This window comes from Nicotiana attenuata, unplaced genomic scaffold, assembly GCF_001879085.1.
Source record: "Nicotiana attenuata strain UT unplaced genomic scaffold, NIATTr2, whole genome shotgun sequence".
NCBI lineage: Eukaryota > Viridiplantae > Streptophyta > Magnoliopsida > Solanales > Solanaceae > Nicotiana > Nicotiana attenuata.
Window position 1 is genome coordinate 159,939 of NW_017671049.1, and position 72,089 is coordinate 232,027.

General features: G+C 41.7%; 2 protein-coding genes across 2 annotated transcripts; both read right to left on the reverse strand.

Moving 5' to 3' along the window:
- Window positions 1-15,212: 15,212 nt before the first annotated feature.
- Window positions 15,213-17,912, reverse strand: LOC109205510. Its single transcript, XM_019368224.1, has 5 exons — window positions 17,681-17,912; window positions 16,341-16,582; window positions 15,730-15,822; window positions 15,550-15,651; window positions 15,213-15,443 (listed from the first exon to the last, which is right to left on the reverse strand). The coding sequence occupies exons 1-5, from the start codon at window positions 17,910-17,912 to the stop codon at window positions 15,213-15,215; spliced, it is 900 nt and encodes a 299-aa protein (XP_019223769.1).
- Window positions 17,913-18,315: 403 nt separating this feature from the next.
- Window positions 18,316-20,683, reverse strand: LOC109205511. Its single transcript, XM_019368225.1, has 3 exons — window positions 19,692-20,683; window positions 19,357-19,651; window positions 18,316-19,065 (listed from the first exon to the last, which is right to left on the reverse strand). The coding sequence occupies exons 1-3, from the start codon at window positions 20,681-20,683 to the stop codon at window positions 18,316-18,318; spliced, it is 2,037 nt and encodes a 678-aa protein (XP_019223770.1).
- Window positions 20,684-72,089: the final 51,406 nt, after the last annotated feature.

A 72,089-nucleotide genomic window follows, 5' to 3' on the forward strand; every position in this document is an offset into this window, starting at 1 on the left:
TTTTAACAATTCGAGAAAATGACGTTTAATCCCTTTTTAAATTCATTTACTATCCCAAGGTGATCTAAGTAACTCAAGCCGTCTATAAGTTTATAATTAATCCAAGTATAGTATGCTTTTAGGTCCTAGACTACCCGAACAATAGCATAATAGTAGCTACGCTCGGACTCTCATCACCTCGTGTGTATGTAACCCCCGCAAATAGGAGCAAATATCAATTAATTCACCTATGGGGACATTTCCCTCTTACAAGGTTAGAAAGGAGACTCACCTCGCCCCGAAGATCCGTAACCGGCATTCCACGCCCTTCCGAAGACTCTACTTGACGCACCACGCTACAAAACTGGCCAACGGTTACGCAAATTCATTAATATATGCTCAAATATTCATTCAATCTAATTTATAGCAATTCCTAACTCCGATCGAAAAGTTGACCAAAACGCCCTCGGGCCCACGTGCCCGGAATCCGAAATTTCTCGAAGATAAAGATTACCCATGACCTTAGGAACTCAAATATCTAATTTTCACTAAATTCCATACTCAATATCGTGGTCAAATTCGAAGAAATGCCAATTTCTAGGTTTTCCACCAAAACCTAAATTTTTTTTCATAATTTCCTTGCCTAAATCCATGTATAAACTTTGTATTTAACTCAAAGCTAGCATAAATTACTTACCTCATGATGAGTGACGAAAATGACACCTCAAAGCTGCTCCCCATCGACTCCAATGGAAGAAAAATGGGGTTGAAATGAACCCAACCCCGAACTTTTAAAGGCCTCACTGCCTCAGCTTCNGGGTAATAACAAGTTAATATTGGCACTGATGCACTAAAAGAGAGTGCTTGACTGCTACTAATTGAGAGGCTGAGTTATAACTCTTAATGAAATTCATAGTCCTTTATGGATGGTGTATTTAAAAGCAATATACACTTGATGAATTCACCTATATGAGAGTGGAGTGGGCTGCTCCTATGAGATTTTGGCCTAGTCTCTAGAGCTCTCAAGAATAACCAGGCACGCGCATGGCCTATTGGGCGCAAAACCGCGTTTAACAGCAAAATTACCGGGGGTCAAAATGTGATTGATAAAATCGCTAACTTAAAATAAGAATTATTGGTTCATAGAAATATTACATTTCACCGGTAATTCCGTGAGTTAAGTTTTATTGGTCTAAGTTTGGTTCATAGTCCGAAAGACACCAAACCTATTGCATTTGGACCATACAAATCCAGCAAATCTTACTCCTCTTTTATGAATTTTTTGAAAATATGTGGGGGAACTGTTGGGATATTTCTAAAAATGTGGACAAATGTCCATCCATGTGGCAAGATGCATGCAAGTAAAGTGGACAAATGTCTTACCCAAGAACATGTGGCAAGCCTTCTAGAAGGGAAGAGATAAATGGCAAGAAGCTTTTGACAAGTGGCAAAATCCATTAGCCACCTTCTTACCATGCACAACAAAACTTCATGCAAATGAGGCTATAAATAGCCATTTCCAATCACTCATTTTGATCATCAAGACAAAAAGAAATCCTTCTTCTCTTTCCTTCTAATTTCATTATTCACCAACTTTCCTTTGTTGTTTTTCTTTTTGGTAGTTTAACTTCTCTTGTTCCCCTCTTTTAAATAGCTGGGTTTGTAACATTTGATTTTGCTGATTCGTATATCCTCTAAACAAATAGAGATGGGCTTGTTGAATCCTGGGGAAATATTTCACATTGCTGAAATAGTTTCTTAGGACAATGCCTAGCACGCACTACTACAAAAAGGACCTTTAGCGGCAATAAAAAATAGCATTGGCGGCAATAACAATAGACATTATATCATTTACCGGCAATTGATCTTTAGCCGGTGATGCCGGGGTCGGTAAAGCCTTTAGCGGCATTTCTGTCAAAAGCTGGTAAAAGGTATGACTTATTGCCGCTAAAACGCATCTGCTTTAACGGCAATTGTTTGCGGCAATTATTGTGGCTGCTAAACCCATTATAAAAACGACTAATAATGCTCCTTTAACGTTCATTTTTATAGCCGCTAAATTTAAAATATTTATCGCTAAAAGTCCATACCTTTAGCGGTAATTGTTTTGTGGCAATTAAAATGGCAACAATATCTCTTCTAAAAACGTAGTAGTATGCCCCTTTAGCGTCCATTTTAATGAATAGTAAAGTCAATTAAATTGCCGCTAAAAATCATCTTTAATAGCAATATAATGGTTACAATATCCCTGTATAAACGTCTTAATCCTGTTAAATTGGCACTAAAATTCACAAGCTATAACGGCAAGTTTAGCCACCATTAATAATAGCTACTACATTCGACGAAAAAATAATGCAAATAACAAAACATATTGATATTAATTCATAAAACTATAGTATATCTCGTTAAATCTTATCAAACAAAAGGAAGTACTAATCCAAAATATTAATATCACAAAACCTTAAAAAATAACTCATATTGTTTGAAGTAAATAGCTAATGTCATTATATAACTAATCTTAACGAATAACAATCTTCAAATAATCTCTGAAACTCTTCGTCATATTGAAATCATCCACCCGCTAAATCGAACATCAGACTGTATGACCTGAAATTATAAAATAACTATGTCAATAGGAAGTAAATGTTGCCAAACAACAAAGTTGATAATAGTTTGCGAGGTTATGAAACTAAAAGTCCATATCCAGAAAGGGACACAAGAAAAATTGCAAGAATCTGCTTCATTAATGTCCCAAAAGTATGTATAGTCTCATCTATGAAGTACTTTAGTATATCTGTAAATGCATATCATACAAGCAAACATATCAAATCAGCCTTTTGAGTATATCACACAAGCAAACATATCAAATCTGCCATAAAGTACTATTCCGAGTTTCATCCTGAAGCACAAAATTTCCAGAATCTTGAAGCCTAGATATTAAACGTCATGTCGATAAAGGAGGGGCAATATTCACAACTGTCTTCCCTCCACCGGTGATTTTCAATATTCCTGTAGAATCTATGGTGAGCAATCCTGAGTTGTTCAATATAGGTGTATTCAGATTGTCTATCCATAATTTCTTATCTTATGGATCACCTGCATACCATATTCCGAGATAATTTTTATCCGTTTCTGGGATAGAGAATGATCCTAACNAACAAAGAAGACATTGGACATTTATATAGAGAGAGAACACAATGGGATTGAATGCACTGGCGAGAAGCAGCAGCAGGACATCAAAGGTCCAATTTTTGTAGTGGTTGCTGCAATAAAAACTGCAGAAGCTGGAGCAAATTTCAAACAGCAGCAACTCCTCCAAGCAGAAGCCCTGTTAGGCCTTCTCGAAGGAGCCCAAGCAAACTCTGCACATAGAGTAATGCAAGAGATCCCTAAGGATAGTGACAAAGCATGTGGTAATGAGGGATGCTATCTTCAACTTTTCTTTGACATTGATGTTCAAGAAAGCTAAGTTGAAGATAGTTAACAAAAAGAGCCCAAGGTGCTAGACTTTGTAATCTGTCTAACACTCTTGACAGAAAAGAGTGAACACTGGGGAAATTTTATTTCCTGCAGAATTGGAGACTGAAGAACTGCCTACAGCGCAGAGTTTCAATCAATGGAGGCCATTCTGCTCACTCAAGACCCATTCTGTACATGATCAACAACAGTCCCATTCTGTCATGACCCCAGTTTGCCCTCCGTGAACATTTCATGATGGCACCTAGTCCCTACGACTAGGTAAGCCTAACAATGCGGAATATACATAAATTGCGGAAACAAATAATTAAACTAAACAAACTAGAAGGGTAACTGTATATAAATGCCGCTCGACATATACAACCCAATAATGCGAAAGTCTACAATATCATCCCAAAACCCGAAAACTCACGGGAGCACAAGCTAACGGGAAGTAATACACGACTCTAACTCCAGAATATCTAAAGCAAAAGTACGAAAGGAAAAGCTAACTGCTTAAGCTAGAATAAGATAGAGACTCCTGGTCTGTGGACGCGGCAGATGTACCTCGAAGTATATGCTAGATCTCTCTGCCTCGAGAGTGGTACGCCTGGAATGAAGTACCTGGCTCTGCACATGAAAAACATGCGCAGAAGGGGCATGAGTACACCACAGGTACTTAGTAAGTGCCAAGCCTAACCTCGGTCGAGTAGTGACAACGAAGGTCAGGGCCCTACTGAGATAAAATATAATAATAAGCCTTGTAACAGTATGAAGTAAACAGAAATAATGAATAAAACTGTGAAGTAAGACAAGTTATACGAAGCAACAATAACACGCAGAGAATAAGGTAACACAGTAAAACAGCTCAATATCAGTACCAACAACGAGGATCTCCCAGGATACCGTCCCGTAGTCCATTTCATCAACTCTCCGAGGAGCTCCCGGGATACCGTCCCGTAGTCCATCATATGAGTATATCTGAAGGATCTCCCGGGATACCGTCCCGTAGTCCAACTATTAACGTGCGGGGGATCTACCGGAAATCTAACCTGTAGTCCCAAAGTAAAAGTGCAAGGGGATCTACCGGGAATCTAACCCGTAGTCCCAAAGTAAACAAACAAGGGGGAGCTACCGGAATCCCACATCCGTAGTCCCAATGTAAATGCGTAAACATAACCAGAAGATATTCAGAAATGAAGTACAAAAATACAAGCAATAGGTAGTACTAGCCTAACATGCTTCACGTAGTACAGTCAAGGCAACTTAAGCAAATAGGCAATTTAAATCAACTAAACATTCTTTTCTAATCTAACACAGGTTATAATTGCAAGTAGAATAAAGCAAACACGAAAGAAACTCGGTCTCAATATCTTAAGTAAAATCGGCTTTTCAACAATTAGCTCCAGTACGCGCTCGTCACCTCACGTACAAGGCATTCAATTACCAAATATCATATCCTAAGGGGAAAGGTCCCCCACACAAGGTTAGACAAGCCACTTACCTCAAACCGGCTCCAAAATCAACTCGAAACCACACCTTTGCCACGAGTATCCGACTCCAAATGGCCCAAATCTATTCAATTCAATTACATATCGTAAATAACATCTCAAGCAACTGATTCTACTATTAAATTTAAAGCTAAGACGCGAATTTAGGTAAAATGACCCAAACGCCCCTCAGGCCAACGTCTCGGAACCGGATAAATTTCACATTTTCAGAACCCTCGCACTCTCACTAGTCTAACCATACAAAAATCTCCCAGATCGGAGGGCAAACACCCACTCAAAACTCAATAATTCGGTCTAAGAAGTTTCTTCCAATTTTTCCCAATTTTTGATCCCCAATCCGAATTTAAATGATGAAATTATCTATAGATTGATGGAATATAACTAGAAAGGATTAAAGAAACGTTACCCAATGATCTCCTCTTCAAATCCCTCTCAAAATCGCCCTCTCCCGAGCTCCAATTTGATTTTTTTAACTTTTGAAACTAAACCCTCGAATTTCATATTTCAGTCCAGTGATTTCCGCTTCTGCGGTCAAGGGACCGCACCTGCGGTCCTGCTTCTGCGAAACTTAAGCCGCTTCTGCGGTTTCATTAAAAATCCAAAATTCCGCACCTGCGGTCCTGATCTCGCAGATGCGGATCCGCTTCTGCGAAAATCCCACCGCATCTGCGGAGCCTAATGAGCCTGGCCAACCCCGCTTCTGCGGTCCTCTACGCCACATCTGCGGTACCGCATCTGCGGTTCCCAAGCCGCAGATGCGAAAATACCAAAAGCAGCAATGCTTCAGCTGCTGCAACACTTCTCCGATCTTCCCGTCAACCATCCGAAATCATCCCGAGGCCCCCGGGACCTCAACCCAAAACACCAACATCACCTAATACCCCATTAAAACTTGTACCAATCCTTAAAACACCTAAAACAACATCGGAAACTCGAATTAATCACCGATTTAAGCCTAAGAACTTTATTTTCTCTCAAAACACGCTTTCGATCAAAAACTTAACCAAACAACGTCCGAATGACCTGAAATTTTACGCACACATCCCAAATGACATGACGTAGCTAGTACAACTTCCGGAATTCCATTCCGACCCCGGATCAAAATCTCACTATCGAACCGGAAACTTCAAAATTCGAACTTTTGGCATTTCAAGCCTAAATTAGCTACGAACCTCCAAAACACATTCCGAACACGCTCCCAACCCCAAAATCACCTAACGAAGCTAACGGAACCATCGAATTTCCGTTCCGAGGCCGCCTTCACATTGTTCTGACTATGGACCATTTTCCAACACTTAAGCTCTCATTTAGGGACTAAGTGTCCCAAAACTCTTTGAAACTCAAAACCGAACGTCCCGGCAAATCAAAATAGCAGAAATAAACTTGGGAAAAGCAGTTAATAGGGGATCGGGGCGTTAATTCTTAAGACGACCGGCCGGGTCGTCACATCCTCCTACACATAAACATTCGTTCGTCCTGGAACGAGCATAAAGACATACCTGAAGTAGTGAAAAGATGAGGGTAACTGCTGCACATATCCTGCTCGGTCTCCCAGGTCGCCTCCTCGGCCGGCTGACCACGCCACTGAACCTTTACTGAAGCAATGTTATTTGACCTCAACTTCCTGATCTGCCTGTCCAATATAGCCACTGGCTCCTCAACATAGGATAGATCCTTATCCAACTGGAGTGAACTGAAATCCAACACGTGCAACGGGTCACCGTGATACCTCCGGAGCATCGAAACATGTAATACCGGATGAACCCCGGCCAAACTGGGAGGTAAGGCAAGCTCATAAGCAACCTCCCCAACTCGTCTCAAAATCTCAAAAGGGCCAATAAACCTCGGACTCAACTTCCCTTTCTTTCCAAACCTCTTGACGCCTTTCATAGGCGAAACCCGAAGCAGAACCCGCTCACCAACCATATACGAAACATCACGAACCTTCCTGTCCGCGTAGCTCTTCTGTTTGGACTGGGCTGTACGGAGTCTATCCTGAATCATCTTAACCTTCTCCAATGCATCCTGAACCAACTCTGTGCCCAATAGCCTAGCCTCACCCGGCTCAAACCAACCCATCGGAGATCTACACCTCCTACCATATAAAGCCTCATACGGCGCCATCTGAATGCTGGACTAATAACTGTTGTTGTAAGCAAACTCCGCAAATGGAAAGAACTGATCCCAAGACTGTCCAAAATCAATCACACACGCACGGAGCATATCCTCAAGAATCTAAATAGTGCTCTCGGACTGTCCGTCCATCTGGGGGTGAAATGCTGTGCTCAACTACACCCGAGTACCTAGCTCCTACTGCACGGCTCTCCAGAATCGGGATGTAAACTGAGTACCTCTGTCTGAAATAATAGAAACTAGAATACCATGCAGACGGACGACCTCCCGGATATAAATCTCTGTCAACCGTTCCGATGAATAAGTGGTACACACAGGAATGAAATGAGCGAACTTGGTCAGCCGATCCACAATAACCCAAATGGCATCAAACTTCTTCAAGGTCCGTGGGAGTCTCGATACAATGTCCATGGTGATGCGCTCCCATTTCCACTCCGGAATCTCTATTTGCAGAAGCAACCCACCCGGTCGCTGGTGTTCATACTTCACCTGCTGGCAGTTGAGGCATCTAGACACATACCCAACTATATCTTTCTTCATCCGCCTCCACCAATAGTGCTGCCTCAAGTCCTGGTACATCTTCGCGGCACCCGGATGGATGGAATACCGCGAGCTATGGGCCTCTGCTAAAATCAACTCTCGAAGCTCATCGACATTGGGCACACAAATTCGGCCCTGCATCTTCAATACCCCGTCATCTCCGATGGTCACATCTCTGTCATCACCACGCTGAACCTTGTCCTTAAGGACAAGCAAATGAGGGTCATCATACTGCCGCTCCCTGATACGATCAAAATAAAGAAGACCGGGAAACCACACAAACTAGAACCCGACTGGGCTCCGAGAGGTCCAATCTCACAAACTGAATGGCTAAGGCCTGAACATCCATCGCCATAGGCCTCTCTGAAACTGGTAAATATGCCAAACTCCCCAAACTCTCCGCCGGCGACTCAAGGCATCCGCCACCACATTGGCCTTGCCCGGGTGATAGAGAATAGTAATATCATATTCCTTCAAAAACTCTAACCACCTCCTCTGGCGCAAATTTAGATCCTTTTGCTTGAACAAGTGCTGCAAACTCCGGTGGTCAGTATAGATCTCACAAGGCACACCGTACAAATAGTGACGCCAGATCTTCAAGGCATGAACAATAGCAGCTAACTCAAGGTCGTGGACAGGGTAATTCTTCTCATGTATCTTCAATTGTCTGGACGCGTAGACAATCATCCTACCGTCCTACATCAACACCGCTCCGAGGCCAACTCTCGAGGCATCACAATAGACAGTATAAGACCCCGAACCGGTAGGCAATATCAAAATTGGGGCTGTAGTCAAAGCTTTCTTGAGATTTTGAAAGCTCGCCTCACACTCCTCTGTCCACTGAAAAGGGGCACCCTTCTGGGTCAATTTAGTCATAGGGGCCGCAATCGATGAAAATCCCTCCACAAAATGACGGTAGTAGCCCGCAAACCAAGGAAACTACGAATCTCTGCAGCTGAGGACGGCCTGGGCCAACTCTGCACGACCTCTATCTTCCTCGGATCCACTCGAATGCCCTCACTCGAAACCACGTGGCCTAAGAATGCCACAGAACTCAACCAAAACTCACATTTTGAGAACTTTGCATATAACTTCTTCTCTCTCAAGGTCTGAAGCACGGTCATCAGGTGTTGCTCATGATCTTCCCGACTCCGGGAATACACCAGAATATCATCAATAAAAACAATAACAAACGAGTCGAGATATGGCCTGAACACACTGTGCATCAAATGCATGAAAGCTGCTAGGGAATTGGTCAGCCAAAATGATATAACAAGGAACTCGTAATGACCATACCAAGTCCTGAAGGCAGTCTTCGGGATATCTGGCTCCCGAATCTTCAACTGATGGTAACCTGAGCGCAAGTCAATCTTAGAAAACACTTATGCGCCCTGAAGCTGGTCAAACAAATCATCAATACGAGGCTAGGGATAACGGTTCTTCATTGTAACCTTGTTCAACTGGCGATAATCAATACACATACGCATGGAACCATCCTTTTTCTTCACAAACAAGACAGGAGCACCCCAGGGTGAAACACTGGGGCGAATAAAACCCTTACCAAGCAATTCCTGCAACTGATCCTTCAACTCCTTCGACTTAGGAGGAGCCATACGATACGGAGGAATGGAAATGGGCTGAGTGCCAGGCAACAGAGCAATGCCAAGATCAATGTCTCTATTGGGCGACATGCCCGGAAGATTAGCCGGAAACACATCGGGATAATCCCGTACCACTAGGACTGAATCAACAGAAAGGGTATCAGCACTGACATCTCTCACATAAGCTAAATATGCGGCACACCCCTTCTCAACCATACGCTGAGCTTTAAGGAAAGAGATAACTCTACTAGGAGTGTGATCTAAAGTACCACTCCACTCAACACGTGGAATACCTGGCATAGCCAGCGTCACGATCTTGGCGTGACAATCAAGAATAGCAAAATGGGCCGACAACCAGTCCATGCCTAAGATAATGTCAAAATCAACCATGTTGAGTAACAACAAATCTGCTCTGGTCTCAAAACCACGAATAGTAACCAAACATGACCGATAAACGCGATCCACAACAAGAGAATCCCCCACAGGAGTCGAAACATAAACGGAGGACCTCAAAGAATCCCGAGGCACACCCAAATGCGGAGCAAAGCGAGAAGACACATAAGAATAAGTGGAGCCCGGATCGAATAGAACCGATGCCTCTCTGCGACAAACCAGTATAATACCTATAATGACAGAGTCAGAGGCAACAGCCTCGGTACGAGCAGGAATAGCATGATATCTGGCCCGGCCTCTCTCTCGCGGGCGACCTCTACCTCCCCGACCTCCGCCCCTGGCCGGCTGGGCAGATGGGGTGGCAGCTGGAGCTGTGACCATGGCCTGAGAACTCTGAGGAGCACACTGTGGCTAAGCAGTCCGTGAAGTTGCACCCCAACAAAGTAGGGAAGTCCCTAACCATGTGGCGTGTATCACCACACTCGAAACAAGCTCTGGGAGGACGCGGTGGCTATGACTGACTAGGACCAGGTCTGCTGGACTGACCTCTTAAAGCACCCCGCGCACCAGGCGCGCTAGAAACTGGAGGTGCATAGTAAGGCTCCTGAGGTATAGGCGGAGCTGGAGCACTGCAGACTGCTGGAAGAGGTGAATGAACGGGGCGACCCGCATAACCTCTGCCATAACGACCTGATGCTGGGGTACGAGCACCAGAGTAGTGACCCGACTCTCGAGACCTCTTGGCGTCCATCTCCCCTCGCTCCCTGGCGAGCATACCCTCAATCCTCCTAGAAATGCTCACTACCTGCTGATAAGGAATGTCCATCTCCAACTCTCGAGCCATGCTAGATCTGATGGGTGGGATAAGACCCTCAATGAACCTGGGAACTCTCTCACGAACTGTAGCAACCAAGGCCGGTGCATGCCTGGCCAACCTGGTATAGCGGATAACATACTCCGAAACGGTCATAGCACCCTGGCGCAAATACTCAAACTCTGCGCGCCATGCATCCCTGAGACTCTGGGGAACAAACTCTCTCATGAACATATCTGAGAACTGGGTCCAGGTCAGTGTGGCAGCCTCGGCTGGACTATCTATCTCATAAGTGCGCCACCAATCACAGGCGGCTCCCCGAAGCTGGAAGGCAGTGAAGGAAACCCCGCTAGACTCTACTATGCCTATAGTGTGAAGAATATGGTGACACTCCTCTAGAAATCCCAAGGCATCGTCAGATGCTAACCCACTGAATACTGGGGGATCATACTTCTTGAACCTCTCAAGTCTCCGCTGCTCATCCTCTGAAGTAGCTGACCCGTCCTCGGGCTGAACTAGCAGTGCAGGCGGTGCGGGAATAATCTCGGGATCCTGCTCAACATGCACTCGCTGCTCAGGAGTGCGGATGGCGGGAGTCTGTGCTCCTCCCCCGTCCTGGGATGTGGCTGCAGCAAGGGGAAGCAACCCTGCCTGAGCCAAGGTGGTGTACATGCTCATGAACTGAGCAAAAGTCTCCTCAAGGGCTGGAGTAGTAGTGGCAGTAGTAGGTGTGCCAGGTGCCTGGGCTCCGGCTTTATCTACTGGTGGTGCCTCGGCGGCAGCTCGCATAGGTGCTCTGGCTGCACCACGTGCGCGTCCTCGACCTCTACCCCGGCCCCGGCCTCTGACGGCTGCAGTAGGGGGCGCGGGTGCCCGATCATCCCGAGTAGCGCGTGTCCTCACCATCTGTGAGAGAATGGAAGACAGAAGTTTAGAATTTGTGATGTCAAAATATCGCACGACAAGGAAATCAAATGAAGTGAAAATTTTCCTAACAGTTACATAGCCTCTCGTAGAAAGTACAGACGTCTCCGTACCGATCAGCGAGACTCTAATAAACCGGCCTTTGTCCCGTGACTCCTATGAACCTAGAGCTCTGATACCAACTTGTCACGACCCCAGTTCGCCCTCCGTGAACATGTCGTGATGGCACCTAGTCCCTACGACTAGGTAAGCCTAACAATGCGGAATATACATAAAATGCGGAAACAAATAATTAAACTAAACAAACTAGAAGGGTAACTGTATATAAATGCCGCTCGGCATATACAACCCAATAATGCGGAAGTCTATAATATCATCCCAAAACCCGGTAACTCACGGGAACACAAGCTAACGGGAATTAATACACGGCTCTAACTCCAGAATGTCTAAAGCAATAGTACGTAAGGAAAAGCTAACTGCTAAAGCTAGAATAAGATAGAGAATCCTGGTCTGCGGACGCGGCAGATGTACCTCGAAGTCTCTGCTAGATCTCTCCGCCTCAAGAGTGATACGCCTGGGATGAAGTACCTGGATTTGCACATGAAAAACATGCGCAGAAGGGGCATGAGTACACCACAGTGGTACTCACTAAGTGCCAAGCCTAACCTCGGTCGGGTAGTGACGAGGAAGGTCAGGGCCCTACTGAGATAAAATATAATAATAAGCCTTGCAACAGTATGAAGTAAACAGAAATAATGAATAAAATTGTGAAGTAAGACAAGTTATACGAAGCAACAATAACACGCACAGAATAAGGTAACACAGAGTAAAACAACTCAATATCAGTACCAACAATGAGGATCTCCCAGGATACCGTCCCGTAGTCCATTTCATCAACTGTCCGAGGAGCTCCCGGGATACCGTCCCGTAGTCCATCATATGAGTATATCCGAAGGATCTCTCGGGATACCGTCCCGTAGTCCAACTATCAATGTGCGTAGGATCTACCGGAAATCTAACCCGTAGTCCCAAAGTAAAAGTGCAGGGGGATCTACCGGGAATCTAACCCGTAGTCCCGAAGTAAACAAACAAGGTGGAGCTACCGGAATCCCCACATCCGTAGTCCCAATGTAAATGCGCAACCACAACCAGAAGATATTCAGAAATGAAGTACAAAAATACAAGCAACAGGTAGTACTAGCCTAACATGCTTCACGTAGTACAGTCAAGGCAACTTAAGCAAATAGGCAATTTATATCAACTAAATATTCTTTTCTAATCTAACACAGGTTATAATTGCAAGTAGAATAAAGCAAACACGAAAGAAACTCGGTCTCAATATCTTAAGTAAAACCGGGTTTTCAACAATTAGCTCAAGTACGCACTCGTCACCTCACGTACAAGGCATTCAATTACCAAATATCATATCCTAAGGGGGAAGGTCCCCCACACAAGGTTAAACAAGCCACTTACCTCAAACCGGATCCAAAATCAACTCGAAACCACACCTTTGCCACGAGTATCCGACTCCAAATGGCCCAAATCTGTTCAATTCAATTACATATCATAAATAACATCTCAAGCAACTGATCCTACTATTAAATTTAAAGCTAAGACGCAAATTTAGGTAAAATGACCAAAATGCCCCTCAGGCCAACGTCTCAAAACCGGATAATTTTCGTATTTTCAGAACCCTCGCACTCTCACGAGTCTAACCATACAAAAATCTCCCAGATCGAAGGTCAAACACCCACTCAAAACTCAATAATTCGGTCTAAGAAGTTTCTTCCAATTTTTCCCAATTTTTGATCCCCAATACGAATTTAAATGATGAAATTAACTATAGATTGATGGAATATAACTAGAAAGGATTAAAGAAACGTTACCCAATGATCTCCTCTTCAAATCCCTCTCAAAATCGCCCTCTCCCGAGCTCCAATTTGATTTTTTCTATGTTTTGAAACTAAACCCTCGAATTTCATATTTCAGTCCAGTGATTTCCGCTTTTGCGGTCAAGGGACTGCACCTGTGGTCCCGCTTCTGCGGAACTTAAGCCGCTTCTGTTGTTTCATTAAAAATCCAAAATTTTGCACCTGCGGTCCTGATCTCGCAGATGCGGATCCGCTTCTGCGGAAATCCCACAGCATCTGCGGAGCCTGATGAGCCTGGCCAACCCCGTTTCTGCGGTCTTCCATGCCGCATCTGCGGTACCGCATCTGCGGTTCCCAATCCGCAGATGCAAAAATACCAGAAGCAGCAATGCTTCAGTTGCTGCAACACTTCTCCGATCTTCCCGTCAAGCATCCGAAATCACCCCGAGGCCCCCGGGACCTCAACCCAAAGCACCAACATCACCTAATACCCCATTCAAACTTGTACCAATCCTTAAAACACCTAAAACAATATCGGATACTCGAATTAATCACTAATTTAAGCCTAAGAACTTCATTTTCTCTCAAAACACGCTTTCGATCAAAAACCTAACCAAACCACGTCCGAGTGACCTGAAATTTTACACACACATCCCAAATGACATGACGGAGCTACTGCAACTTCCGGAATTCCATTCCGAACCCCGAATCAAAATCTCTCTATCAAACCGGAAACTTCAAAATTCGAACTTTCGGCATTTCAAGCCTAAATTAGCTACGAACCTCCAAAACACGTTCCGAACACGCTCCCAACCCCGAAATCACCTAACGAAGCTAACAGAACCATCAGATTTCCATTCCGAGGCCGTCTTCACACTGTTCTGGCTGTGGACCATTTTCCAACACATATGCTCTCATTTAGGGACTAAGTGTCCTAAAACTCTTCGAAACTCAAAACCGAATGTCCCGGCAAATCAAAATAGCAGAAATAAACTTGGGGAAAACAGTTAATAGGGGATCTGGGCATTAATTCTTAAGACGACCGGCCGGGTCGTCACACATTCCTACTGCTGCAACCTCCAGGAAAATGCCTTTGGAAAATACAACAAACACAGCAGCAACAAAGCAACAACACACAGATGCAACTGGTTCCAAACTCCTGCTTCACACCTGCTTCCCAACAGCAGGTCTTTTTTTGCAATCACCTGCAGATCCGAATTCAGCAAATTGGTATACAGGTGCTGCTGACCAGTTCTAGGGGCCCAGACCTAGCCCAGCTCCTAACCAATTCAGTCACAGCAACTGGTGAGCAGCAGCAGCAGGACATAACGTCACCAACTATCACTTTGGAGGATAGGAGTTTGCTCGATGCCTTGGTAAGTTCCAAACCACTAAACTCCATATTTTCAGCACACTATATAGACACTATTTCGATCAAGCAAGGCAACCAATGATATCAGATTAAGTAGAATTTAGCTAGAATCCTATAACTCTACTCTTTCAACTAGAATGAATGGAACACTATAGTAACTTTCAAATAGGCTAACTATTACTAATTCAAATAGAATTTGCAGAAGAAGGAAGAAAACTGAAGAAGTTGATCAAACAATAGAAAACTCAAATAGTAGCTTGCCGAAGGATAAAGATGAGTAGTACCATGAGACATTGAAGTATTTTCAGCAACATTAGGTATCCTTGATGTTTGTGGTACTCGTTCATGGCCACTATTGGCAGTAGGGACCTGATAAATATTAACACACCAGATAACAATACTTTTATAGGATTAAAACTTCATTAATAATGTGCATAACTTATAAAATCGAGTTACCTGTTCAATTGAAGTGTCATTGATATTTTGAGGCATAGATTCATTGGAAGCATATTTGCGCATCAATTGACGCATTTCGAGTAATTCTGATTGCATCTTCTCCTGATTTTGTTTCATCAGATTCATTTCTTCATTGTGTTTATCCTTTAACTCGGTTATCTCTTATGTTAACCTTTGGACAGCTTCATTAGACGAATCCTCTCCAACAATATTTTCTAAGGAAGATCTATTGCCCCATAGAACAGAAGGAGTTGGACCAAGTCCTAAACCACGAACATATCCTCTTTTGTCATTTTCGAACACCTGAGAATACACATCGCCTTCCCAAGCAGCACCGCGAGGAGGTTGGTCAGTAGAGCTCTCACTATTGTTCGTCCTTTCATTTATCATTTCCTGGCTATAAAATACATAAATCCAATTTGGAATTCATTTATTCGCTTTTATGTTTTTTCCAAACTATTTTCCAATTATGAAAATAAAAGAAAAAAAGAAATCTTACAATTGCCTTGACAGAATCTTCATCCAGTGGTCTACCATCCTTACGTTTTGTATGAGTTAATATGAAAACTTGTGCTCGTGTAGGCTCTATCACATTTACAGCCTAATACAATAAAATTGATGTAAGATATGCGTGAAAAAAAAATTAAAACATTATAGTTAGTAATTTGAACAAGTTTACCTGCTCATCCATCAAGGTAGCAATACTTTTGGATCCTCCTGTGTGAGGCATCTTTTGATTGGCCCTATTATTTCTATGTGCTTGGCAACGCCTCTGTCGTTGAAATATTAAAATGATATATTATAAATTATACATAAAAATTGAGCATAACTAAAATTAAAACACTGAAAATAATCAACTAGAGGTGTTTTAAAGATTTGTTAATACCTTAGCTTTATCTGAAAGCCAATAAGCGACAGGACCACTCTATTGATCCCTCGGTATGCGACTTGGTCTATTTTTCAGCAAAAGGTCTTTAGTCTTATATTTTCGCAAATACTCACATTTTAACTCAGACTTGTAATATTTTCATTTCTTTCCTAGTGACTTTAGGACATAAGCTTCTCCTCGTCTTGGGATAGAGAACTTCTTCTAAAAAATTAAAGCCAATATTTAGAAAAAAATATCATGTATAAAAGATTGAACCCATTCATATAATAATAATAATTATAATAATAATAATAATAATAATAATAATAATAATAATAATAATAATAATAATAATAATAATAATAATAATAATAATAATAATAATAATAATAATAATAATAACAACAACTACTACTCCATACCCTCACAAAATTCACCAATTTCTTCTTTTCCTCCTTGTCAAAATTTTTCCAATCATCTACATGTAAAGGTGTTAGTTCTGGAGTTCTCGCAATGATTCCTAGAAAGCTAGCAAGCTTTCGACCTTTTTCCCCAATAGCTTGGTTACGATTATTAAGCGGCACATCAACTACCTTCCCCGGAGGAAGTTTCCAAATGTCTTTTAGTAAAGTAGGCCCATGAACCTTTCTTGGCTCCAAATTACCTAGAATAGAAGATTCAAAGGTCATCAAATGGCAAAACTTATATGGTTAAATCTGTTAAATAACAATTGATTTCAAACTTATGTGATTTCATTCCTCTATCGACGCAGCAGCTTGATGGAATAAACAAAATTGAAGCTCGATCAAAGACAGTGATAGTAACAAAGCAAGATGGGCAGCAGCAGCTTGAGAACTATGAAGTCTTTTATGTCAGAGTAACAAGAAGAAGGTAAATCAATCACCAAGGCATTAAGATTCAGGGGAATGAGGGAGCAGAACCAAAGTTTCAGACAGAATTTGGGGAGTTAAAATCATGCTTCTGAGCTGATCATGTTGCAGTTTTTTGTATATTAAAATACTTGAATCCACTTTGCTAGATCTTACGCAGGTTTTTGCAGAATTTTGTTGGTATATCGCATAGTTTACATACAAGCAAAAATAACTATTGTTCCTTTAAATATTTTACAAATGACATGAGGTTTTGAGAACTTCACATAAGAAAACCATTCAGCAGAAAGGGCTACAGACGGATTGCTGTTCTTTTTCAAAGTAACGTCAGTTTCAAGATACTTACATAAAACCAATACATGAAAAGGAAATATTGATTTCCATTTAAATGTTTTCCACAACTCTCTCAATTCGACCATTCCTGCAATAGGGAATTTTTAGGCCCCCACACCTTGGGAAGGAGAAGGAACAGGAAATAAGGAAGTGGCTGGGGAGGAAAAGTAAAAAGGCTACCATACAAGAACGAAACAGAACAGGTCTGAACGTATTTCACTTTTCTCTTATGAAAATTTATAGACAGTATAAAGATGCAACAATTCGACATATTCTTCTGATAAAAAGTTCATATCTTGCTGCCAATAGTTGGAATTATATATATTCTCCAATGGAATTATAAAGAGTTGGAATTCTAAAAAAAGAATATTTACATATATTAAGTTCACACTCATTATTGTCACAAAGAAATATACTAGTAGTAGATATATTAAGATTTGAAAATGATTCCAGAGAAAAGTGGTAGGTATGGGCTTGAAGTTCTTTCTAATTCTCTTAAACAATTATGATTTGAAAATGATTCTAGAGAAAAGTGTTACCTGATTCATCATCATTTTGTTGAACTTCAGTACCACCAGCAGAACTATTCAAATCACAAGATTGATTATCATGTGCCCGGTCTTCAGAAGAGTTCTGATTATCCATCAACTGCTCAATATAAGGCTGGGTTGCAGAATGATTTTGACCATCCATCAAATTCTCAATATAAGGTCGCACATCTTCATCGTCGTCTTGTTCAATTACCAGTCGGTTGCGACCTCTAGTTCGCATAGTTCCTTTTCCAAAATGAAAAAAATTATCTAGCTGCATTACGCTATATTAGTACTAGATTGACCCCAACAAATCAGCAGGCCACATGCAAAACATGAGGAAGCATCATCCAAATCTCAATATGTGAAAAATATCAACAACTCAGGTAACGCAAACAAAGCCTTGCGACAAATATTGTTCTAGAGATAAGAGTTATTTATGCACTAGGAAAATAATTATCAAGTTATAGTACCACCTTCTAATATCACATTTAAATGGATACAATAAGCAAAATATAAGTAGAAGAAAGCACAATAAATTCACTCAAACATCCAATATTCAAATTTCTGAAGCAAAAAAATAACACCCTTAGAGTTTATTACATAACACTTGCAACAAAAATCTTCTATAAGTACCACCTATCTTATTCAGAATCACATTCATTTTCTATGTTATTTTCTCCCTCAACATTAGCTTCACCATCATTTGGAGAAGGTTGGGAATCTACGTTTGTATCAATTATTATCCCATCGACACCACTTCTTACCCAATTATTATACTCATCTTCTAAAACACAAGCATTTTCTAAAAGAGCCAAGTCAGTGGCATCACTTTGCGTTGATGGCTCAAACTGCACACTATTTTCCTCTCCCATATTAAAAATGTCTCGAGGTTTAATTAACCTAGAGACAAACCATTCATGATCTTGAGGATCTTGCACAAATATTACTTGTTGAGCTTGTTCTGCAAAAATAAAGGGCTCATGACGTTCTCGATCGCCAGAGACTGTCAGGTGTGTGAAATTCACAAGTGTGAAACCCAAGTCTTCTTCCTTAATTCCTCTACCTTTGGTTACATCAACCCAATCACACTTAAATAAGATGACCTTAAATTTCTCATAGTAGTTTAACTCCACAATATCATTCAATCTGCCATAATATGTGATATTTGCAGATTTTGGAGCATTATCACTTGTACTTGCATAACTTTCAGTCTTCGAAATGACCATAACACCAATATTTTGTGTCACATTGAACTCTTCACTTTGTTTTGTTCGGAATCGATACCCATTATTAACATCGAACGCACTGAATCTTTTTGCAATGTAACTCGGTCCTTGTGCTAGGACTTTAACATCCCTTAAGATTTTAGATGTGGCTTCTAACTCCTTTACCTAACCAAATAAAAGATACAACTATAAATGTGGATATTTGTACAAGGATAATAATTTAACGTAAACAATGACTTAGTCCTACTACTTACTTACTCCTTGAACCACTCATGAAATGTATCGAAATGCACACGATCAAGTTGATGTTGTGTCAAACGACGCTTACGATGTGCTCTTTTGATTTCAGCAATATGTTCCCTATACATGTAACTCGTATATATCAATTTTGTTATCAAATAAGTAATATATATTAAATAATAGATATAACACTTACTTTTTATAATTCTCAACTACTTCTGATTCACAATTGAAAAGCACATGCCGATGTGCTTGCAACCATGTTTTGTCATCCAACTCAAATACATCTACTCTACCGTACGACTCCCCAACAGTAGGAAAAAGAGATTCTTCTTTATTAGTCTCATGCTCAATTTCATCACTCCATTTTCTTGAACAATAAGACATTGAATCTCTACCCTCTAAATATCGTGAGCAGAATGCCATACACTCATTTGCTATGTATGCTTCTGCTATTGAACCTTCTGGACATGCACGATTACGAACATATGATTTTAAAGTACCCAAATACCTATGGAACAAAGNCAAAGATTCAGTGATTTTCTACATACCTCTCAATTGGATACATCCAGCGATAATGTACTGGTCCCGCATGTTTAGCCTCGGTTGCCAAGTGAATAACCAAGTGTATCATAACAGTAAAGAATCCTGGAAGGAAGAGTTTCTCCATAGTAGACAATGTTTCTGGGATTTTTTCTTCAAGTAGGTTTAACTCTTCTAGTTTTAGCTCTTTGCTACACAAAACACGAAAGAATGTGCATAGTTCAATTAAAATTGAACTTACTCTTTTATCTACTGATCTCCGCAAGGCAAGAGGAAGAAGTTCTTGCATTATAACATGACAATCGTGAGTTTTTAGCCCAGATAACTTTCGTTTGCGAACGCAACGTGAAATATTAGACGCATAGCCATCTCGAAACTTGGCATTTTGTAGTACTTCATAAAATAAGTCCTTTTCCTGCTGAGACATTGTGAAAAAAGTAGCAGGAAGATATGCTCTCCCACTAGCTCGATATTGAGGCCATAAGCTTGGTCTTATTTTCATCTCCTTCAAGTCCAATCGAGCTTCTAAGTTGTCTTTAGACTTTTTACCAAGATTCAATAGTGTATAAATTAAGTTATCGCACACAGTCTTTTCTATGTGCATCATATCAAGATTATGGCGCACCAAGTTAAATATCCAGTAAGGAAGATCGAAAAAAATACTTCTCTTTTTCCATGTGTTTTTCATCACCCCACTTACCCCTTCACTTGACTGGCCGAGAGTAAATTTTATATCTTTAACTTGATCCAGCACTACTGACCCAGATACTGGACAAGGTGAAGGTCTTGTTTCTTTAGTCCCATCAAATGATTTCGCATCATTCCGATACTTCAAGAAGCATCGATGCCTCATGTAACAAAACTTTCTGCCATGTTTCAGTCTTCTAGATTGAGTGTTTATGTTACAAGAAGGGCATGCAAACCGACCATAACTGCACCATCTAGAGAGTCTACCATATGCAGGAAAGTCATTTATAGTCCACATGAGAGCTGCTCGCATTTGAAATATCTCCTTACAACTTGTTTGGATGGTTGTTACCTATCGTATCGTATCGTATTGTTACTTTAAATACAATGTTTATTTTAATTGTTACTTAAATTTTATTGTATCGTATCGTTAAATCCGTCGTTACGTAACGATGAAATGTTCCACTTCATGTAGCGACCGATTTGGTGTGGTCGCGTCGTTTCCTTGTGTTTTTCTCTCAATCCCACCCTTCATTATTATTAAATAATTTTATTTTATCATTTACACTACCTTTTTATATACCGTATCATAATTTTTTTTTATAATATTGCAAGTTTATTCATCATATCACAGGCGGTGATACCATAAAACGACGCCAAAACGACACAATCCATCCAAACATTGTATTCATCAAACGATACAGTACAATACAATACAATACTATACGGTACATTATGAAACGATACGTAGCAACCATCCAAACAAGGTGTTAGTAGAGGCATCGTATGTTTCTACCCCAACATTCCATAATTCATTTAACTCCTCTATTAGAGGTTGCAAAAATACATCGATATTATTGCCAGGCGCTTTAGGTCCAGGAATAAGGAAGGACAGAATGAAGAACTCTTGTTTCATACACATCCATGGAGGAAGACTATATGGCATTAAAATCACTAGCCATGTACTATGAACAGTTCGCATTGTGCCAAATGGATTAAACCCATCAGAAGCTAATCCTAGGCGCACATTGCGAGGGTCTCCAGCAAATTCGGGATATTTGCTATCAAATTTTTTCCAAGCTTCAGAATCTGCAGGATGTCGTAGAACTCCATCTTTGTTGCGCTCTTCATGATGCCAACGCATTGCTTTAGAAGTTTTCGAAGACATAAACAGTCTTTGTAGCCTTGGTTTTAAAGGAAAATACCTTAGGACCTTGGCTGGGATTTTTCTAGCATTATTTTTCCATCTAGAATCTCCACAAACATTGCATTTATTGACATTCTTATTAGCAAACTCTTTCCTAAAAAGCATGCAATCATTGGGACAAGCATGAATTTTTTCATACTTTAAGCCCAAGCCTTCAACTATCTTTTTGGTCTCATAGAAAGAAGGAGGCAATTTTTCTCCTTCAAGCAGCGCATCCTTCAATAGTCCAAGCAAAGCATTAAACTATTCATTTGACCATTTGAACATGCATTTTGTATGGTACAGATACATCAAAAAGGATATTTTGCTAAATTTTTTACATCCTGGATATAGTTCTTTATTTGCCTCCTTCATGAGCCGTTCAAACTTATCAACCTCTGGATGCAGTTGATTTCCAGATGGATGAGCAGTATTCTCTTGTAAGTTATGCTCTATGTCACCCCCTTCACTAACGTCAATATTCATGAACTGTGTAAAGCCTCCAAAGGCATCATGTATCATTCCTGTCATATCATCGCCCCTTAAAGTTGACTGGCTGCAATTATTTGCTTAAGCATTGTTTGATCCCTTTAGAGATTCACCATGACAAAACCAAGTATCATATGATGGCATAATACCATTAATCACAAGATGATCATATGCTGTAGTCCGGTTTACTTGATGGATAAGCACACACTCCGTACAAGGACATGCAATTTGTTCTCCATCTTGTTTTTCAGAAAAGGCATGGTTTATAAACTCCTCTACTCCATCCAAATATTCTTTACTAACTCTATCACAATGCATCCATCTTTTATTTCTAGGATTGTCCATGACGTTCAAGATATTCTTTTTTATTCTATACTTACTACAAGAGCTAAAAATTCATTAGTAAAAAGAGGAAATTAATAAAAAATATAGTTTAAATAAAATAACCATCTATTAGTAGGTAATTCTATAGCTCAAAGATATCATTTTAAGAAGTAAAACTATCAAATAGAAACAACAACAACAACAACAACAACAACAACAACAACAACAACGGTCCAGTGTAATCCCACTAGTGGTGTCTAGGGAGGGTAATATGTACGCAGACCTTACCCCTACCCTAAGGTAATATAAGAAAAACTCTCTTTCCCTCACACACCAAAGCTAAGATGACCAAAAGCAATCAGATATTGGCTGCATCATGAAGATGAATCCCTTGTTGCATCCACCGATAGATGCAATCTACAAAGAACCAATTTTCCTAGATCCATCTCCAGAAAATTTCTCACAACGCCACCTTCTAGAAAGGTGATAACTGAATATTAATTACAGCTCTTATTTGTTAAGATCATTTAAGAGATTACTAAATAGAAGTCCTCAGGGTGAACAAACAAATATTTGCAAAAGCTTCACTTCCCATTCTAGGATAATCTGAATTGGTGTGTAAAAGAAACCTTTTTTGCATACGTTATTGAGGAAGGCACTAATATACTAAAGGAGATCTTTAAATAGTATTCACATTTCACCCTCATCTTGGCAAGGCACACAAATCCTCTACTGCCAAGTAATACATAATTATCAACAAACATATGAGCACAATCACAAAAATCATTCAACTAATGTCAGATTTGGGCTCAAAAAGCAGCCCAATAGGCAATAGAGCCGTCCAGCTAGTTTTGCTAAAATCCTTTCTTGATAAGGTAAAGTAAGGATTTATGCTCCAGGTTCTATCCTTCATGCTTTTAAAGAAAACAATCACCCGACAATGTTTTCCATTATCACGGNACTGCAAGTGATCATGTAGGAGGAACAGATGTTGAAACAGCAGTAGCAGTAGAAGGGCAAGTTCGAAATGCTGGGCAAAAACAAGCTGCTAATGCTCCACGCTCAGTAGGCTCACCACAAATACCAAAACTTTGCAGCTCACCACCAGTACCAACATATTGCAGCCCTTCCATTTTAAGTGGTACTATAATGCAAAATGTAAATAATACTAAAATCCGGGCAGCAGCAGCATAGTCGAAACAATCCAGCAGCTGTCTCTGAAGCGGATAAATCTACTGTACAGCAACACAAACATCCAAATACAGGACAACAGCAAGATTTTTCTATAAGTTTCATGGCTGGACAGCAGAAGCATACTCGAGGCAGTCCACTACAACAGCAACAGCACACCTCAGGTGATACACCAAACCACTAAACTCTATATTTTCAGCACACTATATAGACACTATTTCGATCAAGCAAGGCAACCAATGATATCAGATTAAGTAGAATTCAGGTAGAATCTTATAACTCTACTCTTTCAACTAGAATGAATGGAACACTATAGTAACTTTCAAATAGGCAAACTATTACTAATTCAAATAGAATTTGCAGAAGAAGCTAAGGAAGAAAACTGCAGAAGTTGATCAAACGATAGAAAACTCTAATAGTAGCCTGCTTTGAAAGGAAACAATCACCCGACAATGCTTTCCATTATCAAGGATTCTAGTCCTCGAAACAATAGTCATATTATCACCTAAAATGGTTTCAGATACTGAATAGAAGTAGAAACATTTTCAGGTCAGGACAAACATTCAACAAGGAGATTTAAGAAGCTTGTTCTTCTCCACATCATCCTAACGAGTAAGAGTTTCAGAAAACATCTAACAAGGACACCAAATTTAAAAAAAAAAGAGAGGAATGATGTAGCATACTGAAGATCTAATCAATCAATTACATAATACTATTAAGACTTGAAAGACAATAGGAAATACCATTTGTTAGTACATCAAATTTAATTACAGAAGAGGTACCTAATGAAATACGGAGATGGATAACTTTCTCGAGAAGAAACAGGAATACTCAAATTACATCAAGCGGATCAATCTACGATGAATTCTTTATTTTTTCAGTCACTACACAGGTCATAGCTAAATGGCTAAAGTAAATGCAAAAACACAATAGCAAATTGCAATATTACAAATCTACAAACAACAAATATATATCAAGCAAAGTACTTTGTCCAAGGGAAAACCTACAGCCTCAAATCAAAATTCAAATGGATACAGAATATTTGTACCTATTGGCTTGTATGTGAGAGTTTGTAGCAATTTCCCTGAATAACTAGCTTTCTATAAGGTCTTCTATTCAAGTATTAGAAAAAGGCATTAAGTCTCGATACTAACCATTTTCCTAAGATTACATCTATAAAGCGCTCAAATAATTATACAGCCTTCCAAATCAATTAGATTCTGTCAGTTACATTAGGGGAAAAAACTCGGAAATGGCTAAGTTATAGCTAATAAGATATATTAATATTTTGTCCAAGAGTATATCAAGCATGATAAGCATCTCTACTATTTCTGCCCGAGTGAGGAACAGAGGAGGAATAAACTCAATCAATCGCACATCAATTTAACAGCAGCCCGTTATCACAAACGACTTAGCATATGCAGAAAAACTATACTTTCACAAATCTCAAAACACAATAGTTGGATATCAAAAATTACAAATGTTTACCTGGTAAGCAGATTTTTTTTTTTTGCGAAAAAGACAAGAAATTGAAGGAGATGATAAATTTCTGCAACAATCTTGAACCTACACAAAAAGAGAAGTTGGAGACGGATTAAAGGGAGAATACTGACGACGAAGATTGCGCATAATCGAGCAGCACCAATACCAACTCGATTTAAATCGCACTTGCTGGGTAAGAAGAGAAGTTATACCTGGGGAAGAAGAGGATTTATCTCTAGAAAAAGTTGATCGAGACCTGATCGATGTAGGCTAGCAGAGTCGCGGCTTTGTTAATCCTGTTCGATGTAGAAGCTGGCGCTATTCTGCATCCGTTCAACAAGGGAAAAAGATGATCGAAATCTGGTCGAAGTAGGCTTGCAAAGTCGTGACTCTGTTCGATTAATCCTGATGTTTTTGGGCACGATTAATTTTCGATGTTTTTGGGCGCGATTCCTGTTCAACAAGGGAATAGGTTTTCCTCTTATTTTCTAATTGGAGGGAATAATTCATTGTTGTCCAAAAAAATTGGAGGGAAAGATTTTTATTTTATGGGGTGTGGAGGGAAAGATAAAATAATAAAAATTAATTTTAATTAGTACTTTTTAGTGGCAATTATTTTTATTGTCGGGAAAAGAATATTTTTTAGTGGCTAATGACCATGTGCCGCTAATATTTCAGCTTAAAGAATCTATTAGCGGCAATTGCATTATTGCCACTAAATAATTGCCGCTAAAGGTCCTTTTTGTAGTAGTGACGACTCAAGCCAATTCGTGTGTATGCTAACAAATAATATTATTGCAATATTATTATTGTTATTTTTCGGTGTCATTTCCCTACATTGGAAATATGATGTTCAAATGAAAGTTTTTCTCATCATATTACCCAACTAAAGGTGGCTCTCAATTTGCTAATGACTCTAGGGTAACTACGGCAATAAAAGATTATAGTATATGCTTTAAGTACTGAAATAAGTTAAAGTTTATTCGTAGTTTTATCGCCAAAATTTTACGGTATAGTCAGTTTTCGAACTGGTCAATCAAAAATAGTCAGTGTTTACCAAGTCAATGAAAAATAGCTTCCGTTTTGTTGCAATAGAGACCGGTCCAGCATAATATACTGGAGTTCGGTGCACTTGTGTATGAACTCCAGCATATTATGCTGGACCGTATACATTGCTGGCTCCAGTATAATATACTGGAGATTGGAGCACTGGTGCTCCAAACTCCAGATTATTATACTGGACCATTATACTTGCTGGAACTCCAGTATATTATGCTGGAGTTCTAGTGTATTTATGCTGGAACTCCATCATATTATGCCGGAGTTCCAGGATAGTATACTGGAACTCCAGTATAATATGCTGGAGTTCAAGTATACTTATGCTGGAACTCCAGCATAATATACTGGAGTATTTTCCGGGTTTTGAATAGTGTTTTCGCTCAGATTTATCTTTACATAAAAAGTGTCTAAATTTCGATTACTTTTAAAATTGGGCTATTTTTGAACGAGCAGTTGTAAATCTGGCTATTTTTAAAAGATCACCCAGTTTATCGCTTAGTGTCTAATAATTGAACGTGTTCAAGACAAGTAATTAAGTTCGTTTTCTTTTTAAAAGAAGAACATTTGCAACACGACTCAGGCTGATTTCTTTATTAAAAGCACCAGTACACTCATAGGATTAGTATGATTAGTATTTTTTAACTAATCATGATTAGTATTTTTCTAACAATCATCATGATTCATGACCTTCTAATTTCAAACATGCAACTCCTTTAACTAGAAGAGTGTAATATGGTTGTTACTGAATTAATTTTAACTACGAATTTTACGACCTCTGAATCTTAAATCTATCATTCTTTAAATGATTTGTCCTCCCAAGTTAAGTTATTTTTGTTATAATTATATTAGTATCTAACGTAGATTTCTCTTTAATTTGGTTGCAATTGTTTAAGTACTATCATATAGTGGACTTCCCTTGAATTTTGTCGGTTCTTTAATATGTCTGCTTTTTAACTCAAAACTTGAACCCTGTCGAAGGTCAATGTATTCTTGGGACATCATTTTCTTGCTTCTTGCTCAAATACTACTTCATTCCGTCTGTTCAAAAAGTGTTTAAGACTTTTAGTTAAACCAATTATGATGAGATGATGGATGAATCTTAGTTAAATATAATGAATTCTAGATCTAATGTTGAGGGGTATCGACTGTACGGATAATGTCTAAGGGTAGTGAATATCAGATATGAACTCAATGATTATCAATGAATGTTATAATAATACGCATGCAATAAATGTAATAAATGGCAATAAATATAATAAGAGAGAGTTAATCATCCAAAGATAATGTGACTTGGATGATTCTCTCACCTGACAGCAACGTGGAAGGATGGGAATCAAAAATAGATAATTGATCCTCGGATCTAACAAACGGAAAATGAATAATAAATGTTGAGTTCAGTAGTTAGTGAACGAGACAATAGTTGTATATTCTTCTTTTTCAACTCTTTACAAAAGTGTTCTTATCAGAGGTCAAGATCCCCCTTTTTGTTCTCTATCTTTTCCTATATATAATGTATACTTCCCAGAAATCATAAAAAGTACAAAATAAGAAATATCCAAAGGAATATTCCTTGTGTCCATATCTGAACCTATCCTACCGTTATTTCTTCGCTTTAGCTGCCCGTCCTTGGCATAAGCCCTCTCGAGAACGGCTTCCGGCTATTACACTGCGGTCGACCCCGTCCTTGGTCCCGTTTATCTGTTACTACCAAGTCGCCAAATTTAGACCAATACAGTTAGTCCCTCCGCTTGTTGAGGTCGTGGTCCTGCACGCCCTCGATAAGCGGACCTGATTCACCTTAATTTAGGAGAAATTTTGTTGTGTTGAATAAGTGGGGTCGGTCGAGGTGGAGAGAACGACGCAACCAACAAAGTTGTAGTTGGTGTGGCTATCGTAGGGTGATGTCATGGCCACGCGCGTCATCATTAGGCGTCTTCCGAGACAGCGTCTGTGTCTGCCGCTTTGGTTTTGGTGCCATTGACAATCCTTTATTTCGATTCTCACACCACCCAGCCCTATAAATAGATGGCAGTTTCATTTTCAGAAGTTTTCACTATCCTTTACTTTGCATGAGTACTGTTCTTCTTTGATCTTTTTCCCCAGTTTCTGCTCCTGATTTTACTTCTCCGATTCCATTCCTCTCCTTCTTACCTAGTTGTTATCTTCTTCTTCGGGTTTGGTAGAATACGTTTCATTGTCGAAATATGTCACAAACTCTTCACATTCATGATGAAGTTTCCGATGCCACTCCGTTATCGGTGGCTCTTCCTCCCGGTAGTGAGGAATTTATGGCTGAAGAGGATGAGAGCTTCCCTACCGCGGAGTAGATAGTTCATAGAAACCCTTTGGCTAGAAATGATTTTCCTAAGGAGCCTGCTCCTGCTCCCTCTCAAGTGATCTCCGAGACTGGACCGTCTCATATAGCCGACCTTCAGTACAAATATCGCATCCCTCCCCATGTCGAGATAGTTCCAGCTAGTAGCGACATCGTGGAGGTCCATCAACCTGGTTATTGTGCCTTCTATGTCTACCCATTCTTGATTGGTTATACTCTTCCTCTTCTTCCGGTAGCGGAGGAATTATACCGATTTTACAACGTCTGCCCGGTGCAACTCTCTCCTTCCTTGTATAAAGCTTTTTTTATGCTGATGAAGTACGCAGAATTGGCTGGTTGTGAGGTTGATGTTCGCCACCTGCTGTACTTATTTTCACCAAGTTTTTATAGAGGTACTATGATACACCTACGACATCGTGGGAGTAGAGCGCTGGTAGTCGGAATTGATGATAGAATGAATCGGAAGTTCTAGCATAAGTACTTCTTTATCAAGACTGAGCACTTGGTGGCGGACCCGACTGGGTTTCCCGAGCAGTGGAATCATAATCGTAAGTGTCTTTGTCATACGCTCGTTGTCTTCTTTCGTCCTTTCGTTTTCAGCTCACTTGCAGTTTCTTTGTTTTTCAGCTGAAAGGCGTGCACTCTCCCCTGTCATCGACATTGAAGATTGGGTGGCTCGCGTGTTGCCTTACATGGCGGGGATTCGTGATTGGGCGGCTTTCCACAAGCGCTTCGGATCGAAGGTCTTGTCTAGTAAGTGTTACTTTTGCTTTAGCTCTCTGTTGTTTACCATTGCTCGTTGATGCGACCTCCCTTTGGTGCCAGGTCGACGAATTTCCAAGTAGAAGGCTCCAGTGCCGGCATTTCGCCAAGCTATCGTATCGGCTGGGATGCAATTCGATTTGGCCGAGTCCGTTCGTGGAGGTCGTACTCAAGCTCCGTCAATGAGGGATTCCGCCCCTAAAAATGTTGCAAGCGGGATGAGATCTCTTCCCGGCCTATCTACCATCTTGTAGACGAGTCGTCTAATAGAGAGGAGTCGCCATCGAGGAAAAGGCGAAGGATGGAGCTTCGGAAGGCTGTCGTCACTGACATTGAGGCAGAGAAAATTATCGCTCTGGAAGCGGCGCTTGCACTTGTACCAGAGGTAGGGGCCGTTTTTACGATGGGTGTCATTGTGGAGAGGAGGCCCTTTGGAGCCGAGGAGGTGCATGATGGCGGGGAGCTTGTAAGGACCGCTGAAGGTGGCGCGCATCGGCGATTGGGGGAGATTGAGCGGTACCTGCAGGGGATGATGACTCTGGCTCGGATATCGATCCAGAAAAGGTACGGGCCTTCTTGGAGAGGAATACTCGACGTGGAGGTGAGGACGGAGGGTCTTAACCGGCACATAATAATCCCAGTGGGCTATGACCTTCTGGCCAGCTCGGAACGGGCGGTACCGTCCTTTGCCCCCTTGTGCGCGGCTTCTGAGAATACGGCTCTACAAGCGATGAGCGATGTGGAGTTGTCGCTGAGCATATCTATCATGACTCTGCGAGTAAGTGCTTTTTAATGTGAGGATTTGTTTCGCATGTGTAAACTGCTCATACTGACTCCTTTCTTTTGCATGTTAGACTTTTATCATGGGGATCGAGCATGACCGGTAGGAGGAATGGAGGACGACGCTTGTTAAGAAGGTGACCTCTAAGTACAAGGAGTACCGTACTAAGCACCGAACGCTGGCCGATGTCTTTAACCAGGATAGCGAGTTTCAGTTATTTTGTGATGGGCTTAAACAGAAAGACAAGGAGTTGGAGAAGAAAGATGAAGAGTTAAAGGAGAGGGATGATGAGCTAATGAGAGCCATCGGTCAGTGCAGCGAGCTTGAGGCAGCTCTAAAGGCCAAGGAGGACAAGCTTGAGGTGAGCAAGGGGTTGATGGCTGAGAATGCCGATCTTCAAGCGCGGGTGGCATTTTTAACTGCAGAACTTGGGCAGAGGGAGGTGAAGGCTGTTGATCTGCGGGGTGAGTTGAGCGCCAAGGTCGAAGAATTGGCTCGTTCCAAGAAAGGTAGAGTGGCCGCTATGGCTGAATCGGCGGCCCTAGAAGACGCCCTCCGCGTTTGCAGGTTCGAGCGGGAGAGCGAGGCGGAGACATCGGCGCTTATGGTGGCGAGGTTACTGGAGCGGATCCAGAATCTGGAGGCAGAGTTATCCGTATTGAACGAGCATGTCGTTACCTTAATGGCTGAGGAGGTGCGACGGCAGTCACAGCCGTCTACGTCTCATACTTCTGCCGATCCCGGAGTGCCGCGGGAGTTGTATGAGATGTGGGTTCACGCCGAGGCTCAGCTCGACGTGTATAAGTCTTTGAAAGCCGACGGGAAGATTTCCGAAGCAGAACTCGCGTCCGTTTTAAGGCACGTGCAGCCCGTAAAGCTTGTGGTTATGCCCCTGGTACACTTGGTGGGGATGATGATGACGATGATGCAAATAGGCTTGCCTCCGATTCTTGGCATGATGATGAGTATGCCGATGGGAATGACGCGGCGTAAAGCCGTCATACTTAGTTTTTTGTTTTGTTTTGCTATTTTTGTGAAGGCGTCTTTGGGCCCTTTGTAAAAAGTATTGTAACTTGACAGTTGTATGGAACAACCCCCTTTTTTGTTACGTGTTTCTTGATTTCCATTCTCTTTTCTTTTTGCTATGTGGGAAGTCCCTGATTTTTTGATAAGATCGATGTTCGACGCGGTTGAACATTGAAGACTTTGAGCGAAGTCGCATGCAAAATAATTCGAGTGAGGTCGAATGTGAAATAATTAGAGCAAGGTCGAATGTAAAGTAATTCGAGTAAGGTTTAATGTAAAATGATTCGAGCGAGGTCGAATGTAGAGTAATTCGAGCAAGGTTGAATGTAAAATGATTCGAGCGAGGTCTAATGTAAAGTAATTCGAGCAAGGTCGAATGCAAAATGGTTCGAGCAAGGTCGAATGTAGAGTAATTCGAGCGAGGTCGAATGTAAAACAATTCGAGTGAGGTCGAATGTAAAACAATTCGAGCGAGGTCGAATGTAGAACAATTCGAGCGAGGTCAAATGTAGAATAATTCGAGCGAGTTCGAATGTAGAACAATTCGAGCGAGGTCGAATGTAGAATAAGTCGAGCGAGGTCGAATGTAGAATAATTCGAGCAAGGTCGAATGTAGAATAATTCGAGCGAGGTCGAATGTAGAACCACTCAAGCGAGGTCGAATGTAGAATGATTCGAGCGAGGTCGAATGTAGAACCATTCGAGCGAGGCCGAATGTATAACAATTCGAGCGAGGTCAAATGTAGAACAATTCGAGCGAGGTCGAATGTAGAACAATTCGAGTGAGGTCGAATGTAAAGTGTGAAAAGACTTAGTGGAGAGTAAAAATGCTGCTTTATTTCATTCATTGGAGGATATTACATGTGTCATTTGTTTCATACATATATTGGAGAAGTTTCCACATATCCAGTCCCTTCATCGTTCGGCCTGGAGAAGCAGTCTGCAGGCGGGGCGATGAATTATACTTGATCTTCGAGACGTCCCCTTTGTTGCCTCATTAAACACCTCTTCGAGAAAAACCAATTGGGATAAAACCCGGATGAGGGAAAAAGAGTACGACGCGGAGGGCGTCTGTTGTCAGAAGTTGAATTATTTGAGATGGGCAACGTTCCAATTGTTTTGTAGTAGTTTTCCCTCCATCGTTTCCAGTTGAAATGATCCTTTGTTTGCTGCCGTCGTGATTTTAGATGGCCCGTCCCAATTGGTTCCCAGTTTGCCTTCTCTCGAATCTTTTCTCGCTTGTGTTTTAGCCTTGAGTATATAGTCTCCGACTTTGAGTGGTCGTACTTTGGCTTTTTTGTTGTAGTACTATTTTGCTTGTTGCTTTTGGGCTACCATTCTTATGTAAGCCATGTCTCTTCGCTCCTTTGCTTCGTCGAGGTCCTATTTTCTATTTTCGTCATTGCTTGGCCCGCTTCGTTGGTGTATCTCAAACTGGGTTCACCGACCTTAACCGATATCATGGCGTCAGTCCCGTAGACTAGTGAGTATGGCGTTTCTCCTGTGCTTGTTTTCGGCGTGGTGCGGTATGCCCACAGTACCTTTGGTAGTAATCCGGCCATAGTCCCTTGGCATCCTCATGTTTTTTCTTCAAGATATTCAGTGATATTTTGTTAGAGGATTCAGCCTGACCGTTACCGGCAGGGTGATATGGCATGGAGAGTATTCGCTTGATGTGCCATTTTTCCAAAGAACTCGGCGGTCTTCTTTCCGGTGAATTGGGGTCCATTGTCACATTTGATTTCTTTGGGGATGCCGAAGCATATGATGTTTCTCCATATGAATGTGATAACTTGTTGTTCGCGTATTTGGGTGAACGCACCTACTTCTACCCATTTGGAGAAATAGTCAGTTAAAACCAAAAGAAAACGTACATTACCTCGCCCTGCTGGGAGGGGTCCGACGATGTCCATTCCCTATTTGATGAATGACCATGGCGATGTAACAAAATGGAGGTGCTCGCCCGCTTGGTGTATCGTAGGGGCATATTTCTGGCACTGTCCCCACTTCTTTACATAATCGGCGGCTTCCTTCTTCATTGTGGGCCAATAATATCCTGCTCGAATGAGGCATCTGAGGAGGTCCCGATTGCCGGTATGGGCACCACAGCGACCTTCGTGTACTTCCTTGAGTACGCGTCTTGTTTGATTCGTCCCTAGGCATATCGCCAAGGGGCCCCCCAAACATTTTTTTGTATAACTCGTGATTTATGAGGTTGTACCTGGCCGCGTGCATTCGAAGTTTTTTGGCTTCCTTTTTGTTTGCTGGGAGTGCTCCTTCCTGTAAATATGTTATAATACGGTTGCGCCAGTCCCAAGTCAAATTTACAGAGTGTACCTCGAGTTGGTCTATGGATGAATGGAGGAGGGTGACCACATTTTCCTTCGTGATGTTTTTGGTGGCCGCTGCTAGCTTGGCGAGACCGTTTTCCTCGATGTTTTGTGTTCGAGGTATTTGATCGAGTCGACATTCATCGAATTCTGGTAACAGTTTATGAATTTCTGCCTGGTACCTTTGTAGCCTCTACTTTTTGATTTGGAAAGTCTCTGTGACTTGGTTGACAACGAGTTGTGAGTCGCATCTATGGACGACTCGTCATGCTCCGTATTTGAGAGCTATCTTTAATCATGCAATTACGGCCTCATACTTAGCCTCATTGTTAGTCATATCGGGGCACTATATGGACTGGCAAATGACTTCGCTTATTGAGACCTCGAGTACGAGTCCTAGTCCAGATACTGACGTGTTGGATGCACTGTCAGTATATAGGACCCATAGGTCGGGTAGATTGGATGAGGTACAAGAAGTTTCTTATTCAACCTCAGTCATTATCTTCGCACTAAAATCGACAACGAAGTCGGCGAGTACCTGCGACTTTATCGATGTTCGCGGCTGATATGTTATATCATGTTCGCGCACTCTATGGCCTATTTGGCCAATCTCCCCGATAGCGCGGGTTTATGCAAAATACCTCGTAGGGGAAAGGTCGTTACCACCGATATGGGGTGGCATTGAAAATATGGTCTAAGCTTTCGTGAAGCTGTAACCAATGCCAAGGACAATATTTCGAAGTGAGGGAACCTCGTTTTGGCGTCAGCGAGAGTTTTGCTAATATAATCGATAGGAGATTGCGTACCTTTATCTTTGCAGACCAATACTGCGCTTACCGCGACCTCTGATACCGCCAAGTATATAAGGAGGCATTCACCGAGTTCTGCTTTGGCAAGTAGTGGGGGAGATGACATACGCCTTTAGTTCTCTTAAGGCTTTGATGCATTCTGCATTCTATTGGGGCCCGTTGTCCTTTTAGAGCACGTTAAAGAATTTGTGGCAACTGTCGGAAGAACGCGAGAAGAACCTTGACAGGGCAGCTATGTGGTCTGTCAATTTTTGCACCTGTTTCTTGGTGGTTAACACTTCGGGTATTCCCTCAATGGCCTCGATTTTGTCGGGGTTGACCTCGATACCTCTCTGTGATATTAAGAACCCAAGAAACTTGCCTGAAGTTACACCGAAGGCACATTTTTCGGCGTTCAGCTTTATACCATATTGCCTTAGTATTTCGAAGGCCTCTTTCAGGTGGTCGAGGTGATCTTCCTTCCTTTTCGATTTGACTAACATGTCGTCTAGGTAAACTTCCATACTTTTGCTGAGCTGGTCCTTGAATATTTTGGTTACCAATCTTTGATAAGTCGCCCCCGCGTTCTTTAAGCGAAATGGCATGACTCGATAACAATACGTTCCTTGATGGGTGATGAAAGTAGTCTTCTCCTGGTCCCCTTCCTCCATGAGGATTTGGTTGTAACCTAAATAGGCGTCCAAGAAACTCAACAACTCGTGCCCTGCCATTGCGTCTATGAGCTGATCGATATGAGGCAGGGGAAAGGAGTCTTTCAGGCAGGCCTTGTTTTAATTTGTAAAATACACACACACCCGCCATTTCCCATTTTTCTTTTTTATCATAACTACATTGGCTACCCATTGAGGATATTTCGATTCTTAGATGGAGCCGTTAGCGAGTAGTTTATCCACTTCCTCGCCGACGGCCTCGTTGATTGCGGCATTGAATTTTCTTCTTACTTGTCGTACTAGGGGGTATAAGGGATCGACATTCAACTTGTGTGTGGCAATGTCTTTCGGAATACCTGGCATATCTGCGTGGGAAAAAGCAAAAAGATCGGCATTATTGATTAAAAACTCATGAAATTTACCTGGCTCGGAGAGCTTATGGCTTATATAAGCCTTTTTATTGCTATTGCTGCTATTTAGTTGGACGGAATCGAAATCATCTATTATTGATCCCGCGGCTTCCACGGCGTCGGGGTCCTTGATAACGACTCTCTGATCGTTGAGTTCGGACCCCAACTTTAATAATTGCTATGCTTCTGAGTTTGTTCCTTTCAACTGTTGAGTGAATGTGCAATCTTGTGTGATGCGGTAGCATTCTTGGGCTGTGCGCTGTTCGCCTCGGATGCTAAATCTCCCCCACGGGGTAGGGAATTTGATTACTTGATACAATCTAGACGTGATAGCCTTCATAGCGTGTATCCATGGTCACCCTATGATCGCGTTGTAAGTTGTGTCCTGGTTCATGACATGGAACGTTGTTTCTAAGGTGACGCCTCCGGCCAGAACGGGCAACATTATTTCTCGTGAGGTTCATTCGACTATATTGTTAAAACCTGTTAGTGATATGCAGCGTGGTACTATCATGTCCTCGAGTCGCATTTATGCAAGAACTCGATGGTGGATAATACACGCGCCGCTTTCGTCGTCTACCATTATTCTTTTAACATCAGTATATGAAATATGTAAAGTAATGACAAAAGCATTGGAGTGAGGAAAGATCAAACCGTTGGTATCTGACTTATCGAAGATGATACTTTCTCCGAGGTCATCATACCGTTCTTGGGTGATTGATCGCTTTAGCTTGTGCGTGGTGGTGAACTTTATGTGTTTGATTGCTGCTTCGTCGCATCCTTCGATGATCATTTGAATGGTGCGGGCAGGAGAGGGCGGCTTTGGTGGGCCTTGGTGTTGTTCTCTTCCGCGGCCGAAGTTGGCTCTTCCTCGGTCGCTCATTAGTTCCTTTAGGTGCCCTTGGTGGAGCATGTTCACTACCTCTTGTCATAGGGCTATGCAGTCCTTAGTTTTGTGACCTCTCTCCTGATGAAATTCACAGAGGATATTCGACTTTCAGGTACTTGGGTTGGATTTCATCTTTTGCGGCCATTTCACCTTCGGGCCAAGCTTCTCTAGTGCGTACATTATCTCTGAAGGGGAAACACAAAAATTGTAAGCAGATAAGAGCGGAGGCATACCTTTTTTATTCCGCTGAGTCCCTGTATGCGGCCTGGACGGTCCTTCCACATGGCGAGAAGAAGGTGGGACGGCGATTCTGACATAAGGTTGGTGCTTGTCTCGGTTAAAGCGGGGTCCTGACTGATCTCTTCGACCATCACTACAACGGTCTTTCCTCGGCTCTGTTTGAACCGAAGTTACTCGTTGTATCGGACCGTTGAGGTCGTCTTCGTCCGCTCTCACCTCCGCGCAATAGCCGTTGTGAATTCTTCCCAAGTGGTGGTGGGGGGGGGGTATTTCATGAGTCTGCTTAATTGTTTTCTTGTCGCCCTTGATCCATTCCTGTTCACTGTGGGTACCCGCGCTCTAGATGGGTACCCGCGCTCACTGTGGGTGTGCAGACTCCGGAGGGGCTCCTACAGCCCAAGCGCTATCAACAAGGCCTGAAAGCCTGAACAATATCAATACGAGGCCTGAAAGCCTGCTCACAATACACTCGAGGCCTGAAAGCCTCCTCACAATGCACTCGAGGCCTGAAAGCCTCCTCACATCACTCAGCATATCCTCACATATGGCCCTCGGCCTCAATCAGTCCAAAAATAATCATAAGCCCCTCGGGCAATAGTAAAGAAACAATAATGCTCAGCTCAACAGTAGTTCAAATATCAGTAGGACTCAAGGTTTGAGTAAAAATATAGCTGAGTTTATGAGACAGTGTAAATCACATGGACTGATTTCGAATAATATCTCAAACCGTGAGAAAAACAGTGATGATAGTTCATAAAGAGTTCAAACAGTCGACAATAAGCCCCAAATATGGCAATAAGCCCAAATCATAGTGAAAACAACAAGTCATTGCTAATACTAGGTAAAATATCATCCGGACTGGACCAAGTCACAGTCCCCAATAGTAAATGACCCCGCGCTCGTCATGGAGCGCGTGTCTCATCTCAACATAGCACCAAGTTGTGCAAGTCCGGGGTTTTCAAACCCTCAGAACATCATTTAAAATCATTACTCACCTCTAGCCGGCCAAACGTCTAGCTCGCTATGCCTTTTCCCCTCGAATCGACCTCATCGCGCGTCGAATCTGATCAAAACCACAAGGAATACATCACAATAGGCAAATGGGTCATAACCCAATCGAAAGGACTCGAAAAATATCAAAAATCACGAAGTTGGCAAAACCCGAGCCCCGGGCCCACTTCTCGAAAAATTACGAAATTCACATCACCGGATTCCTCGTCTCGCCACGAGTCTATACATATCAAATTCATCAAAATCGGAGTTCAAATGCCTCTTCAAATTCCAATTTTACACTCCAAAAACCAAGCCCTAGTTCTTCCAATTTTTACCCAAGTTTCTAAGAATTAAAGGTTGATTCTTCAATAAAATAATGTTTCTAAGTCACGAGACTTACCTCCAATCAATTCCCGACAAAATCCTCTTCAAACTCTACCAAAAAGCTCTCAAGGTGGTTTAAAAATGGTGGAAAATGGCTAACCTTCGCGGAACAAAATGATTTAAAAGCCCTACTGACCAGCAGTTATTTACTCTATGCGAACGCGGTCAAACCTCCGCGTTCGCGATGAAGAAAATTACTTTGACCAAAAATTACTCTACGCGAACGCGGTACCCAACCCGCGATCGCGATGCTCCAGGTCTTATAACTTCGCGAACGCGTCCTACTCCACTTGAACGCATTGAACAACTTAGGCAGGGCCCCTAGCCCGTTCTACGCGAACGCGATGACACCCACGAGAACGCGATGCACTGGCAACCCATCTCTCCGCAAACGTGTTCTACCCCTGCGAACGCGATAACCAAATCTGGGTTGCACCTGCTGTGAATTTTCTGCAGCAAAACTTAAGTCCAAACTTCCCGTTAAATCATCCGAAATCACCCCGAGGCCCCCGGGACCCCTTGACCAAAAACACCAACCTACCCCAAAACATCATACGAACTTGTTCCAATCATCAAAACACGTCTAACAACACAAAAATCATCAATTCACCACGGATTCAAGCCTAAGTTTATCAAATTCTTCCGAAACTCACATTCGATCAAAAACCCAACCAAACGACGTCCAAATGACCTGAAATTTTACCCGCACATCTAAAATCACTTAACAAAGCTATTGCAACTCTCGGAATTCCATTCCGACCCCCGGATCAAAATCTCACCTACCAACCGGAATTCGCCAAAATTCAACCTTCGCCAATTCAAGCCTAATTCCACACCGGACCTCTAAATTCAATTCTGATCGCACTCCTAAGTCACAAATCATCCCCCAAAGCTAACCAAATACCGGAATTCACATCCGAGCCCTCTAACTATATAGTCAACTTCCGGTTGACTTTTCTAAAACAAGCTTCCTTTTAAGAGGCTAAGTGCCTCATTTCCAACTAAAACCAATCCAGTTCTACCCGATCACCTCAAATACCGATACTGAAATGTAGAGAAACAAAATATGGGGGAAACGGGGCGGTAACTCACGTGACAACGGGCCGGATCGTCACAGTATCGAACCTACGTAGACTTGTTAACTACCTACTAAATCAACTAAAATCGTTATCTAAACCAAGCAGATCAAAGGTTGAATATTTGTTGCTAAACTAAGGATGCACAAGTAAAACAAGAAATTAGACTAAGACAACAGAGGATTATTGTTTAGAATTATTTTAGTTGAGATGAATATTCCAAGATTGTGATTGATTCACCAATTCTATTGAGTTCTAGTTAATTCCCCTTCAATTTGAATCGTTTGTGGTTGCTAATTGACCGGAATACACAATATTCCTTCGAATTACTACTCACCTGCTCAGGATGATTAACACCTATATTTCTATGAAATTAGTCTATCTAGAACGTATTAAAATTACGGTATTTAATTAAACATGGTGACTAGGTATAATTCTATCCTAACCACAAATTCGCCCCCTAATCATAGAGATAAGATCATGCTTTCTCTAACTCTTCTCTAATAAAAAAGCGACTTCTTGTCCAAACCCGAAATCCTATATCAGTTCGTGATGGCGCCTAGCTGTACTTGCTAAGTAAGCCAGCTCACAATCAACATAATAGAGTCTATTTTTCTTTAATTAATAGAGTGATATCATAATAAAAGCAGGAATAATCTCAAGGGAGTAAAAAATTTGATATAAGTATAACATGGTCTAAACACGACCGAAGCAGTACAACTCCAAGAATTAAGTGACACAAGTACACAAGCAACTACTGAATGGTACATGTATGAATACATAATCGCAACTGCCTGTGACAAAGAAAATAGATAGAAGATAAATAAGGACGGATACTCCATATGTTGTGGATCGAAACAGTATAGTATCTCAGCACGAAGTCTTCAACAACACACTCCTACTCAGCTCAAAGAGTACATAACTGTTATGACCCGGAAGGTCATCTTGTATTTTGGAAATTAATTCTGCTCTTTCAAGCCTTAAAAATCTTATTTTTACCCTCCTCAAATTGCGTGCGCAGTCCGCACGTGTTTCCGAAAAGCTTTTATGTTAAAAGTTATTGAAAATAAGAAATTTTGCCTAAAAAGTCCATTTGAGTTGACTTCGGTCAACATTTTTTATAAATAGATCCGAATTCGTGTTTTGATGGTCCCGGTGGGTCCGTATAATAAATTGAGACTTGGGCGTATGCCCGGAATTGAAATCGAAAGTCCCTAGCCCGAGATATCGGACTTTGTCGAAATTTTAAGGTTAAAGACTTAATGAATTTGAAAGGCTTGACCCATAGTTGACTTTTTGGATATCGGGTCTATATTTTAGTTACCGAACCCGGTATAGGTCCAACATCACATTTATTACTTGTTTGTGAAATTTGATAAAAAACGGAATTGGTTTGACGTGATTCGGACGTCCGATTGGAAAAATAGAAAATTTAATGTGTTCTTGAGAATTTCATTTGATTTGGTGCTAAATTCGTAGTTCTAGGTGTTATTTTGGTGATTTGTCGCGCGATCAAATTTGTATGATGTTTTTAGACTTGTGCGCATGTTTGGTTTGGAGCCCCAGGGGCTCGAGTGAGTTTCGGATAGGTTACGGTGTGATTTGAACTTGGAAAAATTTGCTGGTGTAACTGATCTTGTTGCAGGCCTCTGATCTCGCATTTGTGAGATCAGGCATCGCAATTGCGACCTCTACATATTTCGTATTTGCGAGCTAATTCTCGCATTTGAAAGGAGAAGATGGGCCAACAGTGTTTGAAATTGCGAACTTTCCTTCACATTTACGAAGGGAGTCTGGAAGGCAGTGATCACAATTGCGATCAATTGGTCGCAATGGCGGAAGGTCAGGCTCGCATTTGCGAGATCTTCTTCGTATTTGCGGTAAAAGCAGGAATGGGGAGACCTTCGCATTTGCGATAGGTTCTTCGCATTTGCGGGGCTCGCATTTGCGAACCCCGGGTCGGAACGGCACAACTACAACTGATTAAAATGACTTTTGGACTGAATTTTTGATTCATTCTTCAAATTTTCAAAACCTAAAACACGAGGCGATTTTCCAAAGAACTTTTCTTCCCAAAATCATAGGTAAGTGGTTCTAAACTAGTTTCTTTCAATCTTTCACTTTATTTTACAAGATTTCAACCTAAAATCTAAGGTTTCATGGTAGAATTGGGGATTTTTGGGTAGAAACTAGGGATTTGGTAAATTGGGAATTTAGACCTCAAATTGAGGTTGGCTTCCAAAAGCAATAGCATATCCGGGCTCGGGGGTGAATGGGTAATCAGGTTTTGGTCCGAATTTTGGATTTGGACCAAGCGGGTCTAGATGTTGATTTTTTCAAAAATGGCCTAAATTGAATCATTTGCTATCATGGGTAGTTCCTAAGGCTTAAATATAATCATTTGGTTTGTAATTTTCTATATTCTATTGGTCCGGAGGCTTGTGTGAAGGGAAAAGCTGTGATTGAGCTGTGAGTTTGGCCGTTGGTGCGAGGTAATTGTCGTGGTTAATCTTGGCTTGAGAAATTAGGTATTATTTGCCTATTTGCTACGTGTTTGCATGTTGAGTACAACGTATAGGTGAGGTGACGAGAACCTATGCGTTGTTGTCGAGTCATAGCATGCGAGTGACTCTTATTCTTGTAACTGTTGTATTCTTTGATCATACTGTTCATGCTAGACTAGCTATTCGTTACGTTGACCAACTCTTATCATGTTTTATGGAATTTGGTATTGATTGAGTATTGACTCAAATTTGAGGTTGGTATTGTGGAACTAAATGTTGAAGTAAGACTGGTTCTTGATAATTCTATCTCTTTGTTGTTATTGTTCATTGTTTTGGTGGGGAGAGTGTTAAAGCACGAAGGGTGATGCCATGTAATATTTTGGTGAGTGAGAGTTAATGCACGAAGGGTGATGCCATGCCATGATATGTGAGTGTTAATGCGCGAAGGGTGATGCCATGCCATTTCTTTTGTTTATATGGTGAGGATGAGAGTTAATGCACGAAGGGTGATGCCGTGTCGTTTCTGTTAATAATTATGGTGAGGTTGAGAGTAAAAGCACGAAGGGTGATGCCGTGCACTTGTCTTTACTGTGTTTTATACTTTACAGTTATAGAGTGGTGCGCTAGGGCCGAGTATTGCACCGAGTGCCGGCCACGCCTCTTTAGGTTTGGGGCGTGACAATTTTATTGAATGTGTATGAACAAAGTCCTACATGAAAAGTATAAAAAAATAATATACTTACAAGGAGTTGGATACTACTAATGGTAGGAGGCCTTTTGGGAAAAATCGTGCGGCTTGGTCCAAAGCGGACAACATCACACCATGTTACGAGTATCTTCGGGTCATTTTAGCCCAACAATTGGTATCAAAGCAAATCATTTGGCGGTACTATGGAGATGGCAAAGTGTGGTGTAGGGGGCCCACTTAGTTCCTTTTCCCGTCTATGGGGTTTACGACCTTTACGCGTAGCTTTGAGATGCATACACAACCTTTGGGCTTTGGTGATTGTAAATACTCAATATTATATGAGTGGCACACAGTTAATCTCCAAATTAGCGCATGAATAGAGATGAGTTATGTGGAACATAGTTCAAGTGAGAGATTGTTGAAAGTGTGTGAACAAAGTCCCACATGGAAAATAGGAAAAAAAATCTTTTCAGCGGCGGAGTTGGGATTTCAACTTTATCGGTTTTGAATTTTAGAACGGCGCCTTCAAGTACTAATAACTGGGTTCTAAATTTAATTTTATACATATTTAATAAATTTTTTAAACATAAATACACCATTTGAGCAAAGCGATTGGGTTCGATCGAACCAATACTCAAACTTCTCGCTTCACCCCTGATCTACTTATAATGAGTTGGATATTTTTAAGGGAAATTATCAGTCACGTCCATTTATAAGTAGCTTAGTACAAAAATTGGTCAATTCATAAATTATCACTAATATTAGCCATTTCGGTATTTGTAACAAAAAATCGTCAAATTTTTGCTTTTTTTTGGGTGAGTATTATTAGAATAGATTGGGTACATCTTAAGGAGCCTGGATCTCAGTTTTGGAGTGATCTGGTGGAGTTTTGAGGTACTTTGAATTGAAAATTCGAAGTAGAAGATGAACATGAAAAAAACGATATGTGTATCATTTTTGTATCACGTATGTATCATATTTGTATCAAATATATATCACATGTATATCCGTGTATATATGTGTGTAAGATACATGCGTGATACGTGTTTGGTACATGTGTCGCAGAAGAATTTTTTGAACACGATTTTGAACTACGACTTTTTATATCAAATCGGTCCAAATCACCTCCAATCTTCCTAAAATTTTGTGTATTGACTCTATTATGTTTTCAATGAATTTCAACCATACCCATTGAAACATATCATTTATTGCTTAGATTTTTTGAATCATGTATATATATATATATATATATATATATATATATATATATATATATATATATATATATATATATATATATCTGTGTGTGTGTGTGTAACTGTTTAAGTGTGTGTGTGTGTGTGTGTGATATACAAATGATACACATTTGCTACAAATATGATACATATGTGATACATAAATGATACACAATGTGATACACATATCATATTTTTCATGTTCATCTTCTACTGCGAATTTTCAATTCAAACCACCTCAAAACTCCACCAAATCATCCCAAAACTGGGATTCAAGTTTCTTAAGATGTACCCAATCTATTATAATAACACTCACTGAAGAGAAAGCAAAAATTTAACCTTTTTCGCTACAAATAACTAATTGGCTAATATTAGTAATAATTTATAAATTGTCCAATTGTTATAATAAACTACTTATAAATGGACATAGCTGATAATTTCCCTTTTCTTAACTCAATTTGAAATATGAATTTTGATACCAAATCAATCCAAATCACCTCCAATCTTCCTAAAAATTTGTATGTTGACTAATCTATATGTATTCAATGAATTTCAACCCAGTGAAAAATATCTTTCTTTTTTTGCTTATATTTTTGGAATCTTGTATATATATATATATATATATATATATATATATATATATATATATATATATATATATATATATATTTTATCACTTTATTTGCTACCTCATCCACTGTTTACCTCGAAAATGATAATAACAATTAGATTTGATTTTGTGGTTCTAAAAATATGTGATCTATTTTTATGCTAGTTGTTAGGCAATAGATTCTAAGTGAAGGATTAGAAATTAAGATAATAGCTTGTAGACAATGGAATAATCAAACTGAATGGCTGGAAATCGGGGCCTCGAGCTGGCGATACGGGGCCTCGAGGCCGAGTCGGAAGCCCGACTAAGGGCGGTCGATGAAGGATTAACAGTTATGAGAGCTGCGATGGTGGCTCTTTATGATCAATAATGAGCAATAAATGATGAACAATTATTAGAACACAATGAATATAAGCAATAAATGTAAATAATGAAACCAAGAGAATATGTTTAAGTTAGAGAGAAGAGAATGTTCTTGTATTGAATGTAGTGTATTGTATATTGTCTCTTACAAAAATGAAAAAGTGTCCCCTTTATATATGAGGGGAAAATCCCAATATGACATATGCATAATTATTACATAAAATAGTCGGTACAACCACTCAATCAGCCTGGTGCAGGCTCTCACTGTCGGTGCAGGAGTTATCAGAAAATATACTGCTCCTAGGGAACTTCCCGCTTACTTGTGATAACCACCGGTTCGCTCTGCCCCGATACCGGGCACGAAGAACCCTCGAAGACTTCGAACCCCGAGCTATTCTCCGGGCCCTTCGAGGTGAAATTACGTAATTCCTCGCCGATCGTGAAATTGGTCTTTCCGATTTTAGCCGCATACAGATAGTCCCCGTGTTTCTCAAAGTAAAATGAAGAGAAACGACCTCGAGATCTTGCCCCTCTGGTGCTTCCATCGAAGCAAATAGTTACGTCCTGCCAAGTGACTGATGTAACAAACCGGGCTTCTAAAGGTCGCGTCCACACAATCCTCAAAGTCTTCGATTTAATTATAGTGGTTAGTTGTCCTTTGGTCTGCTCCAATCGCACATGTTAGGCTTCTATAAATACTCACTTCTTCGCCCCTTCCTTTCTACTACATCATAAGGCTCCCAACAGAGTTTTTCTTTCTTCTTACCTTTCTCTTGTGTTTTTTCCTGAAGTGCGATTTTTCGTTTCTTCTTTGTAACCATTTGGTAAAAATGGCGAACACATCCACCTCTATCCCTTAGGAAGATGTGCCTTTCTCTTCCATGCTCCCCTCTGAGGGTAAAGCAGCGGTGTCTCCTAGTGTTGGAGAATGCGTTGCGGAGGCCTTTTGAGATGACCTCTGATTTTAAGGTCGAAAGACCTTCTTCGAAGCCGGGGCGATGCGAACCCGCATCTCGATACATAAGTTTAATAACATACCTCGAATGGGTGAAAATCGACTGCCACTGGGGAGACGATGTAACGACGTATAAGACCGACTTCCTCAGTGTGTATACTTACCCATTTAACCATGGCTCGGCGGTGCCATCCCTGCCTTCGACAGACCCCGTGATCCTCGACTTCTGTAAATGATATCAAGTGACCCTCAGCCAAATTCATCCGTCATTATGGCGTATTGTTTACATGACCAGGTATTATGCGAATACGATTAAGGGGATGCCCTTCACCCTTTACCATTTGATCAGAATGTATAGTCCTCGACTTTTTTGCGGGGGCCTGATTAAGCTTCACTGCCGGGCCTCGAGGGCCCTCTTCGCTTGTATCGACGAGGTTAGGAATGGGGGGTGGATGAGCCGTTTCGTCCGATTTAGGACTTCGGACTTGATCCCCGCAGAGAGGATGCCGTTCCCCGAAAGATGGAACATGAAGCGTAAGTAGACATTAACTGTCCGTTTCTTTCTTTCGGATGCATTTCCTCATGAACTGACTTCCTCCGCTGATACAACTACTGTGGCGTACCCTGATGCAGTTTGGAAGAGAAACAGGCTGGGTAGCTAAGCTGGACTCGATTCCCATATTTCGAGCGCGTGTGGCGAGATCTATCCAGGGCTCGATGGGAAGCCAAGGATCACGGCGGAACTTTGTTTTCTGCTGTAGTTTCAATTTTACAAAAATTACTACTAATTGCATTCTCATTCTTCGTGCTTATTTTTGTATTCGGGCAGGTCTGGGGGAGGTGTTCTTGATGAGAGAAACTCTGCCTGGTGAAGCGGGTGCCTCAAAACCCGACGAAGAGAGGAAAGAACGAGGGAGGTCGTCGACTTATCCTCCGAAATCCAAGAAAACCAGAGTGGAAGATCCTAAGGATGATTCAATAGCTTTAATTCCAGAAGCGTCGGGGAGCCCCCGAGCTGGAGGCGAAAAGAAAGACGATCCCTTGATAGCAACCGAAGGGGGAGAGGATCTGACTGTTTCACATACTGTTGAGTTGGCGGCTTCCAAATCGCGGCCTGGTTCCGTTGTCGCCCCCGTCTTGGGCTGAAGAGACCTACGAGGGTGTATCGGGCAGTACTGCCGAGCCGGTTGATGGCCAATCCCTCGAGCCGAGGTGCGCTTATTAGGCGATCCAGGGGAGCCTAATCTCGAAGCTCCTCAGAAGCAAGGGTCAGCCCCGATTGATTTGGTCGAGGTCGTTGAAGTGAGCGATTCCCCTACAAAATCGGCTTTTCCTGCGAGGGAGATGCATGACGCCCCCATTACAGAGTTTCTCGATGTGGGGACGTCCGTTGGTGATAAAAATATGTTTGAAAAGCCTTCTTCCGCGCCTGAGGAAAAGCGTGACCCTGACATTTCGCTCATTTTTAATGAGATTGACAGGCTATGTGAGCAGGTAATCTATTCGTAAATTCTGCTTGGTGCCCCGACCTTTGCCCTGCTAACCTTATTTCTTTCGTGGTTCCAGGCCAAGGTGCTCTATAATCAAACATTTGCCAATTTTGAAACCGAGCTGACTCGCCACGAGGACGAACATAAGAAGCTTACCTCGGAAGCTAATGAGCTCAGGGCTCTTTCTACCCAGAGGGAGGAAGAACTCCGTGGCCTTCGGGATTTCTTGGAGCCAGCGTCCCGGGAAAAGGCTCGTCTTGCTGAACAGGTTACACAGCTCCCGTTTGTTTTTTGTCTTCATGTCTAACTGACTTTTGTGTTTTAATATCTTTTGATCGATTTTTGCAGTTTAAGGAGAAAGATGTCCTTACAAGGAAGGAGCTCCGAGCCAGGGACTCCGAAATCCTCAAACTTAAGTGGCATTTGAGTGAGATAATCTCTGAGAGAGATGCCCTCCGGGGAGAGGTGTTTTGATCAGGCATTGCCTCGAAGATGCGAGGGTTAAGAGCAGTAAGTATAAGAATCTCCATACTGAGTTGGCTACTACGCTATTCGAGGGTAGGGCTGAGGCCGAGGGGCTTGTGACCTCGCATAAGGAGGACGTCGCTACTGCAAATGCTCACGCCCGGAAGGTGTTCGAAGAGGCTGAGCTGTGCCTGACCCGAGCAGTGGAGCATGCCCGGTTAGAATCTCGGAGACATGCGCTCGAGGTTATATATGCGTGGGGCATTGATTTAATCGCCAAAATTAAGAGGGTGAAGACCTTAGAAGAGGAAGCTGCGGCCCTGCCCCTTCCGAAGACGAGTCGAGCAGTGACTCGGGAGGCGATGATGATGGAGGCTGAGTCCTTGAAGGGGAGGAGGCTATTGGAAACCCGGAGGTTATGGCCGAAGCTGTTGAAAGCGTACTTTATGAGGATGGAGGCGGAGTCCCTGAAGGGGAGGAGGCCGTTGGAAACCCGGAGGTTATGGCCGAAGATGTTAGAAGCGTATTTTCCGAGGATGGATGCGGAGTCCCTGAAGGGGAGGAGGCCGTTGGAAACCCGGAGATTATGGCGAAGCTGTTGAAAGCGTACTTTCTGAGGGGGCCGTCAGTCCACAGTCCCCGAGGGGGAAGTAGACTAGGCTTTTCCTTTTTGATTCTTTGTATAGGGCTTTCAGAGAGCGTTTGCCAATGTAGCTTTTGTATTTTTTCGCGTATGCGTATAAAAGAAAACCTTTTGGTTTCATCTTTCATGCATTTTCCTCTGCTTGTGCATGTCTTTCTTTGTTTTTAATTTATATGTCAGTTGATGATTGGCCAGGTGAACTAGACTTCGAGTAATGACCCTTAGGTATATAATTCGGCCCTGAAGCTTGTTAGGGTGGCTTGTAGGCCTTTGCCCATTTGATCGGCACGACCTTTTGACTTAAGCTGGTGACAAGGGCTCTTGCGCATTTAGGTCGGCACGACCTTTTAATTTAGGCCGACGACAGTGGCTCTCACGTATGTGCCATTAGGCGTTTTTAGTTAACTGGTTCAGGCTCTGTCTCCGAATCGGATTTCGACTCGAGCTTATTGGTCCTCAAGTTTTTGAATTTCAAGCTAGCCCTTAGGCTCTTACGCGTTAGGTCAATGGTACCTCTCATATGAGATAGCGGCAGTGGCTCATACGCATTGGGTCGGTATGACCCTCTATATGGGCTGGCGGCAGTGGCTCTTACGCATTGGGTCGGTACGACCCTTTACATGGGCTGGCAGCAGTGGCTCTTACGCATTGGGTCGGTACGACCTCTAATATAGGCTTTATTTTTCCCTCGTTAAGGACTTTTTGAAATTTTGTTTGCCTGATTCTTCGACGGTTCCATAAAAACCTCGATTGTGAGTCGTTATGTGGCGAAAAATGAGAACCTCGAATGGTTTTGCTCGGTGGTTGAGTGTCTTGAAGCCTATAGTTTGGAGCTGACATGGTCGAAGCTCTTTTGCCTATGTCGAGGGTAGCTTGTTTAACCGGTTATTTTCGAAGTACTTTCGAAGTAATTGAAGGTCTGTGATTTATTAGCGATGGTCGGGCGTCCCCGAGTCGCGTTAGTTTCGCCGGAGCCTTATGACCGTGGTCCTTTTTAATTCCCGAATGAAGTAGTTTTGGCGTCTATACCGAGGGTATGCCTTATTAGGGGTCTTACAAGTTCGAGTATATAGCCTTAACTTTTAGGTCGGGGTAATACCTTTTGTAAGGTCTTACGTTTTTACATGCCTTACTTGAGGTCTTACAGTTTTGGTTACTTGGCACAAATATAGTTCATGCCTTACTTGAGGTCTTACAGATATTGTTACTTGGTACAAGTATAGTTCATGCCTTGCTTGAGGTCTTACAGATATTGTTGTTGCCTTGTATAGGTCTTACGAGGCCGAGGTTGCCCACATGGGGTCTTATGGCCTCGGGTTTTTGATAAGTCGATGAGGTGGCGATTGGCGATAGTCCCCGAGATATTGAAGGTTTCATGACGCCAGTCCCCAAGTGTTCGGGATGCCAGTCCCCGGTGTTCGGGTCATTTTTGGCCCTGGAGCCGTAAACTTGATGTTGCCTCGTTGAGGGCTTACTAGTTCTAAGCTTTCGACCCAGAGGTCATACGGCTTTGAGTTTTTGACGCCAGTCCCCGAGTGTTCGGGACATTTTTGGCTCTGGAGCCATTTTTGTAAAAAATAGCAAACTTCTTTGGCATGCAAAATGCTTTGACGGAGGGGAAAGTATTCTTTGATTACTTGGTACAAGTATACATGTTCTTGCTGTTAGGGGCTCGGTTATCCCAACTGATTTCTCCTCCTCCTATTCTACATTTTTTTTTTGAGAAAAATTAACTGGTCTAGAAGCCCATTTAGGATATAAACTTTAAATAGCCTCATTTTACTTTTATTACTCTGTTTAAACAATTAGTACCCTTCTTTTACTTTTTTTATCCTATTCCCACATTCCCAAGAAAAACCCTAACGCTCCCACCCATCATCCTCTCTTTGCATCGTCTCACTCTTTCTTCAAAAATCTATTGACTTTCCCTTTTTATTTTTTCTTTCACTTCCGTCTTTCTTGTCCTTCACCCCCTCCACCCATATCTCCTCTTTTTTCTCTCAGCCTCTAATCTAATTGCTTTTTCTCTTTCTTTATCTCTACTGTCAACTTAATTTTTGGGTGGTGGATCTGGAATTTTGTTCTTTCTTATCGACGGTGTTTAGTGAAAATATGTATTACTGTTTATGGATTGATTGTTTACCTCGAAAATACAAGTAACAATTAAATTTGATTTATGGTTTTAAAGATATGTGATTAAATTCAATACCAACTATTATTTAAGAAATATGAAGTAGAAATGAAAGAAATAAGTTAATCAAACAAATGTTACTCAGTAGTGGTGACCTCGAGCTTAGTGACCTCGAGATGGACCAAGAACAATAAAGTAAGAACAATAGAGTAAAAGGACAGCACTGATTAACAATAAGCAAGAAAAGTAGGATAGTATATTCTTGGCCAATGATTGGATGATCTTACAAATGATTGGGGTGCCCTTTATATGATAGGGAAACCCTAAATAAGGTACATTTCTATTTACAGAAGGAATATTATTGTACATCTGTCTAGCCGCCTAGTACGAATTTGTACAATTCTATTCCGGGATTTGTGCCATGATCTTGGGGATGTGGCAGTAATCTCGCTCATTCATTTAGAAATCCATAACGGCATTATTTCGAGGTCGAGCGTACTCGGCTTCGGTATTCATCGCACTCTGATCCTTGGGCCTTGCATCTTATCTTCAAGCTTGAGTTTGATTCATCGGGCTCGAATTCGACCTTGCCTGAACTCGGGCTTGAGGCGACCCCTCAAGCCTATAGATCGAAGGCACGCGATCTTGAATGTATACAGATAGTCCCCGCTTTTCTTAGAGTTGGTCGATAAGAAATGATTTGATCTTTGATGCGCTGACGCCTCGGTCCCAACATCAATCTTTTGATGTCAGCGGTTGAAGTGACTGAAAGGTCACTTTCATGCAATTCCCAAAGTCATTAATGGGAAGCGGCTGACGGCCGGCTATTTGGCTTTCCCAATACGCTTAAGTGTCTTCTATAAATAGGCCAACTTCACAATTTTGCAAACTTTATTTCTCTAATCGTTTTCAAAATCTCATCAGCTCCTTTAACTTATTTGAGTTCATCCTTTTCTTTAACTTGCCCTTACTTCATCAACAACCCTTTGTCTTTGAATTTCTACATCATAATGGCTAAAACATCTAAATTTGTTCCCCAAAAAGAAAAAGCCTCTTCATCATCGCGACCGGCCAAAAGTAAAACGGTGGTGCCACCTCGTATCGAGGAGTGTATTCCCCCACCGTGTAAGACAACATCCGATTTCAAAATTGAAAAATCTGTATCGACACCGGGCTGATGTGAGCCCATGTCCAGATACATCTCTTTGATAATCGAAGACGAGTTTGAGTAGGTAAAAAGTGACTGCAACTGGGAGAACAAAGATGTAGTGATCCCCTTCCCCGAGGAGGACATCACTACATATAAAGTGGGGTACTTAAGCGTGTATACCTACCCATTCACGCTGGGCCCCGCGAATCCAGGTCTGGGTTCCATAGATCCAGTTATTCTTGATTTTTGTCAACAATACCAAGTGACGCTTGGCCAGATCTACCCTTCATTCTGGAGAATCGTTAATTTGATCAGATACTTCTCAAGCCAGGTCGATGGGATGCCTTTTACCCTCGACCATCTGATTAGGCTGTACATCCCTCGCCTTAATCGAGGTGCCTTAATAAAGTTGCAACGCCGATCCTCGAAATTTCTCTTCTCCAGCATCGATGAGGACAAAGACCAAGGATGGATGAGCCGGTTTGTCCGAGTTAGGACTTCTGACCTGATTCCTGTTGAGAGGATGCCATTCCCCAAAGAATGGAACATGAAACGTAAGTACATAGTAACTTTACACCCTGCTTCCTCTTCTCTTTCTCGACTTCATCTTTTTCTCGATCTAATCCCTTTCCGATAGTGCAGTTGTTGCTTGGTTTCCTGGTGCGGTCCCAGACCTCGAAGGTTAGGTCTGAAAACTTTCCTCTACCTCCTCATATGCGGAGTGCTGCACGCGTGATCTGGCCAAGGGCTGATAGGAGGCTAAAACCCACGGTTAGTTCTCTTGTTTATTTACTTGTGTTTCACAGTAAAATACTTACTTTGTCTTTATGTAGGCCTCGGAGACGCCGTTGCTATGCGGCCGTCCCCGCCCGGTGAAGAAGATATATCAAAGCCTTCCAAAGAAAAGAATGGAAAGAGGGGGTCATCTGCAAATCCCCCGAAGCCAAGAAAAGCGTGGCTCGAAAGCCTAAGGCTGATATTGTGGTCTTATCCTCAGAAACGGCCCAACGTCTTCGGGACGAGGATGAAGAAGGAGAAGATGACGACTACTTGATGGTAGTTTAGAAAAGAGGGAGCACTGTCTCTTCGAAGTCTGGCGAACCGATGGTGGCCGATGCGGTTCATTCTAGAACCGAAGAGATCTCCGAGGGAAGTTCGAGCAAAGTCTCCGAGCCATCGGGCAGCAAAAGAGCACTTCGTCTTGGAGGTCATCTGGAGGGTGAGACCGAATGGCCCGGTCCCGAGGCCCTTCAAAGAGAGGATAATGCCCCGAGTGGATCACTTGAGGTAATTAATATAGAATAGTCACCGCCTGGTCTCGAGTTCTCAAAGGGGAAATTACGGGATGCTCGGAACATGAGAACTCCTGATGTGGGGACGAGCCACGAGGGGCACGATATCTTTTGAGAATGCCTTGCAGGGATCGAAGATGGTCCCGATCCAGATTCTTCTTTCATTTTTGATGACGCTCATCGGCTCGTCAAACAAGTAAGCTTCTATTCTTTAAAATTACGCCTAAGTTTTATCCTTGTTGCTCTGAGTCTAACTTTTCCTTTTTTGTGAAGGCCGTGATGCTTCATCGAGAAGCATTTTCCGAATCCCGAGCCGAGCTTACTCGATGTGAGACTGAGCTTAAGAAGCTCTCGAAAGAGAGGGATGGCCTTAAGATCCTCTATGTCAAAAAGGAGGGAGAGATCAGTGACCTTCGAGCTGAACTGGCAGAGGCTCGTCAAGAACGTACCGAGCTTGTTGAAAAGGTAATATACCCTTTGAGGTTTTTCTATGTATTTACTCGATTGACTGAGTAACATTTCAACTTTCCAGGTTCAACAAAAGGGCGAGCTGGTGGAGCAGCTCCGAGAAGAGCTCAAAATGAAGGAAGCCGAGAACCTAGGGTGGAGGCAAGGCATGGACCATCTCGCCTCGGAGAAAGATATTCTTTGGGAGCAGCTGGATTCAATCGAACGCCATCTTCAAAGTGCGAAGGAGGAGAGTCTGGCTTGGAGCTGCAAAATCGAGGAGCATGAAGCTAAATCTGCTACTGAGCTTGCCAAGGCTAAGTCTGACACATAGTCATTTATATCTTCGTACCGAGCTGACGCTGAAGTAGATAAAACCCGGGCAAAAGAGATCTCTGCTGCGGCCGAAGTCAAGCTATCATGTGCACTTGACCACGGCAGGCAAAAGTCCTAGAGAGAAACCCTCGAGGAGGTGCATGCTCGCAGCTTCGATGTCTCAGCCGATATTGAAAAGGCAAAGATTTTGGAAGAAGAGGTTGCCGCTTTGCTTTCTGAGGATGAGGATTCAACCAGTGGCTCCGAGAGCGGAGGAGACGAAGATAAAGTCCCCGAGGATGAGGCTCTCGATGATGCAGCTTCCGAAGATGTGGCCTCGGATTAGGTTTAGGTTTCTTCGTTTTGTTTTAGTGTTTTTGTGCAAAGACCCCTCGTTGGTATTGTAAATATATTTTGTAAACATCCCTATAAAGAATTCCTTTGCTTCATCTTTGATTCCGCATTGTCTTTATTTTGTGAAAAATTTGACAACTTCAAAGATTAGGTGAGCCTTGGCTTGGATTCTTAATATAACAACCCTTAGGTTTTTTAGTGATCTGATCCTCGAAAATAGAATAGAATACCTCTTAAGGTTTTTGTTAGTATTCGAGCTAGGCTTAAGTTGAATTGGCTTGATCTCGGGATAATGGGACTCTTGAGTTCGAGTTGAGTGAGAGCAAGCTCTCGAACTCTATGTATTTTGGCCCTTAGGCTATTTTATATCGGCCCTTAGGCTCTTATAGTTTGGCCCTTAGGCTCTTTGAGTTGGCCCTTAGGCTCTTAGAGTGGCCCTTAGGCTCTTTAAGTTAGGCCGAGTCAGCCTCTAAAGTGGCTATAATTTTTCCCTCTTTTCGGCTAAAAGACTTGGTGAAAATTTTTGTACGCCTTAGCATGCATTTTTTTTTACCCGTTTGGGTTTTTCGAAGGCTCGACGTATTGGGACCTTATTAGTAATTCGTTTATGTAAACATATTCGAATACCTCTTGAGGTTGTTTCGAAGGCTGATGTTATCGAAGCCTTTAATTTATTCGGGGGATGATTTTATCGAAGCCCTTTATTTGCTTTTGCCGAGGGTAGCCTGATTTAACCAGTTTTTAAAAGTGTTTGAATTCCTTTAGTTTATGGCGGAAGTTGGACGTCTCCGAACCACATGATTTTGGCCGTAGCCTTTTTATATGACCATAGTCTTTTTATATGACCATAGTCTCTAATATGGTCGTAGCTTTTGGGTGTGTCTCTTGGACTTGTTTCCCTCTAACCTTTCGAACTTGTTTGAAAAGCTAGTCCCCGAGTATATTGGCCTTGGCCTTTGTATTGAGGGGATGCCTCCTTGAGGTCTTATGAGTCCAAGTTTTCAATGACTCAGATGTGCTGACTGTCATTGACAGTCCCCGAGTATCTTGGGGTTTGCATTCATGCTTTGTCTCTTAAGCTGTGTCCTGTAGGATTATAAGTGTAGAGATTGTATAATAGTATACTTCTTTGAGATACAAAGTGTTTTTGACATAAACAGAATGTTTCTTCAAATAATTGATACATGCGTACATGTTTTGCCGTCGGGGCTGGACTATTCTATATGGACACATTTTATCTGACAGTTTGGCCCATTACAAAGTTTTCCTATCGAGGCCCTTTTAGGCGTGAAGTATTTTCCTCAAAATATAACCTCCGAGGGTGATGCCCCCCCTGTATCTGAGGTCGATTGAAAAGAAGCCTTAGATACTGTTGAGTTCTCCTTAGGTAGCATGTAGTTGTTGCCTCGTTAAAAACCTTGCCGGTAAAATCCATTTGGGACAAAATCAGATCTAAGGGAAAAAGAGTGCAACGCATGCTTCAAAACCTAACGCCTTCATGTGAAAAGGTGCCTCCGATAGCTCCGATCGAACACCTGCAATAAGTTAGTTTCAAATTCAAATGGACAGGAAAGATACATTCATACCTTAGCAATAGTATCGTTCGAGTAATGATACGTTCCAATTGTTCGGCAGTTGTTCACCTTCCACTGTGCTAAGTTTGTAAGATTCTCTACCGATAACTTCGATGACTCGGTACCGTCCTTCCCAATTTAGGCCTAGTTTCCCTTCATTCGGGTCTCGAGTATTGAGGGTAACTTTTCGTAGAACTAAGTCCCCGATTTCGAAGTGTCGAAGGTTGGTCCTTCTAGTGTAGTATCTTTTGATCCTTTGCTTTTTTGTGGCCATCCGAACAAGAGGTGCTTCTCATTTTTCATCTAATAGCTTGAGGCTAGTATTCATAGCCTCGTGATTTGACTCCTCTGATGCATGTCGAAACCTGGCGCTGGGTTTTCCGACTTCGACAAGGATAAGGGCCTCGGAGCCATATACAAGAGAGACCGAAGTCGCCCCCGTGCTAGACTTTGATGTTGTTCGATATGCCCAAAGGACCTCGGGTAGGACTTCTCTCCATTTCCCTTTTGCATCATCCAACCTTTTCTTCAAGTTTTGAACGATAGTTCTATTTGTTGACTCGGCCTGTCCATTTCGAGTTGGGTGGTATGGTGTTGATAAGATCCTCTTTATTTTGTGTGCTTCGAGGAACTCCCTTACCATGCTGCCGATGAATTGTTTTCCATCACATACAATCTCGGCAGGTATCCCGAACCGGCATATGATGTGGTCCTAGATGAAGTCAATAACTTCTTTTTCTCTGACCTTCTCGAAGACCTGTGCTTCCACCCATTTAGAGAAATAATCAGTCATAAACAAAATAAACTTAGCTTTACTTGGGGCCTTTGGTAGGGGTTCGACTATGTCCATTCCCCATTTCATGAAAGGCCACGCGGATAGGACCGAATGAAGTTGCTCTTCAGGCTGATGGATCATCGGTGCAAATCGTTGGAACTTATCACATTTTTTGACAAATTCGTTAGTATCTTTTTCCATACTGTCCCAGTAATATCCTGCTGTAATAATTTTGCGAACTAAATACTCGGCGCAGGAATGGTTCCCACAAGTGCCTTCGTGGATTTCTCGTAGAACATAAGTGGTGTCCCCCGGCCCTAAACACTCTGCTAATGGTCCATCGAACGTCCGCATGTACAATGTTCCATCTCCATCACATGCGAACCTAGCAGCCTTGGTCCGTAGGGCCCTCGATTCTTTGTGGTCTGAGGGAATTTTCCATTATCCAAATAGTCGATATACTTGTTTCTCTAGTCCCACGTCAAACTTGTTGAATTTATTTCGACATGACCCTCTTCGACCACAGACCTCGATAACTGAACGATAGTCCCCGGAACGATGTCATCTTCTTCGACCGAGGATCCCAGTTTAAAGTGCATCGGCCTCGCTATTTTGTTCTGGAGGCACATGATCCAGAGTCCATTCCTTGAAGCGGTGCAAAATTACCTGTAGCTTATCCAAGTATTGTTGCATTCTATCTTCTCGAACTTCAAAACTTTTGTTTACTTGGTTCACCACCAACAGTGAATCACACATAGCTTCAATGACTTCTGCTCGCAAGCCTTTAGCTAGTACGAGACCTGCAATCATGGCCTCATACTCAGCCTCATTATTAGTTAACCTAGATGTTTTGATAGATTGTCTGATAGTGCCACCCATAGGTGGTTTTAAGACAATGCCATGTCCGGACCCCTTCACATTTACGACACCGTCTGTGAAAAGTGTCCATACCCCCGATGTTGTACCTAAACTTAGCAGGAGTTCTTTCTCTACTTCGGGTACGAGGGTCGGCATAAAATCGGCCACGAAGTTAGCTAGGATTTGAGACTTGATGGCCGTTCGGGGCTGATACATGATATCGTACCCGCTAAGTTCGACGGCCCATTTGGCCAATCGGCCCGATAGCTCGGGCTTATGCAAAACATTTCGAAGGGGGTAAGTGGTTAATACATATATAGGATGACATTGAAAATATGATTTTAGCTTTGTAGATGCGCTTATCAATGCAGTGCTAATTTTTCTAAGTGAGGGTATCTAGTTTCAGCGTCTCCTAGAGTCCGGCTTACATAATAAACAAGGAATTGCATACCTTGCTCTTCTCGAACTAGTACACCACTTACCGCTATCCGGATACTGCCAAGTATAGGTAAAGGTTTTTATCTACCTTCGGGGTGTGGAACAAAGGCGAGCTCGACAGGTATCGCTTTAATTCTTCTAAGGCTTGCTGACATTCCGGGGTCCATGCGAGATCCTTTTTATTTTTAAGCAAGGAAAAGAACCGGTGACTCCAATCTGACGACCTCGAAATGAACCGACCCACGCTATCCACGCTATCCTTTGTACGGCCTCGAAATTAGCCTTTGTACGACCTTCACACTATCCACAATCGCGATATCCTCGATGGCCTTGATCTTATCGGGGTTAATTTCGATACCCCGATTCGACACCATGAAACCGAGGAACTTACCCGAGCCAACTCCGAAGGCACATTTCTCCGGGTTAAGCTTCATGTTGTATTTGCTCAAAATTTTGAATGTTTCCTGTAAATGAGTCAAATGGTCCTCTGCGCGCAGGGACTTAACCAACATATCATTAATGTAAACTTTTATGGGTCTACCTATTTGTTCTTAGAACATTTTGTTGACTAGGTGTTGATATGTAGCTCCCGCATTTTTTAGCCCGAAGGTCATTACGTTGTAACAATAAGTTCCAAATTTAGTAATAAATGAAGTCATTTCCTAGTCCTCCAGGTTCATCTGAATCTGATTGTACCCGGAGTAGGCATCGAGAAAAGTTAGTATCTCATGGCTGGTCATGGCATCGATCATACGGTCGATGTTGGGCAGTGGGAAAGAGTCTTTTGGGCATGCTTTGTTCAAGTCCTTATAGTCTAAACACTTTCTAAATTTATTTCCTTTTTTAGGAACTAAAACTACATTGGCTAACCACTCGGGGTATTTTACCTCCCGAATAGACCCTATTTCAAGAAGTTTGGTTACCTCATCCTTTATGAACACATGTTTCACCTCGGACTGGGGCCTTCTTTTTTGCTTTACCAGTTTGAACCTGGGGTCGATGCTTAGCCGATGTGTGGTGATTTCTGGTGGAATCCCTATCATATCTTAATGGGACCAAGCGAAGAAATCTATATTATCAATAAGAAATTGAATGAGTTTTTTCCTGATTTCGGGGGTTAATCCCGTTCCTAGGTATACCTTTCTCTCGGGCATGTACTCGATCAGTATGACCTGCTCCAACTCCTCGACTGTTGACTTTGTTGCATCGGACTCTTCGAGAACGATGAAGGTTCGAGGAGTAAGGAAATTCTCTTCTTCGTCCTCGCTTACCTGTTGCTCCGATTCCGTCGGGGCTGGGGACGGTGATTGCTATTTAGCCGCCTGCTTACCTTTGGTGCTCGATTTCTCCGAGGTTGAAGGCTCTAGAATCGGCACCACCTCCTCGACTGCAAATATCTCCTTTGCAGCATGTTCCTCCCCGTAAACCGTTTTCACTCCCTCCTCTGTTGGGAATTTCATCATTTGGTGAAGAGTTGAAGGCACTGCCCACATGTTGTGTATCCATTGTCTCGCGAGGAGTGCATTATACCTCATGTCTCCCCCTTTGTCATTTCGCTTGCCATATTGAAGACATTTAGGACCTGGTACGCATGTTCAATCTGATCCTGTAGGTCGAGTTGTTCCACGATTCTCGATCTGATTATGTTTGCCGAGCTACCTGGATCCACTAGAACACGTTTAACTTGAATTTTATTTAAAATAATAGATATTACCAGGGTGTCATTGTGCGGTTGGGATATGCCTTGTGCTTCCTTGTCACCAAATGATAAACGTCCTCGGGCACATAGCTCCGAGTCCATTTTTCTTTGGTGATCGATACCTTGGTGCATTTGAACACAGGTCCTTGTGGGACGTCGACATCGCCAACGATCATGCGGATTACATGTTGTGGTTCTTCGTGCTCATTTTTTCTTGCATCTCTCTCTATGAAGCGGTTCTATGCTCGATCACTTAGAAATTCTCGAAGATGACTCTCGTTGAACAACCGAGCCACTTATTCCCTTAGCTGTCTGCAATCTTCTGTTCTATGACCATGTGTGCCATGGTACTTGCACATCAGGTTTGGGTTACTCTGAGAAAGATCGGTTTGTATAGGCCTGGGCCACTTGGTGTCTTTGATTCTTCCAATAGCTGACACAATCCCCTACGCGTCTATGCTGAAGTTGTACTCCGACAATCGAGGTGCCTCTGCTGGATCGGTATGCTTATCGAACCCGCTCTTACTCATGAGTCCTCGAGAACTTTGACCTCGATCGTTCTCCGATCGTTTCTGGGAGTGTTTCGACTCGAGCCATTGTTTCTTCTTTCGACATACGGCTGATACCGCTCCTTGTTTGACCTTGATTCTCTGTCCGTATCCCTCGGGGGTTTGGCTGCAAATTTGTTAGGATGAACTGAACCCGAGGGGGCTTCCAACTGGTCATCCTCGACCCCGATTTTTGATTGATAACGGTTTTGCACATCTGACCATGTCACAGCTGGATACTCGATCAGATTCTGCTTTAACTGTCGGGACGCAATCAAGCTCTTTTCATTCAAACCCTACATAAAAGCTTGTAGTGCCCACTCATCCGAGACCGGTTGTAACTCCATTCTCTCCATCTGGAACCTGGACACAAACTCCATTAGCATCTCGTCGTTCCATTGTTTCATCTTGAAGACGTCCAATTTTCTCGTGGCCACCTTTATGGCCTCGGCGTGTGCTTTCACGAAGGCGTCTGCTAACATAGCAAATGAATCAATTGAGTTAGGAGGTAAGTTGTGATACCAAATCATAGCTCCTTTCGACAATGTTTCTCCAAAATTTTTCAACAAGTCGGTTCGATCTCAGCGTCATTCAAATCATTTCCTTTGATCCCGCAAGTGTATGAGGTAATATGCTCGTTAGAGTCGGTTGTCCCATTATATTTGGGTATATCGGGCATGCGAAACTTACTAGGAATAGGCATCAAAGCCGCGCTCTGAGAGAATGGTTTTTGTATGAACTTTTTGGCATCTAATCCTTTCAAAACTAGAGGTGCTCCCTGTATTTGGTCGACACGGGAGTTATAAGATTCCACCTTTTTTTCATTGTCTTCAATCTTCTTTTCTCCGAACTCGATCCTCTTTTTGAGCTCTTCGAGCATCTTCATAATGGTGGGGTCAGTCCCCGAGTCATTTTCGTTTGACCTCTCTGGTGCTGGTTCAACACGTCGGGTGTTTTCATGTTCAGCTACACTCGAAGTTATATTTTGACTTTGAAGTTGAGCAATGGAGATTTATTGAGCTTGCAGCATCTCGAATATCACTTGGAGGCTTACTCCCCCATCTCCTATACCTGGCGTTCCCTGGCCACCAGATCGGGCTTCTCTACGTACACTCCCCCCGGGGTCCGCGCCTAAATCTGCATCCGAAGAAATATGTGAACTGATATCAACTGGTTCCACATTTGGTACTTCCCAAGGGTTTACCGGTGATTTTCAGACCCCTAAATTGTTGTTTTCCCCATGAAATCCAAGACCTTCGTTGTCATTAACAGGTGCATTTTGCGAGTTTGACATGTTTAATCATGAGAATCAAAAAATCTTGATAAGAGAAAGAGTAAAGATAACGTGTGTAATGAGAATAAGTAAAGAAATAATCACTATTATCTTTAGTCTCACGGTGGGCGCCAAACTGTTTACCTCGAAAATACGAGTAACAATTGAATTTGATTTGTGGTTTAAAGACATGTGATTAAATTCAATACCAATTAATATTCAAGAAATATGAAGTAGAAATGAAAGAAATAAGTTAATCAAACTAATGTTACTCAACAGTGGCGACCTCGAGCTTAGTGACCTCGAGATGGACCAAGAACAATAAAGTAAGAACAATAGAGTAAAAGGACAGCTCTGATGAACAATAGGCAAGAAAAGTATGATAGTATATTCTTTGCCAATGATTGGATGATCTTACAAATGATTGGGGTGCCCTTTATATAATAGGGAAACCCTAAATAAGGTACATTTTTATTTACATTAAGGAATATTATTGGTACAGCTGTCGAGCCGCCTAATACGGATTTGTACAATTCTATTCTGGTATTTGCGCCATGATCTTGGGACGTGACAGGGATCTCGCTCATTTTGTTAGAAATTCATGATGGCATTATTTCGAGGTCGATCGTACTCGGCTTCGGTATTCATCGCACTCTGATCCTCGGGCCTTGTATCTTATCTTCGAGCTTGAGTCCGATCCATCGGGCTCGAAATCGACCTTGCCTGAACTCGGGCTTGAGGCAACCCCTCGAGCCTATAGATCGAAGGCACGCGATCTTGATCGTATACATTAATATAGTGGATGAAAATTTTTGCTTGAAGTAGAATCGTGTATAAGTGGAGGCTTTGGGTCTATTTTATTTTTGGTGCATATTAAGTATATAATTTGGGTATAATAAGTTTATAATCAGTGTATAATTTATACACACTGATTATACACAGATCATGCATCAATTATACACTGCATACCAAGTGTAGAAGCATCGGTATAATGGATTCAAACTATGATAGATGTTGAAGTTTGAGAGGCTCTAAATCCAATTGTTTCTCTTGATTTTTTAAATTTCCTGGTATTTTGTTATATGTCATTCTATTCATTTCACCAATGGCAAAGTGATTTTTGAAGAACAAAAAAGTTTTGGGTTCTGGCTTCAATAGCAATGACGAAAAAGCTAGAAACATTTATTTTGTTTGGTTGGTTACAAGAATTTTATTTTTTGATATACATGGATTTTATTGGAAGATCTAATTCATTTGGCTACACTATTATAGGGTTATGTATAGTTTAATTTTTAGGGCTATGCAAAGTTGAGAATAGTGGGCAGCTATTTGCGTTTATCTCTCTCTCTCTCTCTTTTTTTTTTTTTTTTTTTTTTTTTTTTTTTTTTTTTTTTTTTTTGCGTAAAAACCGACCGTTTCTCTTCCATTTTCCGAAGAATTTGTAAACTCAATTTTTAGAATTTTTCAATCGAATGCTACCTGATTAATTGATACCACAAAAGGCATTTCCTTGTCAAAAACTAGATATTAATCTTTATTGGTTTCTTAGTAATTAACGATACACCGTCATTAATAACTCATCATGGATAAACCTAACACGAGCCATTATATAATGATCAGTTGGTCGCAGCATCGATCATCAATGGTTGGGTCACTCAAATACTTGTATAAGAGTGGTCCTACTGTTGTCTAGGTGTCCATGTAGCTCCCAAACACACATGCAAGTATATATGTGGCCGTAAAAGTAATAAAATGATAAATCGAGTGTCGAACCCACAGATACTTCTGTTAAGTACCCACTAAATTCACCAAGATTGCTTTTCAGTCGAGTAAATCAGAGTTTAAGAGTGTGATTATACTAAGCAATAGTTGTAACAAGTAACTAATTAATCAAGCAGAAAGTAGTTATTGTGTATTCAGTAGAGATAAATAATCCAGGGTTGTGATCAATTCACCAATCCTATTGCGTTCTAATTAACTTTCTCATTCATACAATTCGCTCATGATTGCTAATTAATCGAATAATCGCTCTCGTAGTATTCTCCTGAATTACTACTCGCCTATTCAAACTAGATTAATGCCTATATTCCAATGGAATCAATCTATTAAGAATGCACTACGATTACGATATTTAAATTGAGCATGGTGACTAGGTATATTCCCATCCTAATCACCCCCCCCCCCCCCCACACACACACTCAGAGTTAATATCATGCCCTCTTCAATTCTTCTCTAATCTAGACGTAGCTTTTGCAAGCATAGCATAGATAGTAAATAGAACCTAATTGTTGGCCAGACAATTACGCAATCAATCACATAATTGATGAAATAATCATATATTAACGAATTATAATCAACATCTAGTCACCTTCAAATAACAATATTCATGGCTAAATTACAACCGCAGAACTAATAGGTTTTAGCTACTCATGATAAAATCAAAATAATTTTACAAGTGTTGAATAGTTGAAATACTAAGAAAGATAACGAAAAACTGAGAATCATTGCTCCCAAATGTTCCATGTGTGTATATTCCTCTCAAAGTGGCATCTCCCCCCCCCCTCCCCCCCCTCAAATGGGTTTAGACTTAAGAGTTGGGGGCATCTTGGGTCGAGATAACCTTGTCCCGGTTGAGGTAGTACACTTTCCGGTCACCCAGCACCCGGGGTAGCGTGGGGCGCTGGCCCTGGCGCTGGGGATTTTAGTGCTTCTGATTATTGCGTCACAGGTAGCGCCCCACACTAGCCTGCGCATTACACTGTGGCAATTTTTCATTTCATTCCCTTTTTGCTTCAAATCATGCACCTTCGTCTCCCATTGCCTTCGAAAGATTGCTACACATAAAAATATCACAAATTAGCACAAAGTATTACATTGCACATCCGTAATCTATGAAATATGAGTAAAATACGAGGCAATATGTATATAACTATGCATACTTTAATCCAAATATCAACACCCCACACTTTGATTCTTGGTCGCCCTCGAGCAATGGAACTATAAACTACACCCCAATAACGTACATCTCAACTAGGGAGGAGCAATTCAATTTTTTAATCATACACTCTACCTTTGACTATGGTCGATATCGGCATCAAGCATGACCATACGAAATTCACATTCTTCCCGTTTTAAACATGCCCAAGTATAAAAAACTTAATTCAACCAATTCAAACAACCATCAATAACCACCCTACCTCAAGAGTCGACTCATTACCTCTAAGCACCCTCAACTTGTGCACTCACTCAACAAGAGAAGTTCACAACATCACCAATCTGTCATGAGATCATGTGCCCTCACCAACAAATAAGTGAGTGATTGTAGAAATAGTCCACACATTCAAATATGACTTTGAACATAAATAAGGATATCACACTGTTGAACGAAAGTCGCTCACTCTCACAATGAATTCATGTGCATCCCGTGATTGTACCATAAGCTTGCCCGTAGTGTACATCTCTACTAATCTAAGCTAGCCAAGTCTTGGATCAATTAGGACTTTATCGGTTGTAATATAGGCTAAGGAACATGTAGGATACATTTAGGAATAGTGACTAACCCTCCTAAGAGATTTAGTACACTACACTCAAGAATCGAGTACGTTTTCTTCTCAACCAATTCACTCACCAAAAACCATACACAACATAGCCCCTTCTTCAATTAAGCACTTCTACATCCCCCACTAGTAAGATTAAGAGGTGTGTGTTGTTATTCTTTTTGACTATCAACATTATTTGTTTATTTTTTTCTTGCAATTTTCTTTTCTCTTTTTTTTACACACACTCCATACATTAAGGTTCATCGGCTGGTGACCTTTTTTATAACTTTAGAGCACCTTTTGGGCTCTTCCATGGTTCCACTCGAAAGCTACTTCCCAAGTCTATCACCTTACTTCTCTTAGTGCCTAAGTGCCTTCAGAGGTAAATGTTCAGTAAGCTCAAATTGAGAACAAAACTGGGATACGACTAGTAATGTGGGTGCCACGGAAAAGGTCTATAGGCTCAAAGGGGCTAGAAACGAAAAATTTTTATTTGTAAGTGGCAAGAGCATCTATGATCAAGCAAGAAATGACTACTTCGTCTCCTAGACTAGCACAACTTAACGGTTTCACTTCGATTAACACACAGGATAAGTTATAGACTACACAAGATAGCATAGAATATAAAAGGTCCTCACACACGCACATTGCACTTGACTCAATCAAGATGGTTATGTTCAACTCTCAAGTGATCCAAGGACATATAGTTGGGAAATTTTAAGTAATAATGCACTAGGTGACATACAAGTCAAACAACTGAGAACAAACATTACAGAGTAGGCTATTAACATTACTTAGGCATCACAATTCAAATCAAATATAACAGGAAGACAGAGCGCATGCTATAGCCTAATGTGCCAGCACCAAACATGTCAACAGGTATCTTAGAGCAACTCAATTTTCTTCCTATCCTACTCCTAGAAAGATAAAAATAAAATATCTGGTTCAAGCTAAACCCTTGAAAAAGAACCGTCGCCCAAAGAAAAATCAAGGGATACTATGTAACTATCCTAAAAAATAAAAGAAAATATTTTTGGTGTTTTTTTAATCAAACCTTAATCCCTCAAGAAAATTGTCCAATAGATCCATTATCGGGGAAAGTCCGAGCTTTACTGATTTTTTCTCTACTTTTCCTTTTTAAAGAAACTAGACTATGTCTACTATGAGTTCTAAAAGAAAAACTAATAAAAATAAAAATAGTTTTATACAATTACCCTTCAGAAAGTAGTTCGCCTACCCCACACTTAAGTTTTGCATAGTCCACGATGCATATAAAAATACAAAACAAAGTAAGGTGGAAAGAAGAACTCCCTGCTAGTCGGACCCATAGGGGTCATACTCGGATCCTTCATCCTTAGAACGGCCACCGGCCGAAGCCCCGGGATCATCATCATCTGCTCCTAGGGGCACCAAAGCCATTGGCCCTGTGACATCAGCACCGATATCATCCTCTTCATCTAAGCCCTTGTTGGTGTTTTCATCCTCCGATGGGTGAATGGGACTGCCAGGCGCAATCCCCAATATGTCCTTTGAAGAACTGGACAGATCATTGTGTAGATGCATCCGCTCCTCATCCGTCACACCCAACTTACTCATCATCAAATTCAGGGAACTATATAGATATTTGTTGAAATTTCATCCTGCTCATTCCGCGCAGCCTGGCTCAGCTTGGACATAGACTCCAACAAAGAAGTAATGTCCATCAGTCCCTTTAGGGGCCTCCAACTCATCATAACTGGGGTACTCAGGTACCTCATGAGAGAGCATGTACTGCATCAACAAGTTACCAAAGAAGAGTTTTTTAATTTTCTGCCCAGACCGTGTGCGAGCCATCTCTCCCAACATAATCTCACCCACATTGACGGGTGGGCCAGTAATTAGAAAAAAAATCAAACACACCCGGGCTCGAGTGCACTCACTGTTGTGATCCACCGGTATCAGTCTGGCCTACACAAAGTTCTGCCACACCTTGGCAGTTTTGATGAAATCAAATCGGATTATATCAAGATGTATCACCCTTTGTCCTCATCCATTTTGCAGTAGAATCTACGCCACATAGATTGTGATGAATAACCTTGTAGTTTGGGCACTTGTTGCAACCTCCTCGGGTTAAGGCAATCAACTCCTAAAATTTGCATAAAGACACCCTATCCAATGGCACTTCCTTCCCTTGGACCCACGACATGAACCTATGCTCATTCCAATTTGCATAGCTCCCTTACCATGCTCAAATTTTCATGTCCCGAGCACTCAAGGAACTTTCCCATATTCATTTCTCTCAACCGGGCTAGCAAATTGGGGAAATTCTTCTCCAAAGTGGTCACATTGATCCCCATTTCAGAGACATACTGCCCATATGGATTAAAGTTATGATACCACTGGACAACACCCTCACGAACCAGATCCAATTGGCGCCGTCCTTGACTCGTCGACAACCTGCTTCCCTTTTGCTTGCCGAGATAACCCTTCACCTTGCTTGCGCTTTATAGGAGGGGGAGCAGTAGTAGAGGACTTCCCCGCTCCTTTTCCTTTGTTAGCACCGTCACGAGCCATTGCAACCTACAACACAAGAAACTTGAATGTGAGAATGAATCATGAAATCCGCCTAAGGTTATCATGAGAGTCAAAGATGACCCTACACTTAGAACCAAAGTCTCTATGTGATATACTCACAATAGTGGTTCAAAAGTGCACAAGTGTTGCACCACAAGGCGATTGGCACTCAAGACATCCCCATGCCACACAATTATAATTCACTTACTATTCCACACATATTAAGTAGTTGATCATGGCAAAGAGACTCAGCGTTAGTGCAAGCAAGCAACACATTGTCCCCAATCTCTACAACTAATACACTACACTAGCCTATTCTAATAAAGGGATAAAAAACATACATAATACATGATACAAGGTGAGGGTAGTGTGATTATGGCATGGTGAACATTGAAACAAGCTTTGGGTTATGTAAAACCACCCCCAAATACCCCACACTTAGCCCAAAATCACATACAGACATACCTGGCTACTCAGACTTCACCGGTGCACAATTTACTATTTCAAGCATTTTATCAAACACGTGGCCGGCATCAAGTGTGTGCAACTCAATTCAACAATGGTGGATCATGGTGTCCCTCCAAAATTTTAAACAAAGTAGAGGGGATTGTAGTTTACTACTCCTTAGAACAAATTCACAACAATTTCATTGTGCATAATGACCACCCACCATAGAATCATAAGTTCTCAAAGGACTACTATGGGGGATTGCGGTTGGGGTCATTGGGGATGGGGGATGGGGTGAACAACCACAACTGCAACTACTAATGGAGATAGAGATAAAGGACATACCTGTGCGGTTTATGTGAGGGGAAGGAAGATGTTGAGGGAAATAGAGAGCAGCATGGAGAGAGAGAGAGAGAGAGAGAGAGAGAGAGAGAGAGAGAGAGAGAGAGAGAGAGAAGGATGCAGTTAAGAGGGAAAGAGAGATAAAGGTAAGGGGGTTTGGGGGGTTAGAGTTATTTTAATTAGAGTTGGAATGGGTATGGATAATGGGTACGGGTTATAAGATTAGTTAATATGGGTATCTGAGTCGGGTTCAATGGATAATGGTTTATTAAAAAGTATAAAATGAAAACAAATTATACATATCTATCCCCAGCCCAGCGCATCGCGCAAGGCCTGTCGTTGGGGGAATTTTGGATCTGTTTTGTGTGCCACAGGTAGCTGGAAGCTAGTTTTTCGAAATTCTTATTTTTTTAATAAAATCCCTGATCCCCTCCCCTCCCCCCCCCCCCTCCCGAGCACTTAATATATCCATTATACACATCCCACACAATTCTACCTATGATTTCTATGATTACAAAGAAAATAAGAAAAAAACTCTAATCTACTCTAACTAAAAAGAAAAAGACTAAACTATGAAACCAACAAACATATGGTTTCCTCCCAACAAGCGCCTGATTTAACGTCATGCCACGATGCAGGGCCTTGCTTACTCATTAGCTAGTATTACTTTGGACTTCGAACTATCAATACACCTCCCCAATAGTGCTTGACTTTTTGCCCATTCACCAAAAAATGTCTTTCACTGTTTAAAGCGCGCCGCTCAATTACACCATAAGGAGTGACTCTCACCATCTCAAATGGACCTGACCACCTTGATTTTAACTTTCCATAAAATATCTTAAGCCTGGAATTAAACAATAGTACCTTTTGTCCCGGTTCAAAGTGACGCGGCTTGATACGCTTGTCATGCCATCTTTTTGTTTTCTCTTAGTAAAGCTTAGCATTTTCGTAGGAGTGCAGCCTGAACTCATCTAACTTATTCAATTGCAAGAGTATCTTCTCGCCCGCGACTTAAAAGTCCATATTCAACTTCTTGATTGCCTAATACGCCTTATGTTCAAGTTCAACCAGCAAGTGACATGCCTTCCTATAAACAAGCTTATACAGAGACACCCCAATTGGTGTTTTGTATTCCCTTCTATATGCCCACAAGGCATCATCTAGCTTTGTAGCCCAATCTTTCTTTTTCACACTCACTGTCTTCTCTAGTATCTGCTTTATTTCTCTGTTAGACACTTCAGCCTGTCCACTTGTTTGCAGATAATATATCGTGGCAACTCTGTGGTGGACCCCATATTTGGCTAGAAGGTTATTCAATAACCGATTGCAAAAATGTGTTCTTCATCACTAATCAAGGCACGTGGAGTACAAAACCTCGAGAATATGTTTTTATTCACAAAAGTGGCTACCACCTTGGCATTATTTGATGGCAATGCGACCGCCTCTACTCATTTTGACACGTAGTCAACCGCTAGCAAAATATATTTGTTTCCTATAGACAGTGGGAATGGTCTAATGAAGTCTATGCCCCTCACATCAAAAATCTCGACCTCGAGGACATTATTCAAAGGCATCTCATGCCTCCTCGTGATTGTTACTAATCTTTAACAGTGGTCACACTTCTTAAAAAATACATGGGCATCCTTCAACAATGTTAGCCAGTAGAACCCCAACTGCAACACCTTTGTAGCTGTCCTATCGCCTCCATGATGGCCCCCATAAGGCGAGGCATGGCAGTCATACAACACCAATTACACTTCCTTTTCAGGAATGCACCTCCTCATCAACTGATCATCACACTATCTGTACAAGAATGGCTCATCCAGTAGTACAAGTTCATATCAAGAAACCTCTTCGTAGCCTCATATTGAATTTCAGGAGGAAGTACCTCGCTCACAATATAATTCACAAAGTTCGTGTACCATGGGGTAGGGTCGTTGGTGATGTCAAAAAGTTGCTCATCAGGAAATGTCTTCTTAATTTGTCCACCTTCTTCCACGTGCTCATGATTTTCCATCCTTGTAAGGTGGTCAGCCACTTGGTTTTATGTGCCCTTCCGATCTCTTATTTTTACATCAATCTATCCTTGTATTCATTTTTTTTGTAAATAGATACTTGATTATTGCATGATCGGTGTGGACTATAAATTTTGTTCCACCAAGTAAGCCCAAAATTTCTCAAAGGCCCACCAAACTAGCAACAACTCCATTTTAGTGGTGGTGTAGTTCAGTTGTGCATCATCAAGAGTCTTACTCGCATAATATATGGAGAAAAATATCTTGTCCTTCCTTTGGCCTAGCACTGCCCCAATAGCATGGTCACTGACATCGCACATAAGTTCAAATGGTAAGGACCAATCCGGTACCACAATAATAGGGGGAGCTATCAACTTCTCCTTGAGCTCCTCGAATGCCTCTAGGCAGGCTTCATCAAATTTGAAAGTCACATCCTTTTCAAGTAACCTGCACAATGGAGTAGAAATTTTAGAAAAATCTTTAATAAAGTGTCTATAACCCTACGTGTCCTAAAAAACTCTGGACACCCTTCACAGAGATGGGTGGAGGTAATTTGTAGCCGCTTTATCAACTTCAATGCAACTCTTCGATTCTCTATGACCCAACATGATACCCTCTTGCACCATAAAATACCACTTTTCTCAATTTAGCACCAAATTTATTTCCTAACAACGTCCCAACACCTTGCCCAAATTCTTCAAACAGTCATCGTAAGAAGATCCAAAGACTGAGAAATCATCCATGAAGACTTCTACAAATTTTTCCACCATATCAATGAAAATGGCCATCATGCATCTATGGAAAGTGGTCGGTGCATTACATAGACCAAATGACATTCGCTTGAAGGAAAAAGTACCATAAGGGCACGTGAAAGTCGTTTTTTCCTGATCCTCTGGGAATGTGACAATCTAGTTGTATCGCGAATAACCATTGAGGAAGCAATAATACTCATGCCCAACTAACCTGTCCTACATTTGGTCAATGAATGGAAGTGAGAAGTCATCCTTGCGGGTTGCTTTGTTGAGCCTTCTATAGTCAATGCAAACTCTCCACCCCATTACAATGCGAGTAGAACCAGAGTCATCCCCTCCCCCCTTTTGGGCACACGTTGCACTAGGCTTACCCGGTTGCTGTCAGAAATAGAGAAGATGATACCTGCATCAAGCCACTTAATTACGTCCTTCTTCACGACGTCCTTGATAATAGGATTTAACCTTTTTTGTTGCTCAATACTGGAGCGGTGTCCATCTTCAAGAAAAAATTTATGCATGTAGAATGATATACTGATTCCCTTGATATCAGTAATTGTCTACCCAATTGCTCTTTTATGCTCACGAAGCACTCTTAGCAGCTTTTCTTCTTGCATATTGGTCAAGCTGGATGAAATAATCACTAGCAACGTTACAGACTCCCTAAGTAGGCATAGCGCAGGTGTGCTAGAAGAGGCTTAAGCTCTAGCTTTGGAGCTTCATCAACATATGGTTTAGGAAGGGTCAGATTAATAGGTCTGTCCAACTCCTAAACTCACCCAAGCCCATGGACATACTTGCAAGACATGTTAAGGACTTGATAAATTTCTTCCATCATCTCATCTCCACTTTCTTCTTCATCCCCATCAAAACTCGTTCAAGGGGGTCTATGGGGCTAATATAAGACACCAAGCAAGTCACATCATTTTCTGCCACAGAAATCATGGATAGCTCTTCATAGTGGGCTGGCAATTTGAGTGCTTTGTAAATATTGAATACCTCCACTCGATCATCCACTCTCATTGTCATCTTGCCTTCACACACATCAATAATCACTCAGCCCGTGGCTAAGAATGGACGCCCCAAAATAAATGGGACTTCCAGATCAGGCTCATAGTCCAAGATAATGAAATCAACAAGGAATATGAAAAAACCCACTTGCACTAACACATCTTCAATCACCCCTTCAGGAATAGTAAGGGAGCGATCAGCCAACCAGAGAATCACTGTAGTTGGGCGCGGCTCACCCAACCCCAAGTGTCTGAAAATAGATAGCGTCATCAAATTTATGCTCGCCCCAAGTGTCACAACCCAAATTTCCCTCCGTAGGATGTCGTGATGGCACCTAGTCTTATGGACTAGGTAAACCTAACCTTTACTGAAATAATAATAGTATTTAACCAACGACTAACAAATACGAAATATAAATCTATATACAAACTTACAATCCCAAAACCGATAGTACAAGACATAAGCTCTACTAAGTTCGCTAAGAAAATCCTTAAGTACAGCTGTTCAGAATGGAAATCAAACAGTACAAAAACGAAACCACAAGGTGACTCTGAGGCCTGTGAACCCGACGTCAGGTTTACCTTGAGTCTCCATAGCTCAACCATCCAGTTAATAATCAACAACAACCGTAGCACCTGGATCTACACAAAAATGTGCAGAAGCATAGCATGAGTACACCACAGCGGTACCCAGTAAGTATCAAGACTAACCTCGGTGGAGTAGTGACAAGGTACAATCAAGACAACTACTGGACTAAATAACACGAACAAGTATGTGGATGAACTAACAGAGAACAATGTTAATATAAAGCTAGACAGGATAAGGAATACAAAATAATAC

What these genes read in the sequence shown, in the direction of transcription:
- LOC109205510 (XM_019368224.1), bottom strand. Translation starts at nt 17,912, where the DNA reads ATGCGAACTAGAGGTCGCAACCGACTGGTAATTGAACAAGACGACGAT. An exon ending in CTACCTTGATGGATGAGCAG is followed by an intron (nt 15,652 to 15,729) that starts GTAAACTTGTTC and finishes TTATTGTATTAG; the next exon opens with GCTGTAAATGTGATAGAGCC. An exon ending in AAGATTCTGTCAAGGCAATT is followed by an intron (nt 15,444 to 15,549) that starts GTAAGATTTCTT and finishes TTTTATAGCCAG; the next exon opens with GAAATGATAAATGAAAGGAC.
- LOC109205511 (XM_019368225.1), bottom strand. Translation starts at nt 20,683, where the DNA reads ATGCGAGCAGCTCTCATGTGGACTATAAATGACTTTCCTGCATATGGT. An exon ending in TGGATGTATCCAATTGAGAG is followed by an intron (nt 19,652 to 19,691) that starts GTATGTAGAAAA and finishes TTTGTTCCATAG; the next exon opens with GTATTTGGGTACTTTAAAAT. An exon ending in TTTTCAATTGTGAATCAGAA is followed by an intron (nt 19,066 to 19,356) that starts GTAGTTGAGAAT and finishes TTATTTGGTTAG; the next exon opens with GTAAAGGAGTTAGAAGCCAC.